Raw genomic sequence first — 72,089 nt, 5'->3', positions numbered from 1 at the left:
GTGCTATCATATCTCCCCTCAGTCTTCTGTTCTCCAGGCTAGACTTGCCCAGTTCTTTCAGTCTCTCCTCATAGGGCTTGGTTTCCAGTCCCCTGATCATCCTTGTTGCCCTCCTCTGAACCTGTTCCAGTTTGTCTGCATCCTTCTTGAAGTGCGGAGACCAGAACTGGACACAGTATTCAAGATGAGGCCTAACCAGTGCCGAATAGAGGGGAATTAATACTTCACACGATTTGGAAACTATACTTCTGTTAATGCAGCCTAATATAGCATTTGCTTTTTTTGCAGCCACATTGCACTGTTGGCTCATATTTAGCTTATGATCAATGACAATTCCAAGAGCCTTCTCACATGTCGTATTGCTGAGCCAAGTATCCCCCATCTTATAACTGTGCATTTGGTTTCTTTTTCCTAAGTGTAGAACTTTGCACTTATCCCTGTTGAATTTCATTCTCTTGTTTTCAGCCCAATGCTCCAGCCTATCAAGGTCCCTTTGAATTTTGTTTCTGTCTTCCACAGTATTAGCTATGCCCCCCAATTTTGTATCATCTGCAAATTTGATAAGCATGCCCTGTACCTCCTCATCCAAGTCATTAATAAAAATGTTGAAGAGCACTGGGCCCAGGACTGAGCCCTGTGGTACCCCACTCGTTACTTCCATCCAGTTTGAGAAGGAACCATTGATAAGCACGCTTTGAGTACAATTCTGGAGCCAACTGTGAATCCACCTGATAGTTGTTCCATCCAGCCCACATTTAGCTAGCTTGATAATCAGAATATCATGGGGCACTTTGTCAAAAGCTTTGCTGAAGTCGAGATATATTATGTCCACAGCATTCCCACAGTCTACAAGGGAGGTTACCCGATCAAAAAATGAGATAAGATTAGTTTGGCAGGATTTGTTCTTCATAAATCCATGTTGGCTCCTAGTAATCACTGTATTGTTTTCAAGGTGCTTGCAGATTGACTGCTTTATAATCTGCTCCAGAGTTTTTCCAGGGATTGATGTTAGGCTGACTGGTCTGTAGTTCCCCGGTTCCTCCTTTTTGCCCTTTTTGAAGACAGGGACAACATTAGCTCTCCTCCAGTCATCTGGCACTTCACCAGTCCTCCATGATTTTGCAAAGATAATAGACGCAGTTCTGAGAGTTCTTCAGCCAGTTCCTTCAGTACTCTAAAGGTAAAGGTAAAGGTGTCCCAGCACTTGTAGTGTGAGTCATTTCTGACTCCTAGGGTGACATCTTGCGACGTTTACTAGGCAGACCGTATATATGGGGTGGGATTGCCATTTCCTTCCCCGGCCTTTCTTTACTCCCCAGCATATGCCGGGTACTCATTTTACCAACCATGGATGGATGGAAGGCTGAGTGGACCTCGACCCCTTTTACTGGAGATTCGACTTCCTCCTTCCGTTACCGCCGCTTACCACTCTGCGCCACGGAGGATGCAGTTTATTATTAGATTTTAAGATATTGTTTTGGAGAAATACAGAGAAAGATAAAAAGTATAATTAGATGTACTCTACTGTGCCCTGTTAGGAATATCCACCCTTTTCTTCCAAATCTTTCTAGCTCCTTTTCAATGCTGGTGTGTGTGTGTGTGTGTGCACGCGCTAGTCTAAGTGTTACATGCTGGTTCTCCTTAAAATCAGTGGATCCCACCCTTCCCCTTGGAATAGATCTGGCCTGAGGAATCTGATGTTGTCTGTTCCAAGTGAGTTTTTTTATTATCAGTCAAGCCATAATTTGATTTATTAAGTTATTAAAGGCTTTGGACAAGGTGGGCTGTTTTTCAAATTGCCAAAATGGGGATTTGAGCCAAATCTTGTTATCAGTGCACATCCCTGTCCAAAACAGCCTGGGTCTGCCCCGTAAGAGCTCTCTAAATGTGGTTCATGGTTTCCCAGATCCTCTTGACCATTGGATGAACAGCTGGGTTCTTGATTGCATGGAGGGCTCTAACTATGATAAGCCAAACACATTTACAATTCCCTGTCAGATCTTTCTACTTGACACAAGAAAGTTGTACTGGAGGTGAGAGGGGTGGCATGTATTTATGCATACAATTGTATTTATGAATGCAATTAATAGGGCTGCTCAGGAAGTATTATTTGTGAACCTTAGGAAAAACAGAAATGTATTCAAATTACAACAACTGTGTCAAATTTTAAATATTAGAAACATATCCATCAAAACCAATAGGCTGTGGGACATTTATATATATCTACAATGTTATCTAATTTTATCCTATAAACCTCTAGAATATGAGGAAAATTAATCACATCTTGTGGGTTTTGGATGAATCAGCAATGGTGAAATATATACCATATTAAAGTACCATATTTGATATAATGGTTTATTTGCATTTATGTAACATGATTCCTCTATACCTGTACACTTGACAATTGGCAGTTCAATGTAGGGAGTACATTCTATTGAAGGTCATTGCCTTTCAAATGATGTGCTGTGATATGACTGTTCTGTCTCTGGCATTTGATCTGGGATGGGCCATTCACTCATACATGCCACCACCTTGATACTGCAGTTATCAGCTGGTGAACGTGCATATGTGAACCAACAGGAGTAGTACTTTGAGCACACTAGTCTCTCCATAACCTCTATATGAATGTTCAATTTTTATAGTTAAAGATAATAATGCAAGGGAGAGTGTGGGTGCACTGCTAAACCCCATCCCCTCTGATGAATCATATTCTCATTTTTTCAGTCCTTCATGATTTTGAGGGTAAAGGTCTGAAGCAGCGAGCTTCTTCTACCTGTAGAGGAGCTGATTATGCAGGATTCTAAACTGCACAGGGAATGTCCATGAATACAGCAGGTTCCCCCTTCAGAACTTCAATTTGCAACTCATGGAGGGCTCTGGAAGAGCGGGACTTGACAGTGTGCCCCCACACTTTCTCTTGTGATTATCATCAGGGATACAAACCGGAAAGTCCAGATAGGGATATGGTATTAATGAAGATCTTCCAGAACCAGAAGTAGGGAAACAGATGCCAACTGGGAAACAGTGGCTCTTGTGTATTCAACACCGTGTGCAGTTTAAACCACAAATTTAGCCATATTCAGGGATTATAAGTCAAACATGTAATAGGTGGTGGTGGTGGTGGTGGTGTGCTTCTGTGTGTGTCAGTGAATTGATAGCAGTAGCAAGGAAATGTCATTGTGTTCATGCTCAACCTACCTTGGATCCCTTCAGGCCAAGGCTGTATACACACTCCAGTTTCCTCTGTACCCTGTGTGTTCCCACCACTGGTGTTTACTTCTTTTCCTTCCAGCCAGCTCCCATCAGTCCCACTACCACCACTACCACCACCACCAGTAGAGCTTAGGAGCTGACAATTCTAGATTCGCCCTCCCTCACTTTCACTCGGTTGTGAGAGGGAAAACTGGCAGACATTACTCAATGGCAAAGAACATTTATTCTGCCTATTCTCAGAACACATTGTTTAATTACTTCAAGCATTCTGTGGAAGATCCAAGTGCAAATTCAGTGATAAGGTGCTATTACTCTGGCTATCTGAAAAAAGGTGTGTATGTAGGGGTATATTACCCAGGCACTTTGTTTCTTATCTGGAGATATTATGAAGAAAATGTTAGAACAATAATACCAAATCAGACTAAAGATAACCCTGTGCCAAATATTCTAAATGGGTACCATGCTTATGTGATCAGAAGGTTGGCTTCATTCCTTCTGACATCATATCTCCACCACATGTTCTGAATTCCCATCTGCACTGAGGTTTATGTGTCTGTACCTGAATATGTGCATGCTTTAACTTTTCAATTTGTACCCTGAAAAAGTGGAATACATAGATCACACATACAAAGCCTATGTGCCTTGGGACAACCAGCTGGGATCTGTGATGTTTTTGGGTGGGGCCAGGTGGGTGCAACTCCAAACCCCACCAACACCATATGCATGGTGTACCTATTTAAGATGTTGGCACAAGACTAATATTCAATCAAAGGAAAAATAATCCTGTTTAGAATTCTCCATTAATATGAGGATTTGTGAAAACCTGTAATGGGACTGAAAGGATATCAAATTTGAGAAGAGATTATCTGAATGATTTGGAAGGGAGGGCATTTTCCTCATATAGCAGGTAAAGATCTCTAGCTGAATTATATTTGATTTTGGGAAATGGCTGTGAAAACAGCAATGAACCTTCTCCTACTCCAGTCACAATAGGCTTCTAATTGAGCCAACAGCTTAGCCTGGCTTCTGCTAATTCAAGTGGGAGAGGAGAGAGAGAGAAAAGGGGAGAAAAAGATCAAATTATACAGTGTAGAATTTACTCTTTTCCTCTCATTATACAAGAAATGGGCAAACACAAGGTAAACCCCCTTTGTTTACAGAAATCGTTCGGTAGCATTTGCAGTTTGTGTAACGGAAGATGAATTCATTTATTGCATACCTTTCCTCCCTAAAATTATTGCATTGCATATGTTCATCCTGTTACTCTTGAATAGCTCTGCTATTAAAACACACACACATTGCAATCCAGCAGCTTGTTTAACTAACTTCAATTTGAGGTCGACTGGAAAGCTCATTTGTAAATGGCCCTGTAATGAAAGATTTGCATGCCAGCTTTTGGGATACTTTGCTGAGGGTTTAATATTGAAATGGGTGATTGAGGATGAGGATTTGTAAAGTCCCTAATTACCAGTAATATGCTGACTAAAGATTTTTCTTTCATCCTCTTGCTGTCTGTGCAGCTGCCATTGAAATGAATGATTTTATTAATTTTAGTATGAGTTTTAGAATATTAAGACTGGGCACATGTATGATACTCATTTCCCCATCTGCCTATGTTAACAGTATGAAACAGTTTTTAGTCCCAGAGGAAAAGAGGCTAGGTGAAATGAAAAACAGGCAATTCACTTTTGTTCTCCCTCATTTTATTCATTGTTCCCCTCACAATTTGTTGTCACAACAACTCTGTGACACAGGATATGATGGGTTCAAGGTTGCCTAGTGAATTTCATAGTTGAGTAGAGATGCAAACCCTAATCTCCCTGGTCTACCATATACCACGCTGAATCAATCTACATATTCCTCACCTACCTCTTATCCTCAGGATTAAAGTCAGTTACTTTTATTATTATTATTATTATTATTATTATTATTATTATTATTATTATTATTCACTAATAGGCAAAAAACCTTGTGGTTTAAGAACATACCTATAGCCAACAGATATTTCTATCAGACTTTAAAAAGCAGGGAAATTGGACAGCTATGATGAATGCACCAGGGAAGCAGGAGACCTGACCTCCTCTCTGAGATATTGGACTGCCCTACAAATTGGTCAAAATGCAAACACAATTTGGGTTGGTCTTTCACAGTTCAATCCACTTCCTGTGTAGCTTGGAAGAATTTGGTAACATGTGCCTCTGAGCATGGGCATTGTTGTTCACCTGCCTTCCTAACACCAAGCACTACTACTAGTTATGGATGCAGGAGAAATTTGATTTAGTTCACATTTAAAGTATTATGTTAGGAGAAATTGTTGCCAAAATGTGTACATTAATCAAAACTGCATACAAAAATGTATTTATTAGAAGTTTGCACTAAAATGCTGAAGAATTTTCATGATTTTTTTTAAAATCGCAAATTGCTTAAGAAATGAGGAGAACCAAATTTAAGATTAGAAAATGAGAAACAGGGGGAAACAAAATTGACAGATCATTCCATCCCTACTACCAGGAGAAGAAGGGGCAAGGTGGAGGGGCGCTCAGTGGGCATGGCAGCAGAGTCAATCTGATGCTCCCGCTGCTGCTCCTGGACTGCTCCAAGGATCCCCTGCCTCTTCCTCTCTTCCTAGCAACAACACTTGCCATTGAAAAGCCAGGTAGGCAATGCTGCCTTGCCCACACAATCCTGCTGATCACTGCTGGGTATGCCTCAGTATCAGTCAGCTTCATAATTAGTCACAGGTAAGCTCTATTCGTTCAAGCCTAGGTTCACTCTATTCAAAACAGGATGCACTTCTCCCACTCAGATACGATTACTTTGCAATCTACTTAAATTGCTGGAATTCATTGGAGGATTTACCCTCACCAAAGGTCCACCGAGAAAGTGCCCGCATCTTCACTGCTGTAAAGCCAACATTTTGATAATTTAATTCAGTATTTATTAGTCTTCTTTGTTTCTGGTAAAATCTGGCTTTGTTCTTTCATCCTTTCATTGCACTGCTGTTTGCCTTGATTGCATGAAAATAAAAGTTTTGGAATCTCATGATTTCATACAGGGTTCCCCCCTCCCCCTACATAATTGCATGCCTTTGAGAACCATCTCCAGCAACAAGAATATTGATGCCAGAGCATCAGTATTTGTATGCACTCATTGATTGCCACCTATTGGCTTCTCAATTTAGAATGTTGGTGCCAGCATCATGATATGCTTTGCTTCAGCTGCTGGGCTCCAAGTTTCCTACGATATGGAGCAGAATCTTACCATAGAGCTGAACAGCTGTGGGGGCAACCAGTCATGATAGTGCTGACATTGATCAGTTAGCCTACTGGGAAGTGCTGCTGAGCTGTCAAGAAGACATGCAACTTAGATGGTTTGGAAAAAAGAGCAAGAAAGAGTTAGGCATCACAATGTAACCTTATGGACCAATGAAAAGTAGTCATGATTTCAGACATATCAAATATCAGCCAGTTTTTCATTGAAACAATCCAGTAGACATGGAGGGGGGGGATGTATCTGACTGGTTGTTGACTACAATCTGAATAATTCTTTAGCAGAATATAAACAAACATCATTTAAAAAGTAAGTAAACAATAATGTTAAGAAATCTGTGAAGTGATGTTAATACTGAGGTCTTCTGCTACCAGGAAACCCTTCCACTTCCACAAGGCAGTGCACATGATTTCTGCCAAGCTGTCCTACCCCATTCCATTTGAAAGCAACCTATGCAGAGAGGGTACACTTGTAGATGCCCAGGTGGAAGGCCCCTGCCTCATCATGGGAAAACCTTGGGAATCTCTGCTTTTGGCCTGTGTAAGGAGGAGCTGATAGCTCATCAGGGGAGAACATATTCTGCATTCAGAATGCTACAAGATGAGTCTCCCCCTGTTAAAAGGGTTCCAGTAGCATGGTTGGGAGACAGACCTTGTAACTGGAGCCAAAACTTCAGACCTCTTTGTCCTTTTAAATGACTATGGGGGCTTCCAGACAATTGCTGCTTTCCGATGAGATTCAACCACATACCATCAAATTCAGGTTGTGCAATTAAAGTTGATTTAGAGCTGTTGTGCAAGAAAGCCATCTCCCCTAGAAATCAGATTTTTTGTGATAAGAGAAAGGACAGGGAAATGTAAACAAATAAAAATGAATGCTCAATAAATAGCTCAACCTACAACCTGTCATCTAAGCAGGTTGTCTGGAATGACCCCCTTCCTTCCATAAAAGCAAACCAGCTAAGGCACATAGACCTGAGCTTTCCATACTTACACAAGGTAGTGGCCCCACTGGGTTACTCCTGCCTGACAGGAAGGAAAGGAGCACATTTCCTTAAGTTTACACCTCTTAGAGTTGCTTCCATGGCTGAAACAAGGTGTTGACATTGTCATTCTTGCATTCATAAGGAACCAGTTTCTCTGTTATTGGATGCTTTCCCCCTCCCCCAGCTGACAGTCATAACCCTTCTGAAACACTATAAAATGGGGTGGATTAGTTTTTGTCCCCACTTTTGTTTGCCTTTTGTTTTCCATGTAACAGGTGCACATAAAGGACTATCATGCACAGCCCTGACCTGGTGCCAGACACAGGCAGAGGACCTTGAGTAGCAGGCAGGGTCTTCTAGAACCAGTGTTGAGGTTCTCCTTGAGGTGCCTTTTGGTGGGAAACCTGCTGAAGAACCCTGGGAGTTGTCAGTGGAGGAGGTGGAGGCATCCCTCAACCCTTGAGAATGCAAGCACCAAAAGGTCCAGCCCAGGCTGAAGAGCAATGACATAGCATGCATCTACAGACCTGAAGTTGTTGCATGGCTTGTAAGCAAGTGGTCTAGTTGTAAGTAAGCAATCTCTGGAATACCTTTACTATAAGCAGCTGGCATTAGGGTGTGGTCAAGAAAGTCTCTCTCCTGAAGCTTCCACTTGCTGGAAACAACACAGGTCATTGGTTCCTAGTTCCTCTGTCTTGTTTTGTTGTACCTCCATGAACTCCATGTGATACTGATATTGGACTGTTTCCTGACCTTGCTTCTGAATAACATTTGGACCTAGATATTCCCTGCTGTTTGACCTTGCTTTGTTTGGACTGCATCAGAAACCCTGCCTTGTTGGTGAGAAGTGTATACTATACTTTCCAGGATTGGGGCCCTAGCCCCTGAGGACATTCAGTGGACTGTGACAAGGATGCTGTTCTGTCTGTCTTTTGTAAGTGTTGAGCTTGCTTAAAAATAGTAACCATTTGAAGTAAGTTGCAAAACTACTGTTCATGTTCTTTTTGTGTAATCTGACATTTCTTATTCCTTTACCTTTGCTAGGCAGTCTCATGTAAGTACTGGCCCTGATTCTGCTTAGTTTCCCAATCAGAGGTTATAGGTCTTTGAGTGGCATGGCTACTAGCCATGCCCATCAGCTGTGACCCAACCAACAGGGGCTTCCTCATTCTGTTCAATGGTCAGAGGAAGGCTATGTGTCCACAGTAAGGAAGCCCATGCCACATGGGTCTTTGATCATGCCCTTTGGATACAATCTACCTCCCATCAAATAAAATAATGAATCTACTGGTGATTTTAACAGACATAGAGCATATCCATTGACACTAGGGTGAAAGAGAGAAAAGTTGTATTTCTCTTGCATTAAAATGTGCTTGAGCTTTGACAGTGATCAATTATTATGAAAAGACAGTGGAGACTGGTGGTTCCATGTCAGTGGGGCAGTAGAATCCACTCTGGCGGTTTTCAGGAGCTGTCCAGGGTGCTGAAGCAGATTTTTGGGAATAGGTTTTAGCACCTTGGAGAGTTCCTGAAAGAATGGGGAGTGGATTCCACTGCCCCGCTAACATGGAGCCACAAGCCTCCACTACGACAAAGGTTAGGTTAGCTTCAAATCTTGAGGTTTTGTGCCAATGTGTGTGTCATCAATCCATGTGTATGAGAGTTCTACTATAATCAAGTTATAGCAAAATAATATCAACAACAGAAAAGACATTAAATACAGAACTGAATTTATGAGAATTCTAGGCTTTAGAGTAAATTCTTCACTGGATAGAGAGGAGATAAAACAAATGACTCCAAGGGAAGAAATCATTGTTGCTTCTTGGCAACATTTTGTCATCAGTCTTTAGGATCTCTTAAAACTCTTGCTATATTTCATAAGATGGGAAAAGTCACTGGTTCTTCTATTTTATGTTTTTTTACTGGGTTTGGTAGTAAAGATCTATATAAAAGCACTGGTTGGCTCCTGTGGCCAATAGTGGCCTGAACTTTGCTGCTGCCATGCAGGAGTGTCACAGGCTTCCAAAGGCTCACTGTGCTGGCCATGCAACCCTGCCCACCCTGGAGAGGTGACAAACATATATTTATCAAAAAGAGAAGGTGGGTAGCTTACAAGTTTCTAAAGGTACTTAAGCTTTAGATTTACACAACCTCCTATGAACATTTGTCTCAATTGAGGCAGGGAGGGCTTCTTGCTTCCTTGTGAGCATATTTGTTCACTTTTAAGAATCTATACTCTCCCAGAAGACAAGTAGTATAAACTGACTTGGGACTCTAAGGATGATATGTAGGAACTGATCTATTATGCAAGTGCCTGGTTGTGAATGAACAGTTTTAGTCATTAACTTGTTCATGCTCAAAGGACTTCACTTAATACAATCAGAGCTGAAAGGGATCTCAAGAGGTCATCTTGCCTAAACCTCAAACTCCCATACTGAGGCAGGATTAATTCTAAGTAAACTATCCTTGACAGGTGTTTATCTGATCTATTTTTAAATACGTCTAGCATTGGGGGTCCCTGTGGCAATTTGTTCCACTACCCAATCACACTTGAAACTAGAGCTCTGCGTAATGTGTACCTTTAATCAATCATTCTGCAACTTAACACCACTGTTTTTAAAAAAACAAAAACCCTATTGTGGTGAATATCAAATTCTAACATAGAATTAACACATTCTTTTTTTATGTAATAATACTGATCAGCCTGTAATCTTCCAATAATTAAAATGATGCAATTTAATATATATAAAAGCTTGGTAAAAAGCTAGTTCTGTGAATAGTGTAGTCAGTAGGTTAGTGGCAAATTCAGAAGTACCAGGGTCCTTCCATGATAGTCACAGGCACACACCCCTTTTTTGTGCTGGGTTGAGAATGAAATCCCTGTTAATGCCCTTTCCCACAATAACAGATGTCACTAGGAGCCAATAAGCATGAAAGGGGAGAGTGTTAGCTACTTAAAAGAGTCTTCTCTGTGGCTGACACATCTCCTTTCGCTCTGATTGCTGCCAATCAGCAGGAAAGGTCAAGAAAACATGTTAGAAGATTTCTCAGTAGCTAACACACTCCCCTTTCATGCCAATTGGCTAATAGGATGCTGGAGACATAGGGAACCTGCTAGGACCCTGCTCCAAAAAAAGTAAGGAGTCTAAGATCCCCCAGAACCCCAGATAACTCCACCCCTGAGTGTAGCTAGCTGGTTCAAGGAAAATTCTTAGTCAGAGGAATGAACCTTGAAGAGTTGCAGAGGACAGAAATAAAGGACAGATCTACCTTTACATGAGGAAAGGCAAATAACCAGACCACCTTTAGATATGCATCTCTATCTAGCAATTACATATCCACATGCTTCCACATGTGGATGCTCTTTCTAGATTGGGAATGAGATGTGTAGATTGTGTGCAAGACTTCTCATCCAATCTTCCTGCCCCTTGCATGCTTTGGAGGTATGTGACTGTTACCATTTGTTGTGCAAGATGTATGGGGATATGCATTCCCAACTGTTGCATCAGTCACTAATTGTATGCTATAGCTTCTTGTATATACCTATACATGGATTAGGGCTATAGTCTGCTGCATTTATTGGATTCATAGCACAATCCTGTGCAAGCTTACTTGGAGGTAAGTTCCATTGTGCCCAATGGGGCCTACACTTCATTCAGTATGTATAAGATTGCAGCCTTCATGTTGATGGTTCTGGTCTGAACATGGGGGCCTTATGCGATATTCTTCAAAAAAATAGTAACGGTCTGCTCTTTGATTCCCCCCCCCAATTGGTTATTTTAAAATATATTCAGTAAGTATGGAGAGGAGATAATTTACACCATAGAGTAGGATTTCATTTCTTTGTTGTACTCGTACGGACCATCTTTTTGACAAGGTACAGAATGAAACTCATCCATTAGATATTAGCTTATTGGAAATGACTTAGGTTTCTTGTATCTTTATTTTCACAACATATGTCTGCTCTGTCTCCTTCCTGGCTAGCCTATATTAATAGCAAGAACATTTTTATTTTCTTCCTTCCTTGCTCTTTCCTGGTGAGCACACATTTCAGATTTGTCCTTTTTTATTACTGCATCTTCAATATTGGAATGGATGTCTGACCCTCTTCCATGGCAGTAACAAATGTCAGACCGTTTAGCTGTTTGTTGTATCCAATTTGCTGTTCAGCATTTGATGTGGTACATATTTTATGGACATTGCTCTGTGTCTTGGCCCTGAATAGAATGCTACTGCATCTTACGTGGCTATTGCCCTAGGTGGGGAGACGTAATCCTTGATTTCTGTAGAGGCAGCATTTCTGGTCCCGTACTGAGGGCAGAAGCTCCTTTTGAAAGCACTAGCTGATTTCAGGTGTACCTGTTCCAAGTTAAGTAAGCACATAAGGGGAGGCTGCAGGGACAAGCATGTTGGCTCCACACTTTGTCACCATTTTGACAGGATTCCCCCAAAGTTGGAGGGCACATTTTTGAAGCAGGGTGCCTCTTATGCTCATGGGAGGCTCCCCAACATTTTAGAATCCCATGTTATTTATTTATTTATTTGACGCCTGATACCCAACTGTCTCTAGGCGACTTACAGTTTTAAAACCATACAAGATCAAACAGATTTAAAAACATACAATATAAAAACTTACAATTCAACTAAAAGGAATGAGTAAGACAGCACACATCAAGTCTCAAAGGCCTGAGTGAAAAAGAAGGTCTTTGCCTGGCACCTAAAGATGAATAAAGAAGGTGCCAGGTGTACCTCTCCGGGGAGAGCATTCCACAACCGGAGAGGGTGGCATAACTGAAAAGGCCCATTCCTGTGTTGCCACTCTCCAAGCCTCCTGTGGAGGAGGCACATGAAGAAGGGCCTCTGATGATGAATGCAGGGCCCAGGTTGTTCATATGGGGAGAGGTGGTCCTTGAGACATTGAGATCTTGAGCTGCATAAGGCTTTATAGGTCAAAAGCAGCACTTTGAATCAAGCTCAGAAACTAATCAGTGGCCAGTGCAGCTGTGCCAGAATTGGTGTTACATGTTGCGATTGACTTACCCCAGTCAACAATCTAGTCACCAAGTTCTGCACTAGCTGAACTTTCCGGACCATCTTCAATGGCAGCCCCACATATAACACATTGCAGTAGTCTATCCTAGAGGTTACAAGAGTGCAGACAACATGCGGGCTATCCTTGTCTAGACAGGGGTGCAACTGGGCCACTAGGCGAAGCTGACGGAAGGCACTTGGTGCCACCAAGGCCATTTGAGCTTCAAGTGACACTAATGGATCCAGGAGTACCCCCAGCCTGCTCCTTCAGAGGGAGTATAACCCCATCCAGAGCAGGCCATAACCCATCTATCTGGTCTAGATGATATTACGAGTGCTCGGGTTAACCCCCACTTTGGTTCATTTAGAGTCGAAAGGGTGGCAAGGCCCTGGAGTATTCTGGACTACATTTTCCACCCACACCCCCTGTTTTCTGACTCGTTGTGTGAAATTAGGACAAGAAGCAAGGACCATCTTTTGGCACTTTTGGAGGAACATGAAGACCCCGGACTAAATGTTATCTCATTTTTTGGCAGATTTCCCTTATGCCCAGCAGAACAATCCCATTGTTCAAAGACAGCATTAGAAAGCAGCCTTAGTTTTCTTGAGTGTCAGCAAGAAATACACATACATGAGATCACCTCATACCCAGACCCCTCCTTTTCACATTGATTTGTAAGAGGGAATGTGTATTTAAGAGCAATTTTGGAGACCTAAGGGGGTGATCTGAGCTCCAACATGTGCAACTATGCTCTCAAGGAATGCAGCACAGGACTGCAGGCCACAGATAGGGAAGGGAGTTTGTGTCTCAGTGCAAACCTTGAGGTAAAGAGATTCCTCCTTCCTGCTTTTTGGTCAGCTCCTTCACATCACTTCAGCTATATTCCACCACCTACTCCTGGGCCTAGGATAGGTAATATCTGCTACCTGTCATTCCTTATAGCAATAGGGATCTTTTATTTCTTTACTTTAGAGTTATGAATGGGTTAGTGTATTAATGATTAATGCTGCCACACACCTAGTAATTTTGTAATGCTATTCTTCTATTTTTCTCTCAATAAGAGAAGACTTTACTTTAGTCTAGTTTGGACCTACATTTTTTGGGTTATACACATACTGTTTAGGCACATTTCAGGGCAAAGCACTTGTTTTATCCCTAGCAAAAGATCCTCCTCCTCTCAAGGAGGTGTGTTTAATGTGATAGGTTCACACACTCAGGCCAGAAAGAGACCGAGGGAAGGTGGAGCAGGGCTTAAATAGCCACCCTGCTCCACCCCCTATGTGACAGGTATGTGTGGCCATGCCATGCCCAAAAGGGGAGGGGCTTTGAAGCCATGCCTGTTCTTCCCCAGCATGACTTCAATGGCCCACCATCGCCACAGCCCTTGGGTGATGATGGCAGGAATTGCAGTGGATAGCCGGGAAAAGAAGAGGCAAGACAAGATGAAGTGTGGGTAAATCAAGGGCCACGTTTATTGAAATAAAGCAAATTAAATGCTTGATTGCATAATAAATGACCTGCAAAGACAATTGTAAGACCTAACTCTTACCTAATCAGGTGAGGACACCCTGCCAGGGGAAAGGGGGTGGTCCAAGCCCAAGCCCCTTCTCCAGGCCCCATCCCTGCAGGGTAGTTAGGGAGGCCTTCCTGCTCCAACCCTCCTCAGGGGCGCACAACACTGAATGGGTGTTACAGGTTAGCCCCAAAGGTGAGCCTTATCCTGCCAACCGGCCGCACAATCTGGAAGGCAGCCTTCAAAACCCACCAAGCACCTTAAAGGGTGCCTAAGGGTGAAGCTCCTCCCATGTCAAAGGATTTCTCACCCTTAAATAGATATGGGGGAGAAATTCAATTCAACTGCAAGCTTGCGGTTAAAGCTGAATCTATCAAATCTGCCCTTTCTGAATAGAACTTTTCTTCAATAGAACTGAAGCACAGCTATCCTTCAAAATTTGCATGTATCTGAATTTTGTGATGCAGTTCTCCAACCAATGTTTATAAAAATGCATATGTTATGGGAAAGTATGCATAAAAATGAATATATTGGTAAAAATAACATACACAAATGCACTGTATTACTCAAAACTGCATGCAAAAATATATACGTTACTCAAAACTGCATACAAAAATGTGTTTATTAAGACATTTGCACTAAAATGCTGAAGAATTTTCATGAGGATTTTTTAAAACCATACACACACATATTGCAGCAGAAATGTGGAGAACTGAATGTAAGACTTGAAAAATGAGAAACAGAGAACCAAAACTGATGGATCCTCCCCTCTCTACCCTCAGGAAATGCTGCACAAACTAATTGTTAGATACATTCCAAATTTGTGGCATTGAAATATTCTCCCTTGTCTCACTTAAGTTGTGCAGACAGTAAATATTCTTTGTTATATTACATTGTGTTTGGAGTGGTAGTGCTTTGTTAAATTGCATGCTAATTAAACTCCATTTTATTCAACAACCTTGTTGCTGATTCATTAAAGCTATCACCTGGATTGTCCATCACAGACAGTCTCTCAGTAATTTTGCAGTCTCTGTCCTAGTTTCTCCAAATGATCCTTAGTTTAAGGTCAAGGGGAAGGTGATAGTTCTTCAGTTTTGATATTATCTACTTGACATTGATTTATATGAAAAGCTTCAGTCTAAAATTAGACCATGTCATGCTGTTGGGACTTCACATTAACAAATAACAGTGGCATTTTACTTGCTGCCAGTATCAGGATGATGGAATTAGCACTTATCATCCTGTGTTTGGAGAAGAGTTTATAATAAATACTGGAAGTTTCCTGTGTGCATGACATAATAGTTCTTTGTTGAATGTTTTCTCATAATTTTGGCCAGCAGTACATGCATAACAATCATTCAGGATCCTCAACCCAATGTTCTAAGGAATGGGTGGGCCTTAGAATGTTCTAAGGCGCAGGTATAGGCTTGTGGTATCTACTGTGTTTTATACCAGAACTCTGAGGTCCAATAACCTCTGGTAAGGATTCTTTGAGTAATTTGTTTGTGAATTCCAAAGCAAATTGACCTTTTCCACACCTCCTAAACTAACATGGGGATTGAAACATTTCTCTGAATTTTACAATGCAGTTATTGTCTTTAAAAATGTGCCAAAATGTGAATAAAATGCATATTTTAGGATATGTATAGAAATGTGTGAGATAAAATATATTTAGAAATGCAGAGCTTGTGAGAATACATTGCAATATGCATGTAATACATTTTTGTGTCTATTTTTTTAAAAAAAATACCCATTAATTAGGAAACACGAAAAAATGATCTTATGAATGAACTACATGTAAAACACGTAGACCAGAAACAGACTGGCCCATCCATCCCTATCAGTTCAGGGATAGGGAGATAAATGCACAATGGTGGTCAGGAGGCAGATCCAGTTACCAACTGTACTCCATGACTGGGATAACCTGCATATACAAACATAACTTTACATATGAATTGATAGAGATCAGATAATCTAACAGCCTAATTCAGGAGGACCCCCCTTTTTGTATTTACTATAGGTGAACAATTGGGAGAACAGAAGCTTTTGCTGATCATTCGAACACCTATCAGTATACCCCAATCTACCTTTTGCTCACCCTATGATTTTTCAGGGCAGTGTGTACTGAGGAGAGGAAATAAAGATTTGTTTATTTTATTTCAGATATTCATATACTGCTTAACATTCAGAATTTCTAAGCTGGGTACATAAAATGGTTTTTTTTAAAAAAAAAAAACACCCCACAGAGAATAAGAACTATTAGCTTCATAATGAAACATAAAACTTCCTTCAAATGCCTGCTGAAATATGAGAACATTTGTCATGTGCCTGAAATTCAGCAGGAAAGCTGCCTGTCTAACCTAGTTGGGAGGGAATTCCACAGGCTTGGGCCCACAACACTGAATGCATTTCTTCTAGTAGTTATGAACAATGCCACTGATCCATGGGAGACCACCACCAAGAGAGACTTCCCCAAAGATCTCAGTGCCTGTTGCCCCAGCTACAAACCTCCATGTGTCCACTGAAATGCCTGGAAGGAGCATATATGTGCACAACTGCACATTCAGTGTTGTCTTTTGCAGGGTCCCCAATTGTGCAGAGAGAGTCTACACATATACATATGGGTAGGCTCCGTTCAGAAGTCAGAAGCAGAAACATTGAGTGGGATCCTGATTTCTCCCTCTCCAATCCACATACATTCATTGAGCATCTGCACAAGACTTTTAAATTTCATCTTTGTTGTTGTCGTTTTCATAAACTTTGACATCATCATTATCACCATCAGCAGCACCCCTATCTGTTGGATTATTAGTAAAAATGATTGTTTGACATTAAAAAGTTTGAAGAATATTTTCCTGCATGTGTAGGCCTTCCCACTAATCAGCCTTCTTATTAGCCATGATGTATTTTTACTGATTAGAACATTCATCTATTTGTTGTTTTTCAGGCACAAAAATACAGCTGCAACCATTTTTTTTATTATTTAAGAACTTTCAAAGTTTATACTCCTTTTAGCAAAGCACCCTAAATATCATTTTTAGAAGGTCAGTTTTTAGGTTATATGTCTGAAGACTGTAAATATAAAAATATAAAATATAAAAAAGTAATCTATCAAGTGAGTAACATTGGATGAATTAGTTGAATTCTAAATATATTAATTTAAAAGTAATAAGGAATGTATTGCATATAATGATATTTTAAATGATCTCACTCCCTGATGACTGACAGACTGTCTTGTCACTAAGAAACTGGCAGTAACATCAGCAAAGGGGCCTCATCAAATGTTATTTTTAGCCACTTGATGGGGAGTCTACAGCTTCTACAAGCGACATAGCATGTCAGACAGGAATTCATGGATGTCAATCATAGCATCATCTATGATTACTAACACACCCAAAGGTACCTTCCAAAATCACATCAATTAACAATGTTAGGGTGAATTAAAAGAGTAGGACATTGATGCAAAAGTAGAACAATAGGACATTGATGGCCATTGATGCTGTTGATGCTCACAATACAATCAGAGACATACACATGTTTTTGCTCTATTGCATACGTATCTCCTCAGGAACATGACTGGACCCTCCCCCCCCATCATTGCATGGTCCGTTTTAGAAGGACATCTTGGACTCATTCATCCTGTGCCAAAGAACAAAGCATGGACAATATAGCACCACTTTTAGTTGGGCTGATCAAATTGGAAAGTGCGTGCTTTGTTTTCTTGTTACCTGGAAAATAATTGTTTTAAAGAGTATTGTTATTTTAAAAAACAATACCCACATGGTGAGCCACTAGCAAATATTGCAGCACCTCCATGGATCCCTTTCACACAGAAACTTTTCCTGCAGCCTCCGTGTAGGCAGAACAACATATGAATCAACCTCGTGATCTATGAATTTCTGGCCAATGCATTACTGTGCTCACCTTGGGGATAATTCCCACAGCTAAAGAAAGCAGTTAAATGAGAATACTTGAAATTGTTGTTGTTGTTGTTTGATTTATATCCTGCCCTTCTCCCAGCAGGAGCCCAGGGTGGCATTCTTCTTCTTCTAAATTATTCTTCTCCTAGCAGTATGACCCTGCCACTGAGTGCTCACTGGAGAGCTGATACTAAATATGATTCTAGAACACTGGCAACATCTGGCCAATGTGATGCTTTTCATCTTATTTATTTTTTACAATAATTTTTATTCAAATTTTCATAAAACATACAAAACAAAATCATAAAACATTCAAAGACAAAAAACAAAACAAAACAAAAATGATTAAACAAAAAAAAATGTTGACTTCCCATTTGTCGCAGATCAAATCAGTTATAGGTCTACAATATATAACAATCCTGTCTCTTAAATTATATTATAAAATCACTTTCCTCCAGTAGTTATCTTAATTAATCATCAAATCTCATAAACATTACTTTATTCTTTCCACAAAAAGTCAAAGAGAGGTTTCAATTCTTTAAGAAATATATCTATCAATTTTTCTCCTAATAAACATGTCGATTAATCCATCTCGTTAATAATAATAATAATGTTATTGTCATAACCATAGTCCAAATAAACATATCGATTAATCCATCTCATCAAAATCTGTTAGGTCCAATAATTTCAATAGCCATTATTCCATTATCCATATTAATTCCATCTTCCATCTTCAATAGTCCTGTTAAGTCCAGTAATTTCAGTGTCCAATCTTCCATTATCAGTATTCCATAATAATCTTGCTGTCATAACCATAGTCATATAATAAGAGTCTGATGGGAATTTCCTCTATCCCAAATATTTTCTTGCCATCAATTCTGAATAAGTTGCTGAAATATTGTTGTAAAGTCATATCTGTGTTCTTCTTTTTTACAAAATGCACTGGCTCATCTCTTGAGAGTTTTTCCATTGTCACATGGCTGCAGTTAATTCCATATATTTTCTCTATATCAAGCTCCATCACGTCATTCCAGTCCAGAAGATTATCCAAGCCATTGATAACTTTATCTCTAATATCTTCATTAATTTCTTCAGAGATAACGTTAAATTCCAAACAGTAGATTTTATTTCTAATATCCATAAACTCCAGATCTTTTTCCAATTCCACATTTGTTCCAATCTCCAGGGCTTGTATCTTCCCTTTATTTTTTCTTTTCTCATCTCTGATCTCATTCTCCTCTCTCACAGGATCCCCTATTTCTTTAAGCTCCTGCGTCATTTTGCTCAGTTCCATTTTCAGCTCCTTACTGCCCTGTCGCAGGGTTTGTTTCGTTATCTCAATCTCATCCATTATTTTCTGAAACATAATTACTTCCAGATTCTCAGCCACTTTCTTGATTGCCATTTTTAAAACCACGAAAACAAAACAAAACAAAAATAAAGAAGAACCACTTCTTATTTCAGCAACAATTGGGTTAATATTCCAGGCTTGATGACATCACAGTATAAACAGAGCAGCCTGCCTTATCTCTCTATGTTCAAAAATACAAAACAAATTTAGTTCCCAGCATCAAAACAGTTAGTGGCGTCGTGAAGAAGCAGATTCGTCAAAATAAAATAGACCAAAAAGAGAATAGTCCCAGACAATATAATGTTCCTCGGAATAGAAATCCCTCTTCTGTTTATATCTTTAGAATGCACTTCCAGGACAGCTTTTTGCAATAGAAACAGAGATAAGCTGTTAATTTCGTGAATAACAGAGAAGAGTTATAGCTCACCCAGAAGTTCTTTAAAGCTGATTCATTTGACAAATCTCTTTTTGCTGCAACAATTTAAACCAAGTAAAAAAAATAATAGAAAGAAGGGTGCTTGCCTGTTAGTCTGTTTTCTCTTTGAAGAAAAGATAAACGTATCGCATTAAACAGATAGAGCTTGTTCGGAAGTCCATCCGGCATTGCTGGCTGGACCTTTTCTCATAAATTAATGAAATCCAGTCCTCCCAACAAAAACAGGCTTTTGAGGTTGATCTCTACGTTTCTTCCTGCCCGGGAGAAATTTCATCAGTCAAAAAAAAATGTTCTGACTGATTTATATCTGAATAAGCTTCTTTTGAGGCGGGAGCCCATCTCAAAAGCAGGCACAAGCGAAGTCACCCTTCCCGGAAGTCCGATGCTTTTCATCTTATTAAGGGTCCAAACTTGTGGCCTGTCTCTTAACCCAGTCTTGACCTCTAAAGTCTTTTCTTCCATCATGGCTCATTTACTAGGTACTGTTAGATGCAGCACCAGTTTCCCGGCGCCTGATTGGTTTCTGTTTTGTGTACATATTTGATCAGCAGGGTTTTGAGTCCTGGTTTTCTAACTAAGCAATTTGCCCTAACTATAGTTCTAGTTGGTCTTTTGATAGTTGGTCTTTTGATAGAAAGCTGACTTCTGTTTTCCTGTTTGCCTATTACTGTGTCTTTTGCTTTCCTCCTCTTCATCGAAAAATCTCTTCTTCACTGAATGCCAGTTCTGAGGATCACTATTGCGCTCAGGCTCTGCTATTGGATTTCTCATAGGCATCTGGTTGGGCACTGTGAGAACAGAATGATGGGGCATTGGCCTGATCCAGCAGGCTCTTCTTATGTTCTTACAGAAAGTGACAACAAGACTTCTATCATTATAGGACCTCTGTCTATAGGACAACATGTTTTTAGTTTTTCAGAAGATGAGGCGTGTATAATATAACTGCTCTCATTATATTTCTTCCACTTATCAAATGTGATGAAAAGAATGAACAAATAACCCTGTAAAGGATAAAGACAAATGAGCCCTCTTGCTGACAAATTACAGCCACAGATTGTCATACTAAAACTATGTTCTTGCTTCAGACTGCTGATGTGTGATCACATAGTTGAATACTCCTTGTGCATAGAAAACTAGATATTAGGGAGAATGAAATGAATGGGACAGTTTTTACAAGCTGGGGAGCTGTGTATTTGCATGTTAGGCAGATACTGTGCCTATAAGAAATCCTTGAATCAAACAATATATTTGGATCATATAGAAGATATGTTTAATTGTTCAGGATTTCACAGTACTGATCTTTCTCATATTTTGACCCAGTTCGGGGGGGGGATCAATTGACCTTTTCAAGTCTGTTGTAAGATATCAAATATATCTGATTAATAACTCAGAAATATGAGTTTTTGTCTTGAAGCAAAATAAAAGCCTATACTAATCATTAAGGCAATCTAAATCTATAATCTATTCTGCAGTATAAACTGGCTTTATTTTGCAAACATACAGGTACTTGTGGTTTCTTAACAGAGCCTACAGTGTGCCAAATTACCATCAAAATGGCATGGGGCAGGACATTGGCCAATTGCCATTTCTTCTTTCTTTTCTTCTCCCTTCCTAATAGAAGAGAGTTTTGTGTTTGCTTGATTATCAAGTGCAGGGGGATTCATAGTGTTCACTTCCTGTAAAGTCTGTCCCAATGGTGGCACATTTGTGCTTGATTGGTGGAGGAGCGTCAGGAGGCAGTGTAGGACACAGGATAGGCTAACTAGACTATAGGGCAATTGCTACATGGACAACAGTTGCCTGTTTAAATTTTGCCCACTCCTTTGCTCTTTGTGTTCTGCCTGTTTGAGCTAGAAACAGGCAAATGGAGGATCAGGTTGGTACTGAAGAGAGCTCTCAGCAAACATGAGTGAAGCAGAAAAAATGCCCTTTTTCTTTTGGATGCAGAGTAGAAATTAAGGTTATGAGATAATTAATTAGGTGGGTAGAACTGAGGAAGAGTATGATCAGAGTGGCTAAGCAGGATGGGTGGGACTTATAGCACCTCCACCTTTGGAAGGTACCAGCCACTCCTGTATACATGTCCTCTCATCCTAAGGACATGCAAATCCTCTGTGAGAACTGTTGTTTGCCCCCACAATAGAGACTCAAGAGGCAAGTGTTGGTGAAACAGTTATATTTATTAATATAACAACATCGAAGATCTGTTGACAAAACTGACCAAAATAGGAAAGTATGGGCAGATGAGGATTTAGTCTCCTGTGAGTAGAGGAACAACCCTCCAGATCTCTGGGCACATTAAAGTCTTTGCTCCCCAGCCAAGGATTCGGAGAAACTTCCTCCCTCCTTGCTAAGTGAGCCTTGAGTATGTGAACCCAACCACACACCCGGGCCCCACTATCTAGTGTTCACCTGAATGTACATGTCAGACCAGAAGGGCACCCCCAAGGACCTCCCTCCATTCAGAAGGAAATGGCAGGTGCCTAAAGGATGCCCTAAACCCAATTATGCTTCAGTGTATCTAACATTCAAATTCTGAACTTCTTCATCTGCCTGTGCTGAATGTCAAACAAACAGTCTATACAACTCCTGAAAAGGCCCATTAGAATTTTTTCCAGTAGTGTGGAGTAGCTGAAAAAAGAGGGATCCTAAAGCCAATCAAGGAACCCCCTAAAAAAATTCTTACTCATCTCCTGAAACAGGTGACTAGCTAAAACCCACACTGCACAAGGGAGGGAGGATACAACAGAAAGGCAATGAAGGTGGCATTGGGGGCGAAGTCGGCTTATATAGCTAGACTTCAGCCTCTTCCTGATGACTCCCTATGCCAGTCTGCTCCCTTCTGGTAGAACCTGATAGAAGGGAGGAGTAGAGGCAAATGTGACCTTACTCTAAGGGCAGGAATGGCATAGCTTTTCAAAAACTCTTGTGTCTCCCCTTGAAATGCCTTAAAGACTTTACCTGGAGAGAAACATCCTACTTTGAGTGGAATGTGGCTTTCCATGAAGTTTCAGAAGTACTCTTCCTCATCCTGCTTTGATGTGTTAGAGCACCATTCCTTAAGACTCAGGCCCTTTCAGCATAACACCATCGTTTGACATTGCACTGCTACATTAGTCAATAGACTCCAACCTAAACATGAATATGGAAATATTGCAGGAAGACTTGAGAATGGGCTCCAAGAGTTGTGGATCAAATATAATATCAGATCCAAGAAGAGGAGAGGGAGATCTAGGTAAGGCAGTTTTGCACAGAAGTCCTAAGAATATAATCAAACATTAAAACATACCAGTTGAAACAAAGAAATAAAGTTTCTGTGGAACTACTTTTGTAATATTAGTCAAACTGTTTTCATTACAGGGACCTTTTGCTTTGTTTTTTTATAGCTGAACTACAAAGTCTTAGCATACTGTGATCATTCACATTGAGAAATATTATTTTTCACAGTATTCCCTCCCCCACCCCAATTGTGCATGGAAAATGACAAGCACAGAGAGTATGGTGGTGGGGGGGTTGTTTTTATTTTTGAGCATTATTGTTTTCTCCTGTTTATGTACTAAAAACAAACAAATGAAACCCTCACTGATTGATGGCTGAATGTAACTCAAGCTCTTGCCTGCATTAAATAATTGAACCCAGCACAGATAAATGCATTTGATTTTTCTAATCTAATCTCAAATCCACCTACCTTCAGTATAGATGCAAGATATATTACTGGGCAAGGCAAAAACGACATGAAGGTCCTGGCCTATTTTAACAAGTGGAACATTCCTTCCTAACCCTCAGTTTAGCATTCAGGAATTGGTTGGACTCTGTGTGTGAGCAAAAACCATCCAAAAAACATTCCCATAGGAAATTTGATGGCAATGATTTAAGAAAAGAAAAGGGTATTGACTTAATTACCATGCTATCTGATGAGATGTAGAGGGAAAATAACGATTCTGGAATTTGCAGACACTTCCAGATTTCTTTACTATTGGGTTGTATGCAACTAAATCCTACTCAGAGTAGGCCCATTGAAATTAAAGAACCTAAGTTAGTGATGTCTATTAACATCCATGGGTTTACTCTTAGAACTAACATTGACCTTTGGCATGTACACCTAGTTCAGACGCCCATTTTCAGCACAATCTTATGTATGTCTATTCAGCTGTAGTCCCATTGCATTCAGTGGTAAATGGCCTTAGAACTGCAACCTTTCCCCCTCCCTCTCCTCACCCTATAATGATAGTCATGCAAGGTATCTACATGAAATACAAACTCCTATTCATTTTATACTAGTTGAAAAACCATGGACTTTTACAAAGGATCCTGGGAATTGCTGTTGGTGAAGAGAAGATTTCCTAGCTCCCTTTCCCCCTATACAGAATTCTGCATGCCAGGGTTTCCAGAAGAGAAGAAATGATAATTCAGCTTCCTGGTGTAGGTATGTGGGTAGAACTAGTGAGCTGGATGGTCAATATCAAAGTCATCACAAGCAGTCTGAAGTCTCTGTACCAAGGATGGGGAATCTTTGGCCCACCAGATATTGTTGGACTACAACTCCCATCTGCCCCAGTCAGCATGGACCTATCATGAGGGATGATGAGAGTTAGAGTCCAACAACTTCTGAAGGAGCATAGGTTCACCACCCTTCTTAAACTGTTCCCTCTAGCTCTGTTGAAGAGTTTGCTATCTTCCTTAACAGAGTGACTAGCTTTGGCTCCTGTCCTCGTTGTCCTCTGTAAGTTCAAGGGTGAGTGTATGCAGCATTTGTGGAGGTTTACATGCAATGTAGAACCTGGAAAATCAAGGTCCTACAACATGCAGGGAGCTTCCACAAGAAGCTTACTCACAGAAGCTTACTCACTTGCGCTTGTGAAGGGGGATCAGGCAGGGACTAGCATGCTTGTGCTCACTTTCACCCATCCCGTTTGTTTAATCAATATGGTGAATGAGTAGGGCACATATTCCACATTGCCTCTTCTGAAAATGGGGTGGCCAGAGAGAATGAACTGGTGCCTCTTATGGCACTGCTGAAATCAGCACTGAAAATTCTTCTCACAGGAATATAGGGAATTGTCATATCCAGAGTCAGACAACTGGTCCATCAAGTTCAGTACTGTTCTACTCTGTCTGGCTGTGGCTATCCAGGGTTTCAGTAGGGATTGGGAGAAATTCGATTCAGTTTGCATTGAAAGGCAAACCCACATAATTCATGCTTTCCAAAACAATTTGCAAACCAAAACACAGCCATCCTTCAAAATCCATGTGTCTCCAAATTTTGCAGTATAGATCTACAATCAAGTAATGTGGATGAAATGCATATACCAGGGTAAAGTATGCATAGAAATGCATATGTTAATGAATATAATACAAAAAGGCATTATATTAGGTGGAAATACAAAAACATGTATAGTAGGCAAAACTTCATACAAACATTTGTATATTAGGGAAAAAATTGCACTAAAATACTGATGAAGTTCCAGGAGCACTTTTTTTGTTTTGTTTTTTGTTTCATGCACAATGATGTGGAGAACCAAGCTTAACATTGGGAAAATGAGAAACGACGAGAAGCAGAAAGTGACACATTTGCCTATGCCTGGGTTTCAGACAGAGGCCTTTCCCAGCCCTACCTGAAGATGCTAGGGATTGAAGTGTGTGCTGTACCAGCCTTTTCCTCAGTACAGTGTTATCTTTCCAGCCAGACCTTGTTTAGTGTCAGACTTATTTATTTATTTTATTTATTTATTTATTAAATTTTTATACCGCCCGACTAACAACAGCTCTCTGGGCGGTGTACAACAGAAAATACAAAAAACATCTCATAAAAAGTGCATAATAAATATTACAAAAACGTATAAAGTGCAAAAAATCAGATTACATAATATTTTAAAATTGAAATTAAAACGCCATAGAAAAGAGGCAGGTCTTAAGCTGGCGCCGAAAAGACAGCAACATCGGCGCTGTACGCACCTCAATGGGGAGACTATTCCAGAGTTCAGGGGCCACCACTGAGAAGGCCCTAGTTCTCGTCACCACCCTCCGAGCCTCTCTATGAGTCGGGACTTGGAGGAGGGCCTTCGATGCAGAGCGCAGTGTCCGGGCAGGTTCATATCGGGAGAGGTGTTCCGACAAGTATTGTGGTCCCGCGCCGTATAGGGCTTTATAGGTTAAAACCAACACTTTGAATCTGGCCTGGAAGCATATTGGCAGCCAATGTAAGCAAGCCAGAACAGGTGTTATGTGTTCCAACTGCTTGGTCCTCGTTATTACTCTGGCTGCCGCATTTTGGACAAGCTGTAGCTTCCAAACTGTCTTCAAAGGCAGCCCAATGTACAGCGCATTGCAGTAGTCTAACCGCGAGGTTACCAGAGCATGTACAACTGATGTAAGGTCCTCTCTGCTCAGGTAGGGACGTAGCTGGGCTACCAACCGAAGTTGTTAGAACGCGTTCCGAGCCACCGAGGCCACTTGAGCCTCAAGTGCCAGGGAAGGATCTAAAAAACTCCCAGACTATGAACCCGCTCCTTCAGGGGGAGTGTAACCCCATCCAGGACAGGGTAGGTATCCACCACCTGGTCAGAGAAACCATCCACAAGCAGCATCTCAGTCTTGTCTGGATTGAGCCTCAGCTTGTTAGCTCCCATCCAGTCCATTATTGCAGACAGGCGACGGTTCAGCACATTGACAGCCTCACCTGAAGAAGATGAAATGGAGAAGTAGAGCTGCGTGTCATCAGCGTACTGATGGCAATGCACTCCAAACCTCCTGATGACCGCACCCAACGGCTTCATATAGATGTTAAAAACCATGGGGGACAGAACTGACCCCTGCAGGACTCCACATTGGAGAGCCCACGGTGTCGAGCAGTGTTCCCCAAGCACTACCTTCTGAAGATGACCCACCAAGTAGGAGCGGAACCACTGCCAAGCAGTACCTCCAACTCCCAACTCCACGAGCCTCTCCAGAAGGATACCATGGTCGATGGTATCAAAAGCCGCTGAGAGATCAAGGAGAATCAACAGAGTTACACTCCCTCCGTCCCTCTCCCGACATAGGTCATCATACAGGGCAACCAAGGCTGTCTCGGTGCTAAAACTGGGCCTAAAACCCGATTGAAATGGATCCAGATAATCAGTTTCATCCAATAGCGCCTGGAGTTGGCTAGCAACCACTCGTTCCAAGATCTTGCCAGGAATGGAACATTTGCTACTGGTCTGTAGCTGTTGAAATTTTCTGGGTCCAAGGAAGGTTTTTTCAGGAGTGGTCTTACTGCCGCCTCCTTCAGACAACCAGGGACCACTCCCTCTCGTAAAGAGGCATTTATCATTTCCCTGGCCCAGCCAACTGTTCCATCCCTGCTAGCTTTTATAAGCCAAGAGGGGCAAGGATCTAGTACCGAAGTGGTTGCACGTACCTGTCCAAGTACCTTGTCCATGTCCTCGAGCTGAACCAACTGAAACTCATCCAATAAAACATGACAAGACTGCTCTCTGGACACCTCAATAGGATCAACTGCTATAAACTGGGAGTCTAACTCCTGGCGGATGCATAAGATCTTATTCTGGAAGTGTCCAGCAAACTCACTACAGCGGGCTACCAATGACTCTACCATGTCCTGAGAGCCAGAATGAAGTAGCCCTCAGACAACTCTAAAAAGCTCCGCTGGGTGGGAAAGAGATGACTTGATGGTGGCAGCAAAGTATTGTTTTTTCGCCACCCTCACCGCTTCTAGGTACAGCTTAGTGGAACCACTTACCAGCACATAATTGCATCCGTCAGGAGTTTGCCTCCACTTCCGCTCAAGCCGTCTCCTATTTTGTTTCATCGCTCTCAGCTCCGGGGTGTACCATGGAGCTGCATGAGCTCTACACAGGAGAGGGCGCGCAGGAGCAATCGTGTCAACAGCCCGAGTCATCTCTGCATTCCACAGTTTGACCAGGGCTTCGACAAGAGTGCCAGTCTTCTCAGCCGGAAAATCCCCCAGAGCCCTCTGAAAACCATCAGGATTCATTAGTCTCTGGGGGCGGACCAATTTAATAGGTCCCCCACCCTTGCAGAGGGGAAAGGCCGCTGTAAGTCTAAACTTCTGCAAGCGGTGATCTGTCCATGACAAAGGGAGAGATGTAAAACTCCCTACATCCAGATCACCATCTCCATGTCCAGTCGCAAAAATAAGATCTAGAGTATGCCCCGACACATGCGTTGGGCCACTAACATATTGGGACAGCCCCATGGTTGTCATGGAGGCCATGAAATCCTGAGCCGCCCCGGATAGAGTAGCCTCGGCGTGAATGTTAACATCCCCCAGTACCAATAATCTGGGGGACCTCAGCAGCACCTCCGAGACCACCTCCGTCAGCTCAGTTAGGGAAGCCGTTGGGCAGCAAGGTGGGCGGTACACCAACAAGATTCCCAGTCTGTCCCTCTGGCCCAACACAAGGTGCAAAAACTCCAGACCAGTAACTACATGGACATGGTGCTTGATGAGTGAGATGGAACTCTTATAGACCACGGCGACCCCACCTCCCCGACCCTCGGATCTACCATGATGCTGAACCAAGTACCCGGGTGGGCAAAGCTGAGAAAGACTGACTCCTCCCTGCCCACCCACCCAGGTCTCGGTTATACATGCCAGATCGGCTGCCTCATCCACAATCAGGTCATGGGCGAGGGAGGTTTTGTTATGTACCGATCTGGCATTTAAGAGCAGCAACTGGAGATCCGAGAGTTGGCTGAGAGGACAACCAACAACCCTGCGGGTGTGAGAAGGACCGGAACATGACACAGCCACTACATGTCTGGGCCACGTTCCCCTTACCTGGCATGTCCTACGCACGGCACCATACCTCCCTCTGCCCATCACTACACTAATTGGGGCCCCCTCAGGTCCCCCCGATTGGTGAAAGAGCCTCTTTCCTAGGCACATAATAAAACAATATACAGACACACACACACACTCACATCAAAAACACTTACATATATACATCCACATCCTTTCAAAACCAAACATACCAGCACACTCCCACACACTATGCCAACAAATAGCAGCACCGGAGCAACTCTCTGCCTAGCAAAACCTCATCGTCAGATGATATTAAGATGGTAAAAAACGCAACAGATATTCTCGGCAGGGCAAGCAGGTGGGCAAGAACGCCGACTGCAACCGCAGCGGCGGCAACGAGGCCACAGAGCAAGCCCAAGCCACAGCGAAAAACACAAGCCACAGCGGCAATGCCCTCCAGCACGCCCAGCAGCTCCGTCTCTCAGTCACAACCGGCAGTCATCCTCTTCTCTCCCTCTCTGTCCCGTTCCTTCGTCATGATGGGGCGCGTCGTCGCGATGCAGGGCGTCGTCAATGTCAGAGCCTTTCCTCCTCTCCACCACAGACAGAGACCCCGAAAGACAAAACAGCAGGCTGCGATCCCAAGCCGCCGCGTCTCCTCCAATGCCTACCACTCCCCCGTCCAGGCAGGACGGATGCCCCAAGATCGCCGGAGGAATGTAACCAGCAGCAGGAGCACAAGCCGCGGCGAAGGAGACAAGCCGAAAAAACAGGACCCCAACCATCCTGGGTCAGTCACTATTCTACATCCTAACTGATCCCAGAGGGTTCTTGCGAGGATAAAATTAGGAGGAGGCTCATATGTGCCACCTTCAACTCCTTGAAAGAAGTGGGATGAACATTTAAAAAATTAGATCACATGGAATGATCTTCTCCTAACCTTACAATTTTTAAGATTCTTGCTTATTTTATTTCTACCTCTGTCATGCACAGATGGAATTAATCAAGATAAAAAGTTAAACAGGGAAATAAGTCCCTGCTGGTGCTAGAACTTTCCACTGTCTTGTTTGTTATTATTCTTTTTATTTATTTTTTACTCTTGTGTTTTCCATATACAAAGGGACATTTTTTTCAAGAGGATCTGTGCTCAAACTCCCTTAAGCTCTCTTCAACTTCTCAATTCTTTCTTATGACAGAAAACTGTCAACACCACCACTTAGTGAAAATATTTTATTCATTTGGCTTTACAGAAATCCTTCCACTAGCTGTAGAAGCTGCATCTCTAAAAATATATCCAATGCAGAAACTCATCTGGCAGCAAACAACCCAGTTGCAAGATATTCCCCTGCCTGCCCAATGCCTTGAAAAGTCATCCCCCGCCTAAACACACTTTTTTTTTGGCTTGTGCATATCAGGGAAGAGAACTTCTATTATGACAAAGTAACATGCTCATTAGCTTTCACTATAGGAGAAGGCATTCAAAAGCTGGGGGACATAGGCACTTTTTATACTCAGAATGAAATTTGAATGTTTTTGCTTATCTCAGCTATAGCATTATGGTATAAATATGGTATAGCAAATTGTCTTCGATATACGTCTGCATGGTGAATGCTAAAAAAAACCTCATGGAAGGTTACTAATGGAGCAAAAGGGTCCCTTGTCTTTAGACTGCTCCAGAGGTATTCAACATGGCAATGAGACCAGGTATTCAATTACTCAAGCAACTGGGGGCAATAGTCTTTTAGTGAACCATGGAGCACAATAGAAAGCTGGTGGTCTCATGGTACAGCTAGTCTGTTGTTGTTGTCATAGCTAGTATGTAGACTTTAGACAGCTGTAAGCACATTAAATACTTTTCCAAACTCTTTTTAAATATACAGATAGAGAGGGAGAGACAGGATATGCAATGCTAGTCCTACTCAGAGTAGACCTATTCAAGTTAATAGACATTAGAGCAGGAGAAGGACAACTGAAGGAAGAAAAAGATTATACCTTCTTCTGGAAAGGACTGCCTGAACAACAGCGAATACATGGAGTAGGCTTTGCTATTAAAAATGATCTTGCAAAGCTCTTGTCAGAAGCTCCTACTAGCATTAATGAACGACTCTCAACTCTCCGATTAAAACTCACCCAAAACCAGCAGGCAACTTTTCTAAGTGCTTATGCACCAACATTAGATGCTGATGAAGACATCAAGGAAAAATTTTATACCCAGCTGGACACCATCTTATCAGAGATACCTAAGGAGGATACAATTATCCTCCTGGGCGATTTCAATGCAAGAGTTGGGCGTGATTTTGATTTATGGCCAGAAACCATTGGGAAAGAAGGAGTTGGCAATAGCAACCTGAATGGAATTCTACTTCTGACTAAATGTGCAGAGCATAATCTTGTTATTACAAACACACTCTTTGGCCAGAAAGATAAATTTAAAACATCATGGAAGCACCCTCGGTTGAAGCACTGGCATCTCCTGGATTATGTAATTGTCCATGCCAGAGATCGTCATGATATACTCCTCACCAGGGACATGACGAGCGCTGATGACTGCTGGACAGATCACTGATTAATTCGATCCACTATGGCCATTAATATTGTTTCTCAACGTAGACTCCAAGGAAGAAAACCAAGGCGTAAAATGAACATCCATGCCCTTCAAGATCCTATTAAGCGAGCTTGCTTTCAAACAACTCTCAAGAAACATCTACCTATGGAACTCCATGAAAACGTTGAAAAATACTGGATTAAACTGAAGACTTCCATTATTGCAGCATGTGAACAAACTATTGGATACCAAACTAAGAAACATCAGGACTGGTTTGATGAGAATGATAGTGAGATTGAACATATCATTGACAAGAAAAGGAAAGCCTTCCAGATATGGCAAAAAGACATAAACTGTGATACTAAGAAAAAAAATCTATGCCAGTGCAAAGGCTGAGGTCCAAAGAAGAACTAGAGAACTTAAGAACGCCTGGTGGATAAAGAAAGCTCAAGAAATCCAGCATTTTGCAGATGCTCATGATGCATGGGGCTTTTTTAATGCCACAAAGGCCATCTACGGACCAACAAATTGTGGTATAAATTCCTTACATTCAATAGATGGTACCAAACTTCTAAAGGACAAAGAGTGTATTGCACTGCGTTGGAAAGAGCATTACCACGACCTCCTTAATCGTAACTCTATTGTGGCTGGTGATTAGAGACGAGCTTGCAGTATCCTCTAATTTGGATGAAGTCAGTAAAGCCATTAATCAAATGAAGAATAACAAAGCTAGTGGACCTGATGGGATTCCTGCTGAAGTCTTTAAAGAAGGTGAGTCTAAACTTACACAACAACTTCATAAGCTCATCGGAAAAATCTGGATGAGGGAGGAGATCCCAGAAGACTTTAGGGATGCCATAATTATCACTCTTTTCAAGTAGGGTGATAGAACAGATTGTGGGAACTACTGACGTATTTCTTTTCTAGCTACCGCAGGTAAAATCTTTGCAAGGATCCTCACAAATCGCCTCCTACCTATCTCAGAAGACATCCTCCCTGAATCCCAAAATGGTTTCTGCCCTTCCAGGGGGACAGTGGACATGATCTTCACTGCACGACAGCTTCAAGAAAAATGCAGGGAGCAAAACTGACCACTGTATATGCATTTATTGATCTGACTAAGGTCTTTGATACTGTAAATCAAACTGCTCTCTGGACCATCCTTCTGAAAATTGGATGCCCTGATAAATTTGTGAATATTTTGTAACTCCTCCATGACAACATGAGGGCGACAATTTTGGATGACAATGGCTCTCAAAGTGGGATCAGGCATCAAACAGGGATGCATCATTGCTCCAACCTTATTTGCTATTTTCATCGCCATGATTCTACACCTTGTTGAGGGGAAACTTCCCACTGGCATGGAAATCACATATAGAACAGATGAAAAGCTTTTTAATCTCAGTAGGCTGAAAGCAAAAAGTAAGGTAATTACAACCTCTGTCATAGAACTTCAATATGCCAATGATAATGTAGTCTCTGCACATTCAGAGGAAGATCTTCAAACTATCCTAAATGTCTTTGCAGAAGCATATGAAAAGCTTGGCCTCTTGCTTAACATCAAAAAAACCAAAGTGCTTCATCAGCAAGTGCGAACCAATCCCTCTGTAGCACCATCAATCCAGCTTAAAGGTGCGACGCTGGAGAATGTCGATCACTTTTCTTATCTTGGCAGCCATCTCTCTGTAAAAGCTGACATCGACGCTGAAATTCAGCATCGTCTGAGCTCTGCGAGTACCGCATTCTCCTGAATGAAGCGTAGAGTGTTCGAGGATCGGGATATTTGCAGGGAGACCAAAATGCTTATTTACAAAGCCATTGTACTACCGACCTTACTGTACGCCTGTGAAACATGGACCAACTATAAACGCCACTCCCAACTTCTTGAAAGATTCCACCAATGCTGCCTCCGGAAAATTCTGCAAATTACTTGGGAAGACAGATGGACTAATGTTAGCGTTCTGGAAGAAGCAAAGACTGCCAGTGTTGAAACAATGATCCTTCAACATCAATTTCACTGGACCGGCCATGTTGTTCGAATGCCTGATCACCGTCTTCCAAAGCACATACTTTACTCCCAACTTAAGGATGGAAAACGGAACATCGGTGGACAGCAAAAGAAGTTTAAAGATGTTCTCAAAGCTAATCTAAAAAAATGTAACATGAGCATTGAGAACTGGGAAGCCTTGGCCCATGAGCGTCCCAATTGGAGGTCGGCCATTATCAAAGGTGCTATGGACTTTGAAGAAGCACGAGTACAGGGCGAAAGGGACAAACGAGCTAAGAGGAAGGCACGTCAAGCAAATCCTCATCACAACCATCTTCCATCTGGAAACCTATGTCCTCACTGTGGGAGGCTGTGTGGATCCAGAATTGGCCTCCACAGTCCCTTACAGACCCACTGTTAAAGACCTTACCTTGGAAGACAATCTTACTCAGCCACGAGTGATTGCCAATGAATGAATGAAAGAATGACAATAATAAAATATAAGCTCTGAAAGGGAAACCCCATCCTCATAATAATGCCTACACCAACTTAAAGCAGCTTTGTGATATAAAACATGAGTTTTCCGTTCATCATGTGTTGGCGCAGTTAGAATCATCCACCCATTGTCTTGGACAAATGGTTTTCTTCTTTTCTCGTCTCATTTACCTTGTGTATTTATTTAATTTAGGAATCACTTCCTATGAAAACAGCCCAAAGTGATTAACAATAAAAACTACAATAAAAATCACCAATAAAAACAATGTCAAAACCAATACAGATATCAGGTGGGATAAGATCTCTACCTAAAAGGAAGGTCTTGAATTTTCATTGGAATGTAACGTTCTCAAAACATTTTTAGTAAAATTCTCAAATGGTGTTGGTGATGATGTGTGTGTGAAGTTTTGGGTGAAACAACACAGAACAAATCTGCTTCTGTTGAGTCTCACAAATCTGCCTGACACTCATCTACCATGTGTCAAGCATCTTTTGACTTTTCAGATGTTATAAAACATTTCACACCATTTTCTTCCCATTTCCCTACCTTTAAGGGCAGAAAGGTGTACGACATTCTAGAACTGAAGGGCAAAAACAGAGGAAGGCTTTGAAAGGAAAAATAACAGAATGACTACCTGGAATACCTGGTATGAAAGGGGGGGCACTAAGGGTGGGAGATGGTGGAGGTGTGAAACATTTGTGTCCTCATGACATCAGGCATCTGATGTGAAACTCCAAGAGTTCTGGGTTGACCTTATTGTCATTGGAAAGCCAAAAACCAGGTAAAGAAATAATCAGTGAAAGAGTTGTTGTGGAATTTCTGAACACCCAACAAGCTTTCTATATAAGGTTAAATCTTGGGGTCAAGTTTTGTTCTGGGGTACAGATTTCTTGTGTTCTCTGATGGTTGGCCACATGTGGAAGTGTGCTTACCTCTGCCCATTGTACAACAAAAACTAACTAGAGTGGACATGGCATTAAGACTAGCTTTAGAACACCTGTTATCCCTGGAGGGTGCCCTCTGATAAGAACAGAGACCCTTTGCCCACTAGGTTGCCCATGAGCATAGTCCACTACTGCCACCAAAGAAGTCCTCATCATTCTTACTCTTGAATAATCCAGTATCAATGTGCATGGGTTGAGAAATTCCATCTGAGACACTCTCTTTCCATGAGCCTTCTAGAGTTGTGGATTCTCTAAATGATCAAAACATATCACCACCTGCCTTAAGGGATTAACCCTGGAAGACATCCCCAAATATAACTGGTAGTAATTGAATCATAGAATCAGAGCTTGGAAAAGTTACTTTTTTGAACTACAACTCCCATCAGCCCCAGCCAGCACCATGCTGGCTGGGGCTGATGGGAGTTGTAGTTCAAAAAAGTAACTTTTCCAAGCTCTGCATAGAATAGTAGAGTTGGAAGGGGCCTACAAGGCCATCGAGTCCAACACCCTGCTCAATGCAGGAATCCAAATCAAAGCATTCCCGACAGATGGCTGATTGGTAGCAATTCTTATTAATTTTATGAGGCTAGCACCCTGCTGAAGCTAAGCAGGTCAGGTCAGGTCAGTGCCTGGATGGGAGACCACCTGGGAACCATATGTAAGCCTCCTTGGGTTTCTATCATGAAAAGAAGGTGGGGTATTGTCCTGCCCAGAGTGAGACTCATGAGACGGAGATGAAGATGGAATCAATTCTTGTTTTATTAAAGTAACATTGAAGGCAATACGTTTCATAGGCACACTATGCTAGCTCACTGCAATCCCTAACTAGGCTACCTAAGTAAACTCTGTAGTGTGTGAAGGAAGTTGAGTCAGCACTTTGGTCAGGGGGAAGCAGGCTTAAGAAGGGAAGGTATTAGCCTGTAATCTCTGACTCCTTCGAAGAACCTCCCTCTGACCGAAGCGCTTCTCTTGGTATCTGGCATGGGGCAAAAGGGGGCGTGCCTCCGCTGGCTCATCTGGCAATACAGCCTCGATAGGTGCTGCATTGGCTTCAGGAGGTAGGGAAGTGCTTGACGTGCTGAGGGGGGAGCTCGGGGGTGGAGCTGGCATGCGCACCAAGACATCCCCCAACAGCTCTATGGGGGTGTCTGGAAGCTGAGTGTGGTCTTCTTCAGCAGGAGAACTGTCCGTGGGACCTGGCACAGTGTCAAACACCCCCCCTTCCGCCTCATCCTCGAAAGTCTCAACACCCTCTGATCCTTCCCCTTGCTCTAGCAGCCAGCACTGATGCTCATCCAGCCCCCCTCCTTGATCCCGAGAGAGCTGGGGCTCGACAGGTATAAATGTTAATAAATAAAAACATAAAAAATAAAACAGATTTCTTAACCACCGTTTACTGTGAATTACCAGGACAGGTTGCAACAATTAAAAAAAAAAAGAACATAAGAATATCCTGCTGGATCAGGCCAGTGGCCCATCTTGCATCCTGTTCTCAAAGTGGCCAAGCAGATGCCAACGGAAAGTCCATGAGCAGGACCTGAGTGCAAAAGCACTCTCCCCTCCTGTGGCTACTGGCAACTGGCTTTCAGAAGCATACTGCATCTGACTATGGTGGCCAAGCACAGCCATCATGGCTAGTAGCCATCGATAGCCATCCTCCATGAATTTGTCTAATCTTCTTTTAAAGCCATCCATGTAGGTGGCCATCACTGCATCTTGGGGGAGTGAATTCCATAGTTTTAACTATGTGCTGTGTGAACAAGTACTTTCTTTTGTCTGTCCTGAATCTTCCAACATTCAGCTTCATTGGATGTCCACGAGTTCTAGTGTCGTGAGAGGAAGAAAAACTTTTCTCTATCCACTTTTCCCACGTCATGCATAATTTTATACACATTATATTGTCGCCTCTGACTCACCTTTACTCTAAACTAAAAAGGCCCAAATGCTGCAACCTTTCCTCATAAGTGAGTCGCTCCATCCCCTTGATCATTCTGGTTTCCCTTTTCTGAACCTTTTCCAACTCTACAATATCCTATTTAGGTTGAGGTGGCCAGAACTGTACACAGTATTCCAAATGCAGTTGCACCATACAATGGCATTATGATATCACCAGTTTTCTTTTCAATACCTTTCCTAATGATCCCTAGCATGGAATTTGCTTTTTTCACAGCAGCCACACATTAAAATCAGTGAAAACACATTACAATCAAAAGAATAGGATGGGGTCTGTAATATTTGCAAGTGTTGAAACAAACTCCAAACACTGTGTAGAAGGAACAAACTTTATTGAGCAGTCTGTTGCAGCAAAACCAAGAGCTCTGCTTTCGTTTTCCTACTGGTGCCTCTCCCAATTGATTCCCCCATACAACTATATCTAATTCACTTGAGTTCCTACTCACATTACAGGGTCCATATCTATATCAGATGTCAAAGGCCAGGAAAAGAGCTCCATCTTCAGCATAATAATATATAATAAAGATGCCAGACACACCTCTGTGGGGAAAGAATTACACAGGTGAAGGGCTGGCACAGAGAATGCCTTCTTCTGGGCTGCAACTCCCCAAGAAAAACTCTGAGGGTTGGTGAACCTACCAAGTGTGTGCCCTCTACTCATCTAAACACCTGAGAGGGTCTGTAGGGTTTGCTTTCATTATGGGGCCCTTAATGGCAGCAGCATCACATATAGCACAAAAAAATCACGACAGAACCTCAAATAAACTATAAATAGTAGATATTTAGCTTACAGAAGGAAGAAAAATGACTTTCCACCTAGAAAGTGGTTAAGAGTTATACATTTCAGGTTTCTTGGAGGTTTAGTCAACTTCTAAGGGTTTAACAGTTTAGGAAAATGTATTTTCAATGGGTCTTATATCTTACCTTTCTGAAAATGTTCAGTGTAGAGAAGACACTGAAATCTTCCACCAATGTGACAATTATCTTGCTATAACCCTCAGCTCTCTTCTGTCACTGTTACAATTAACCTAATAACCTCTAATTTATGGTTTTGATCATGCTGTATCTTTTCATTTCTTCCAGAAAAGCAACTCATATTTCTAGCTGGATGTGTGTAGGAGAGCTGTCAGAGGAAGAACAAAGAGAGTGCCTAATTTTGCATAGTGGTGTTTTTTTATAAAAAAAAAAAGTTGTCAAAGGGCCAAACTAGGTGAGATGAAAGAGACATAGAGACAGCCTCCCACTAGTTCTATTTTTAGTGATAAGCAATCATAGGGAGGGCTGATCATTTGATCGGGAATGTACCGTCTGGCCAGAAGCCCCCTAACACTCTGGAATCTCATGCCCCAAGAAACTTGGTTGACCCCTCCATGCCTGTAGGCATCAGCTAAAAACCAGATTGTTCAGTTATTGCATCAGGATGCCTCTTGAGAATGTATAGCTGCCAGGCTTTATCTACCTACTATGTTAATGCATTGTTTTAATGACAGTTTTACTGACATGTATGCAATGAGCATTGTTAAAAAGGTAAAGGTGTCCCCGCACTTATAGTGCGAGTCATTTCTGACTCTTAGGGTAACGTCTTGCAACGTTTACAAGGCAGACCGTATATATGGGGTGGTTTTGCCAGTTCCTTCCCCGGCCTTTCTTTACCCCCCAGCGTATGCCGGGTACTCATTTTACCGACCACGGATGGATGGAAGGCTGAGTGGACCTCAACCCCTTTTACCAGAGATCCGACTTCCTCCTTCCGTTGGAATCTTACTCCAGCCATGAGCAGAGCTTCGGCTGCGTTACCGCCGCTTACCACTCTGTGCCATGGAGCATTGTTAGATGCCTATTAAGTCCTGTTATCAGTAGCTGATGGGGCACTTACCTGACCTCCCAGCAGCTGAGTCGTTGCTGCTTACTTGAAGTGTGAGAGGGAGACATGAGACTGCAGGGAGGGCAATGCAGTGCAAACACACCAGCGAATACAATCCAGCCATCCTCCTGCCCTTCCCTCTGGCCCATCCCTTCTCCTCCCAGGAAGCAGCAGCAACTCATCTGCCAGGAAGTCAGGTAAGTGCCTATGCCCCAGGATGCCATCTGCTACGGTCTGTTATAGGTTAGAAAGACAGGGTACTGTATAAGCATTCAAACAAACCAGCCAACAAACATTATTTGCCCTTTGGGCTCTTTTCCCTATCAAAATTCCCCCTGGCACTTTCACACTCATGGAGGGAAAATACATTGAGGAGGGTCTATAGCTCTGTATGCAGCACAGGCTTTGCATGCAAAAGGTCCCAGGTTCAATCCCTGGAATTTCCAGACAGGGCTGGGAGAGACCCCTATCTGACACTCTGGAGAGCTGCTGCCAGCCTGCGTAGATAATCTTGAGCTAGATGGGAAAAGGTCTGACTCAATATAAGGCCATCTTCAAAAATATGATGGGCTGTACATAGATGCTTGTGTCTTTTTTCCGTTGCTTTGGGATATAAGATTTAAACTTATGGATTAAAATGGCAGAATAAGGGTTTAGACTTGAGTATTGCAATGCAGTACAAGCTGTTTGACCATGGAACAGACTGCTTTAGAAGGCGGTGCATTCTCTGTCATTAGAGATTTTTCAACAGAGTCTGAATATCTACCAGTCAGGGTTTCTGTATTAGAGGATTTCCTGCATCGGCATGGGGCTGGACCTGATGACCTTTGATGTCCCTTCCAATTCACTGATTCTACAACGTGGAGACCTTATCCAAAGCAATTAATATGAAACACACTATTTCAGCCATGCCTTACTGAATCAGTTGTACATTGCTCAGTGAACACACCGAATAATCATGGATTTAGAACTGTTTGGCCACAATCCAATAAAGTTAAATGCAATGGGCTGAGGCACATTTAACAAGGTTGCATTGTGTGGCTCTTTGTATTTTGCAAACTTATGTTTGAAATGAATGAGAATTTTGCATTACTGATTTTAGTAGGACTTTCCTTAGCATCCATCAGGAGTGCTTAGAAAGCTGCATTTCCCAGCACTACCAGTGCCTGATCTGGTGCTGTAGCAGCCCCAAGCATCAGTTGCTAGGGGTAGGGCTACTTGTACCATCAGAGAATCAGTAAATAAAGCAGGTAACAGGTGGGAAGGATGCTGCTTGGACATTCCTGGGAGAAAGGAAGGACCAAATCAAAGCTGGAGAAAAAAACTAGGGGGTGTAATGGACACCTCCTTTGAAGTGAGTGTTAAAGAGTCAGTAGAGTTCGTATTCTGATCCATTTCCCCCCAGAAACATTTCTTATTAATATAATTGAATACAACCTGATTTCCTCTCAGATGTGAAGTTCTTACATAGTCACTGAGCACAGAAATTCATTTGCCTCTACTGTGAATGGCTCATAATATCGATGTTCAAAACAAGCATTGTTTCTTTTCTTGTCTTTAAAAAAAAACAGCCTTCTTAATGCAGCAGAGAAAAATGGCACTTGGAAGTGAACTTTCTCTCTCTGAGATGGTACCAAAATTAATAAATGACCACTTTTAGCAGTCTTCAGACAGCAAGAAGAAACTGGTGTTTCTGGACTGGAAAAAACAATTATGTAGGCATGATGAATTAAAATTATTTGGCAGTGACAAAATAGAACTGCTCAGAAAAAGAAAAAAAACAGAAAAGAAACTTTAAGCATTTCATACTGGGCTGTTTCAATTTTAAGCAATTGGCTAAAACGGGGGAGAGGGTAATGTGCTGTTGATTTCAATAATATTTCATTCATTGACTTTAATAGGATTTCTGAGATCACAGTGTGATCTGTACAAGTCACAGGGATGGCATTTACAGAACCACTCATAAAGTAAAATGAGCACTAGGACAGGGATAAAGAGGTATTTGTAGGCCCCTTTTTCAGTAGACCCCTGTTCTGTAATGTGTTTGATTCATTTAAAAACCAAATTCATTACTGGTTATTTTATCATTTCTGTTGTATCTGAAACAGAATTAAATCAGGGATCTGTTGGATCTCAAACATCTTTTTGGTGACCAAAAACAAAACAACAACAACTCACTTCTGCGGAGAAAAAGTTCCTATTCTGAATTTAAAGAATATCAAGTTGCTCCTCCATTCCACTTTATATAGGCATGTGACTTTCCTCCATGAAGACAAAGTGGCTGGGCAAGGAGAGGCCTCCATAGTGCTCATCAGGCCTCTTTCTCTGCACTCCCCCTCCCCATTTTGTATGCACTTGCTAGGGAGGGAGGATCTGAGAGCTTCAGTTCTCTTTCAGTTTCTAATTTTTCCATTCTTAAAATCAGTTCTCCGCATTTCTGCAATTTGCAATTTTTTTTTAAAAAAAAATCCTCATGAAAAATTGTCAGCATTTAGTGCACATTTATCTTAATTTATGCATTTTTGCAAGCAATTTCTCCTAATATAATGGATTTTTGTGTGTTTACTAATACACACACACACACACACATATAAGATATATATATTCTCTCTCTCTCTCTCTCTCTCTCACACACACACACACACGCACACACACAGGTTACCAGGTCTCCAGTTTTTTTGCCTGGAGACTCTGGTTTTTTGGGGGTCCTCTCCGAGTCTCCAGGTGGAATACCTTAATCTCTGGACTCTTAGCTTTCATGTTTTTTTAAAAAATAAGTCTCTAGGTGGCCTGGCTCAAGAGATATCCACCAAGAAGTCAGCTGCCCCCCCACAACTTCTGTTAGAAGGCAGCTGCTCTAATCCCCGCCCTTTCAGGTTTTTAGCCAGTAAGTGAAGCCAGGGTTGTGATTGACAAGAGATTTGCTGACCTCCAGGCAAGAGCTAGAACCCACTGCAAATCTTGAAAACAGTTTCCTTTTCCTGTTTGTTTGCACATCAGAAGTTGAGTGAGTGTATAATATGGTACACTTTTCTAATTATAAGGAATCAAACAAGTTTAAATTTTACTGGGTGTTGAAGAGGACAATTTATTTGTCTAATTCATAGCCTGTTTTGAAAACCTTCCCAATGTGAAGTTTTAATCCATTATGCACTTTTCTGGGAGTAAAGCTGCAATGCTAATTCCACACACCTGGGTGTAAACCCCATTGAATTCAGTAGGGCTTACTTTTGAGTAGACATGGTTAGGATTGTGCTGTAAATCAATGGGACTTCTGAGTGAACATAGCAAAGGATTGTGTTGTAAATCTTTCTTTCCCCCTCCAATCCTTTTTTAAAAAAATAATTAGGCAGGGCTTACTTAGAATTATTATTAGAATTAGAATTTATTACCCACCCTTCACCCAAAGGTCAATGCTTTTATTTTATAGGAAACGAATACTGATTTAAAAAAAGAGAGAGAAAGGTGTGCAATGACCAACTGGTTTTGACAACAAACTATTATATAGGATGTATGTATTTTTACATTTCCAGTGTGTGTGTATATATGGAATCTTTCCAACAGCCCTGTGAGGTAGAGTTGGAAACCAAATAATAAAATTATTGTCCAAAACAGTTAAAAACAGGTATTTAAAAACATTCAAAATAATAAAACCAACAATGAGTTAAAACAGATAAAATGCTTAATAGCTTTTACATGCCTGGGTAGACTTACCTAAACAAAAAATGTTTTTAGCAGGTGTCAAAAGAGTACAATGAAGGTGCCTGCCTAATGTCAATAGGCAGAGAGTTCCAAAATGTAGGTGCTGCCATACTAAATGATCAATTACTTAGAAGAGCAGAACAAGTACTATATGGAACCTGTAACATGGAAAGCACACCTTGAACTTGGCCTGGTAGCAAATCAGCAACAAGTACAGATTTCAGAGCAGAGGTATTATGTGCTGATAGGATCTCACTCATGTCAGCAATCGTGCCACAGCATTCTGCACTAACTGCAGCCTTCGGGTCAGGTTGTACTGCATGGGAGTTTATGTGACCTTGGCTGCCTGGCTGCCAGGTTTTTGGTTTTGGTTTTTGGTTAGGAACCCTGACTGCAGGATGTTGAGTTTTCTGTGTTACTCATAGGAAACTTTTGTGGTTGGTATGGTACTGCATTTAAGAAATCATCACTGTATTTTGTTTTTATTTTATATGTCCATTTCATTTATCTCTGACCTTACTCCCTTACATTCATAAAAGCAAAAACAGTGATTCCATGTGGTCATCTCAATCCCCTTAAACCCACTGATGATGCACCTTGTTATTTGCATGCTTTGTTTCTTGCCCAATAGTGGTAAAAGAGAATTCACATATTGGGAAATGTGGCTTCAGTTGCTATTGTTCCCAAGCTACTGCCTGTGAAGGTAGACCAAACCATGTGTATTTTCTCTCTGTCAAGTATTATTCACTGGAATTGGGTTGGCTGTCAGTGAGTTTATAGCAGCCCACAGGATGGGCAGGAAAGGGTACTAAATCTTCTTTCTCTTACTCATTTCCTGAACCTCTCTCTGCAGTGAAGGGTCAAGTCTGTAAAGAAGTTTAGAACAGCCATGTTTAAAGGCAGGCAGGACATTACAGGCAGGGGGTTGCCAATCCTGCTTTGATATCGATCTTTGCAGAGGATCCCTACTCAAGCCTTACCAACAGCACAATCCTAACCATATCTACTGAGAAGTAAGTCCTGTTGAGTTCTGTGAGGTTTAGTCCCTTCGTAAGTATATTTCGACTTGCAGCCTTCAGCGGCATCCATCTTTACTCTTCAGTGCTTCCTTCTAACTGCCCCTGTGACTTCACTAGGGCCCACCCCTGAAATCTCAGGGTTTGGGATGCTTCCGACCTGGCAACCCGAACACACACACACATTTGCAAACTTACTTTGCTGGAGAACTGCATCGCAAAATTTAGATATGTGCAAATTTTGAAGGATAGCTGTGTTTTAGTTCTCCTATTGCTTCAGTAAGTGTGAATCTGATAGATTCAGCTTTAAATGTGAAGAGAATCAGATTTGTCCCCCTTTACTACCACATCCTATCGAAATGCCAAGAATTAAAATAAGGAAAGGAGGAAATGCATGCAATACCTTGCATATCCTCACTCATCCCTCTCCTGAACTAACTTGATCTACTGGAGGGGGAGAGCTGAAGGTACACCCAAGCCACATTTACATTAAGCGGCCAAATTCCACCAGGCCTCCATCCTTTTGACACTAGGGTTCCAGTCTAGGACCCAGCATGTACATTAATTGGCAAGCAAATTACATACTGTGTGTACACACACACCTAACATTTCCCATTCTGATGACCTTCTTTCTTCTTAGCTAATTCATTCTGAATTCAACCAAACCCACATTCCTTACTGAGGCCCTTGTGTGTATCAAGGATGAACTTTACAAAGAAAATCATTTTTTAATTATTCAAGAGCTTGAAAGGCTTTGCTCTTGGTGCTACAGACACATGACTCAGTGGAACATTAACAACTTTCCCACAAAATAATTACTGATGAGTTAAGTACAAGCTTGAGAAATGTCACCAAAAGGGTAATTTTCAGGAAAGTTGTAAGTGCTGGGAAAACTGTGGAGCAGCACAAAATTGTCTTCTCTGTCATCATTCCACCATCACCATAGCAATGTTATAATTATGCTTTGATTGAATCTGAAATCACAATGAAATGGAACCCTTTTTTACTCCTACATGATTATCATGGATTCGTGTTGATGCACTTACTAATTCCAGTTGTATACTTGTTGAGAATGGCACAGTCATTTGGAAAGTGCTACATTCCCTAATAGGAGGCATAAATTAACAAGTGGCAGGCTGCTGCATCTTTCAAAGCAAACCTGACTGGTGATGTTCAAAGCATGTTTAACATAAACACTCCTTGCATTTAAGAAAATTATTGACTCCTTGCATTTAAGAAAAACTTGAGTTGTTAGAAATGAAGTAATTTGTCGCTCAATGATAAAGGACATTGATTTTCAGCTAAATGTCTTAAATATGAAGAAAACATGATGTTGTTCGGTATTAGTGTAAGATTTAGAGTTTTCCCATTGAAATCAATGCAAATTATGGACATGTTTAAATCCTGAAATCTGTCAGATTTCAGTGATGCTCAGGCCATTTTGACATGCAATGCTTAAATTTATTTTGGTATTTAATGTGTCTGCAATTAGAATAAAAGCTGTACTTTGGCTTGAATGGTTTTTTTGTTTTTAAAAAAAACAGTTTCTGCTTTCTAAACCATATTATCAGTGTTCACAAGTGATGCATTCTGAGTGGTGTCCAACTAATGTGTTCTGTCAGTACAAGGGTACCCACTTGCACAACAGGACATTCTCCCCTCTTCACCCCTCACACATCTGCTCTGGGGGTTCTCCCACCTATCCAGAGCTGATTTGAGGAGGGTGTGGGATGCATGGGAAGAATAGTTTGGGGGAAAGCTCCGTTGTGCAAGTGGATATCCTTGCACTGATGGAATGCATTACTTAGTGCTACATTGGACACAACCGTCTGTTTTTACTCAGACATATACCCCATTGAATTCAGTGATGCTTATTCTAAGGGTATGTAGGTTGGTGTTATTAATGTAAATTGTGAAAACATGCTTACAGAGCAATCCTAAGCTCCTTGGGAGGACAGCTGAAGGACTGTTGGCCATTGGATGGAAAGGGAGGTCTGTGGGTGGAGGGGGTCCACCACCACAGGCTTTCTCAAAGTATAGAAGCAGAAAGCTCCAACGCCATCACTCTCCCACTGTCAGTCCCCTGCCTTTGGTAGGACAAAAAGAAGAAGAAGAAGAAGTTGGTGTGTGACAGAGGGATGAATTATGGGAGGCCTTGGATTTTGAGGATGCCAAGCCCTCCTGTTTCCCCAATATACCCCTGACAGGGAAGAAAAATCACACAGCTCTGGAGATGGTATTGTTATTTTATCTCACATTGAAAACAATGGGAGAGGGGGGAAATTATACATAAAAATGGAGGGGGTGAAAAAATGAGCCCCTCCACCATTCATCTTGGCTGCTGCAAGCCTGGTAGGGCTTAAGAAATGGTAATTCATCTGACACAGATTCGCAAACTCCTGCCCTTAAGATTGCTCTGCAAGCGAAAGCACACAGTGGATTCATATATGCATTTACAGCAATTAATGTCTTATCACTTGACTTATTCAGCACTTCAGATGTGCAAAAATCTTCAAGGTGGGGGTGGGATGGATGCAGCAATATGGAGGAGGTCTGAAGTGTGTGGCCATAGGCGGCTTCCATGTACAGTGATCCTAAGTATGAATGTACAATATCCACATCTGCAGCCAGGATGGGTTTAGGTTGTTTTTTGTTTCTAGCAGTCCTCAAACCACAGGCACCATTTTGAAACTCAATTGGATTATTAAATGTTTGGGAGGATGATGTAATGTAAGGCAGCCACTAAGCAGAACTGTACACATTATCAGTTGCATGCACATGGTTCATTATTCTGGACTGTGGCCATAATGTCTAATTAGTCACATAGCATTTACACATATTTTTCCTAAGAATGTGATAACTTGTCCCTAGACCACACAAATGCAATTATCATAGAATAGTAGAGTTGTAAGGATCCTATAAGGCCATCAAGTCCAACCCCTTGCTCAATGCAGGAATCCAAATCAAAGCATTCCTGAATGTGATAACTTGTCCCTAGACCACACAAATGCAATTATCATAGAATCATAAAATAGTAGAGTTGGAAGGGGCCTATAAGGCCATCACGTCCAACCCCCTGCTCAATGCAGGAATCCAAAACAAAGCATTTTTTCATAATCCCCTTACCCATGATGTACAGCATTTTGCCACGAAGATCTGGACACATTCACCATATTGCCACTACCTCTGGGGCAGAAATGCTACCCTACATGGTAAAAACTGCCTCAACCACTTAGTGAAAGGCTGAAGCTTAGTGGCAGGGCACATTATTTGCATGCCAAAATTCTCAGGTTCAGTCCTTGATATTTCCACACAGGGGTATGAAGGACTCCTGTGAAACCCTTGAGAGCCACTGGGAGCCAGTGTAGACAGGACTGAGCTATCTCAGCCAGTGGTGAGACTCTGTGAAAGAGGGGTTGAGAACTGGAATTGGCCAGGGTGCAAATCCTTATCTCTCCCACCCCATGTGTGAACTTGACAGGTGGGCAGGACACTGTCAATTATTTGACACCATAATGGTGTCAGACGACTGACAAGTATCAAAGTTCAAAGGATGTTGCTGTTGATCAGCAGTTACAGCAGCCTTCTTTGAAGACCCACTTTCAGCACCAATCAACTGATTGGCAAGGGGCAAGTGCCTTCAGAGAGTCTGCCTGTAACTGCCAATCAGCTAACAATTGGTTATAGCAGCCCCTAAAGGCTCCTGAGAGTTCGGCATTGTCCCATATGCAGAGAACATAGCGCTTCCTCCAGTGCTTTGAATACAAATTGCTTTTTTTCTGGGGGGAAATGCTCTCTTTTAAAATGCAGCATTAATTTTCTTTCCACAGAAGGCAGTTTGTATTCAAAACACTGGAGAAAGCATTTTGAAACCATGCCACTTCCTACAGCCCCCTGGGCTGCACTAGGGGTTCTGAAGGGGAACTTCCTGGTGCAGTTGATCCCAATGGATTGTTGGTGCTTCTACTGCTCAGGGCTGTCTTCAAGCACAACAATCAGCCAATCTGCAGTGCTCGCAGAGAGCCCTTCACTGTGCTTTGAAGCCCCTGCAATAACTGACAGTTGGGACTTCAAACCCCTTGTTGCCCCAGCCCCTACTTTACCTGCCGCACATCTGATATCATGCATTAGTTTATTCATTTATTTATGTAGACTGTTTCTATACTGCGAAATATCTATTAAAAAATCTCTAAACAGTTTACAGAAAACTAAAACAACAACAAACTTAAACAACAAATGTTTAAAAATATACAATGTTGCATAGACAAGTGTTACATTAATACAGATTAGTAATAAATATAAACTAATTTCTGTTCCTTCTCCTGACACACACCTCCCCTCTCAGCCCACTGGCTCTCACTCAGGGCCCAAACACAACTCACCCCCAAGAAAATCTCACAACAAAAAGGGTCCCTGGAAACCGCATACATGATCCTAGTATCTTACCCTAGGCTTATATGTATAGACAGGCACCCAGGTGGATGGAGTTTCCTCAGGCTGCCCACAGCTGGGTCTCATTTAGCAGCACTCGCCCCCCCCCCCGTTCCAGGCTACAGTAGGTTTCATTTGGTGAATTTGCAAGAAATTTGACAAATAGGACACCCCTCCACTCAGTGGAGACTGATGGTTCCGATGTCAGTGGGACAGTGAATCCACTCTGGGTTTTACTCTGAACTTTCAAGGAGCTGTCCAAGGTGCCAGATCTATTTTGGAAATAGGTTTCAGCACCTTGGACAGATCCTTGAAAGTTCAGATGAAAACCCGGAGCCGATTCACTGCCCCACTGACATTGGAGCCACTCGTCTCCACTGCCTCCACTCACAGTTCTTGTTCTGATGTCTGCAACCCATTATACATGATATCATAGATGGATGTGGCTTGACCAAAGTGGCCTAATGGGCCAAATGGAGAGGCCTGATGGCTCCTCATCCTGCTACGTAAGGTAGCTTCCTATTAGGAGCGGCCAGTATGATTGAGTGGAGCTGCAAAACCACCTCCTTCACAATGGCATCACTGCCACTTATTGGGATGGGGTGGGGCAGGGTGGCAGTAAGGCTGGTGCTCCACAAGGACACTCCTTGTTCCTATACTAAGACATTGCATATTTATCGCCTTATGACTACCATGTAAAGCCACCTTCACACAGATGCCTTTGAGGTGGTTACCACATTATTGTTTGTATGAATTTGGCATTTTTAGGCGGTCTATATAATTTAGCTAATGAATTACTAATAGAAAAATACTTTGGGCTAACAAAACATCAGGCTTTATATCAAAGATGCTTCTGTTAGAGTGGATACAAAAGAAAATCAAGCTCTGAAATCAAGATGTCGCTTTCCCAATAATGTCTGTCTGATGATATCACTTCAGTATTCTTCTCTTGTAGTTCTCCTAAGCCCAGTTAGAATCTGCCTATGTAATGTAACACCGTTCAAGATGCTGAAACATTATCACAGGGACTTGTGAATCAAATTTTCGTCCAGTCTCCAATTTACCATTCTTGGGCAAGGTGATCGAGCGTGTGGTGGCTAAACAGTTACAGACACACTTGGATGAAGCAGATTATCTAGATCCATTCCAATCGGGCTTCAGGACTGGTCATGGAACTGAAACAGCCTTGGTCGCCCTGGTGGATGATATGAGGAGGGTGTTGGGAACATACCTTCCTCATCCTCCTGGATCTCTGAGCGGCTTTTGATACCATTGACCACGGTATCCTCTTAGATCGCCTGGAGGGATTAGGAATAGGGGGCACTGTTTTACGGTGGTTCCATTCCTATCTCTCAGACAGGCACCAACGGGTGGCATTGGGGGATGAGGTTTCAGACCTTTGGACTCTCAATTATGGAGTACCACAGGATTCTATCCTCTCCCCCATGCTATTCAACATCTACGTAAAGCCGCTGGGGGCTATCATCAGGAGGTTTGGGCTGCAGTGTCACCAATATGCGGATGATACTCAGGTCTACCTGTCGTTTAAATCTTCACCAGAGTTGGCTGTAGATATCGTGTCCAAGTACCTGGAGGCCGTAAGTGTATGGATGGGACAGAATAGGCTGAAGCTGAACCCTGATAAGACTGAGGTGTTACTCGTGGGAGATAAGAGAAGGCTGGGAGATATAAACCTGGTGTTTAATGGGGTAAGATTGCCCCTGAAGGACCAGGTCCGCAGCCTCGGGGTCATTCTTGACTCACAGCTGTCTATGGAGGCTCTAGTATCAGCAGTGAGCCGGGCAGCTTGGTATCAACTCCATCTGATACGGAGGCTGCAACCCTACCTTCCTGTCCATCTTCTCCCACGAGTGATACATGCCCTGGTCTCCTCTCGCTTAGACTACTGTAATGCGCTCTACGTGGGGCTGCCCTTGAAAATGGTCCGGAAACTACAGCTGGTACAGAATGCGGTGGCACGTTTGATAAAGAACAGCCGTCGCCGTGATCATATCACTCCAGTATTAATAGATCTTCACTGGTTACCAGTTGTTTACCGGGCCCAATTCAAAGTGCTAGTATTAACCTTTAAAGCCCTATATGATTTCGGCCCAGTTTATCTGAAGGAGCGCATCCAGCATCACCAATTATGCCGCCTGACAAGATCAGCCACACAAGACCTTCTCTCGGTCCCACCAGTTAAAATAGCTAGGCTAGTGCGGACCAGAGAGAGGTCATTTTTGATTGTGGCCCCCACCCTCTGGAACTCCCTTCCTTTAGACCTCTGCCATGCCCCCTCCTTGATGGCTTTCTGCCGATCCTTGAAGACCTGGCTGTTCAGGCAGGCCTATGGGGTTTCTGGGGTGGGTTAGTTTTTAAGCTGCTGATTACATATAAGAGTGGGTAGCTTAATTATTGAACGTTGTTGTTATGGTTTTATATTGTATTTATCCTGTTATTGTACGTCGCCTAGAGTGGCCATTAATTCGGCCAGATAGGCGACTCAAAAATAATTTTTTTATTATTATTATTATAAATGACGAATTGGCAATCCTATTGTGAAGACAGTCACAAATGTAGAATAATAAAAACTAATGCAGATGATGTACTTAAAACATACTTAGTTGTTATCATTAGAAGATGACATGTCTGTTGGTTTTCATATAGAGATGTGAAAATCAACACCTCTGTCTCTATCTAGCTCATGAGTTCTACACGTGAGCAGCTCCCGTAATGTGTAATTAAATGGCCCAACATTTACTAAGAATGCATGCTATCGACAGATTCATTCAGTACAAAAACAGGGTGCCTGTTGTGCACTGAAATGCCTTGGAAGGTATAAAAAATTAGCACATTGATGTTTTGCAATGTAACCTTGAATGTCTATCTGAATGAACCCTTGGATCTTATTAAATTTCACCACGTCATAAAATTATAAAAGGAAAATCCTTCACCTCTTTGGCCAACCACTAAGGCACCAAATTAAAACACTTCATGAAATGATCATCATCCATTGTGAAGCTTATTATTATTTTTGTTGTTGTTGTTGTTGTTATTTGTTTATTTATTTTGCCGTCGGACATGTCACAAGGATACAGTCCATAAATGTGTGTGCTGAAGGTTGGAAACCTTCATTTGATCTAAGATTTCCTTTTTATTATGATAATTTATTGTGGTGGGATGTTCATTAATAGAGCCAACACACTCCCATTATAAATAAAACTTAATGGTTGAACTGAACAGTTTTGCATATGGTTGAACATACACTTAATCAATGAAATTGCAACATTAATTATAATGAAGTATGCTCCCCCCACTGTTTCATGTACACACTGTAAAGTGAATATCCCTAAGTAGTTCTCATGAACCTTATCGTGGATGAGAGGAATAGAGGTGAAACAACTGAGTTAATGAAACAGAGTACCTCACCCTTCTGTCTGATGGACTCCATCCAGTACACCATCAGTCATAGTATATCACACTAATTCCTGAGGATTTTCACGAATTGTTTTGTGTAGTACATGATTTATAAGGTACATTTAACTGTTATTAGAGTGTTTCAACTACTCTAAGTTAAAACAGACTGAAATGAAAAAAATGGGTTTGGAGAATAGAGATGCTGAATAAAATTACATTGATATCAGTTGACTGCAAAATAAGGAGTCAATCAATGCATATCACTGATGTGAGGACAATGATAACCCTCACATTTTCAAAGAAATATTTCATATTAACCTGGTAGAGAGTACGTCACACAAAAATAAAGATAATGGGCTTCAGTTGGTTTGGTACAGCTGTGCTGTGGGGTGCATGTGCACTTCCATTAGTGATGGGAAGGACTCAATCCAGTATGCTTTGAAAGGTGACCCCATTAAATTCATACTTTCTGAAATCAATACGTAAACTGAAGCACATCATCTTTTGAAATTTGCAGTTTTCTGCAATGCAGTTCTCCAGCCAAGTATGTGTGTTTGTGTGTGGGGGGGAAGTAAGCATATACTAGGGAAAAGTGTGCATGAAAGTGTGCATATATGAGTGAAAATAACATACAGAAATTTAATATTTCTGGAGAAATTGTTTTGAAATTGTATATATTGGGCAAAATTGCATACAAAAAGTGTATTTTATGAGAAATTTGCACTAAAATGCTGATGAATTTTCATGAGGACTCTTTTTAAAAAAAACTGATGTGGAAATGTGAGGAATTGAATTTAAGAACAGAAAAATGAGAAGCCAAGAGAATCTGAAATGAACAAATTTGCCCATCCCTAACTTCCATATGCTCTTGCTGTTTGATCTTGATTTTATCTGGGCCTAGTTTAATAATGCCTCTTTACTCAGCAACATACAACACTATTTTTCCCTTGACAATACCTGCTTTCTGAAAGATGATAAGAATAGTTTGGATTATGAACAAAAATTTCTTCATAGAAATCATGGTATAACTTTCTGATCTGTTGAATTTGAATGATTGTCCATGAGTTATGAGTTTGCCACCACATCAAAGAAGACTCGTGACACATATATGGTGAAATGTTATATTTATTAAAATATAACACTTAATCCATCAAATTCAAATCAGCCAATTAATGAATATCAAATACTTCGGGCAGGTGAGGCTCAACCTATCTATGAGGGTATAGACCCTCCAAACCAGGAGGCAAGTCAGTCACATCATACTGCAACTCCCCAGTCAAGGATGTGGGAAAACTTCTCCCTCCTTGCAATTGGAGTCAGGTAGGTGGTTCCAACCTCTGCATCCTGGCGCCGCCGTACAGGCGTTCACCATGATGTGCAAGCCAGTCCCACGTGGACACTCCCCAGATGCACACCAGACATTACACCTTGATGTTTCACCAGGGGGTGCCCTTTATCAAAATGCCTCATCCACCTCAATTTTAACCCCAATTACCTCAACTGCCCGAATTCTACGCCACAAGAGGGGATCAGCTGAAGCTTGGTCCCCTCAACCCAAAGAAAACAAAGCCCCCAAACGCAACCTATAGTTCTCCAATAGTAAATCACACCCACTCTCCGAGAGATGGACACCATCATCCCAAAACAAATGCGGAGAATGAAAACAGATCCTGTCATGCGGGATGTAAGCCCCACCTAATGACAAAACCAAATTCCTAACCTTCTTATTCCCCTACTTTCTGGATCTATCGATTCTGTCAGGGTGCTGTGCACCCCTCCAAACACACCTCACCAGCATATCAGACCACACTATAACCAGGTCCGGGTATGACTGGATGAGTGCATTGAAATCCCACGTGATCTTGAGCAGCAGATCCATACCTGGCCGCTGCACCAAGTCATTTTCACCCAAATGAACCACCAGCACATGGGGCCGGTTAGTTGATGACATAATACGACACACCAAAGGCATGAGCGCATCCCAAAGCATGCCCCTCTGAGCCTCCCAGCCAACCGTTGCTCTAGCAGAAAGCTGCAGCTGTGTCCCGGCAAGAGTAGAGAAGGCCCTCCGATGGGCCCAAAATAAAATCGAGTGGCCACACATGACGACCCTCACAGGCACTGGAAGGCTCAGCACATCTAAGAAAAGAAAGAACAACACATTAGAATCAATACCTGATATAAGACTTAAAAGCGGAAGAACGCCACCTTCCTATCGCCTGAATATCCTCAACACTCATGCCCACGAGGGCAGCGGCTGTAGCCACCCCAATCCGAAAGGAATGCAGCCCATAGACTCCCGCATCGCGACCACTGGCCAACAAGGCCCGCCGAACAACGGCCCAAAATTGAAATTGAGTCAGGGCAGAACCATCCGCATGTATAAAGAGGTAACACTGGCCCGCTGGCCTGATAGACAAAAATAGACACACTGCAGCAACTGGGCACAATTCAGGAACCTGGCAAACATTCAATGAAATAATACTGCCACGGCCCTTTTGATCAGTCTTAGAGACTCGAAGGGAAAGCCTAACTATATCAGCACCTAATGTGCAATCGCCAAAGCAGAAGGCTCGGTAGGACACATCACGCTTCGAGGAAGCCAATACTTCACTAGGGTGAAAGGCACCATAGAACATCGTCAGAGTTACTGCGGCGAACAGGTGCGACTCATACTGCGATGAGCACATAGACCTAAATAATGGCAGGATCTGAAGGAGAACATCGGGCATGATTGGCCTCCTTCGGTCAGCGGGCCTGTGGGTGGAACGCGACCAACCCTGAAGGACCTTTCTGACCCTAAAATCTACAGAATGATGCTGCAATCCTCTTGCCTTAGAAATGAAGGCCAGCGCAGAGAGGTGTCCGGTGATGGTAGAAACAGAATTATTTTGCCCTTTTAAATATAACATAAACTGCAGCAAATGTGATACAGGAATAGACCATACAGAAGGCAAAGCACTACTGGCACGAAAAGCCTGGAATGTTCCAAGAGCACGCTGATATGCTATCTGAGTGTTGGGAGCAAGGACAGAGGCTATGGCGGCCCCAACTTCTAATTCCCAAGGCTCCACAGGAAGGAAGGGACCGGGACCGAATCCTGAGCTGCTCCTGGTGCCAGTTCCTGGAAACGTGCCATCTGTAAGCGGGAGAGAGCATCAGCAACACAATTCTGTAATCCTGGAAAGTGGCGAGCGAGAAATAATATATTAAAACGCAAGCATTGCAATACAAAGGCCCGCACCAGGCGCATCACCTGAGGAGATTTTGAAGTCTGGGTATTGACCACACACACTGTGGACAAATTATCACACCAGAAACGCACTGTGCGATTTTGGAATGCCAAAGGCCAAATATAGACTGCCACCACAATGGGGAAGAATTCCAAAAAGGTCATGTTTGAAGTAAGCCCAGAAGCTACCCACTCCGAAGGCCATCTCTCAGCGCACCACTGAGATCTAAAAATTACCCCAAAACCAATGCCACCTGCAGCATCGGAATGTACTTGCAGCTCAGCTTCCAGTAATAAGTCCTCACGCCAGAAGGAGAGGCCATTGTAATTATCCAAGAAAGTAAGCCACATTTTGAAATCCTCTCTCATTCCCAACGTGACCCTAATAAGATGAAAACAAGAATGAACTCCCTTCATAGCGTCACAGAGACGACGAAGGAATGCCCTACCTGGCAAAATGACTTTAGAAGCAAAAACTAAATGACCCAGAAGCTCTTGCAACTTAGCAAGTGTGACCTTTTTCAAAGTCAAAACTGAGCGCAATCTCTGCCTCAATGTGAGCAACTTATCCTGAGGCAGACTGGAAGACTAGGACTGTGTATCCAAAAGAATCCCCAAATATGAAAGGGAAGTAGAAGGGCCCTCAGACTTTTCAGGAGCTAAAGGGACACCCAATTCCATAGTTAACTCCTCAAAAGTTCACATCAAATGCAGACAATGAGAAGTGCCTGCAGGGCCAATGAACAAAAAATCGTCCAAATAATGAGCAGACAAGGAAGAACCAGCCCTTGTCCTTTAGGCCCACTCGAGGAATGTGCTAAAAGTCTCAAATGCAGCACAGGACACGGAGCATCCCATAGGCATTGCCCTATCTACATAATATTGGCCTTGAAAACGAAAACCTAATAAATCAACATCGCCAGGGTGCACTGGGAGCAATCGAAATGCAGACTTTATGTCACACTTCACCATCAAAGCGCCCTTTCCAGCCTTCCTGACTACCTTAACAGCCTCATCAAAGGAAGTATATCGAACTGACGCATATAATGATGAAATACCATCATTAACAGAGGCACCTTTTGGGAAAGACAAATTATGAATAAGGCGATATTCACCTGGCTGTTTCTTGGGAACTATACCGATAGGAGAAATCCTCAAATTCGACAAGGGAGGGTAAATAAAAGGGCCAGAAATCCTTTCAGCAGCTATTTCTGTATTTATTTTCTTGAGAACTACAGGAGCCAGAGCCAAAACAGAAGGCTGGTTGGCAGGGGAAGTGGGAACCCTCGGGCCTTTGAAAGGAATACGAAAACCCTCTGAAAAACCATACCAAAGGCATCTAGCCGCAGATCTATTGGGATAGCTATTCAATAATCTCGCTAGGGGAAGCAACCTAATAGGGCTACTGGCCTTGCGATGTACTGCCGCTGTTGCCAGATCCACGTTTAGGTTGTTGTTGTTCCCCTGATCCCTGGCGAGCCCGATGGGCTCTCTGGCAAGTGGAACTGGGGTGAGTGCCACCGCAGAGTCCACATGCATGCCTAAACCAACACGGGAGCCTGTAACAGCGTCCAGTACTGTTGAAGGTCCAACAGACCTGAGGGGGTTGAACCTGCTGCCAGCCCTGGCTGGAACTGGAGGCTGAAGTCTGCGCAAGAACCAAAAGATGCCCACTATCGGCTCTGTCTCCCAATGAGGGTCTGGCTGAAGTCACAGAATGCAGCCAAAGACCAGGATGTTCAACATCCCAGCGAAGCGTGGGGTCCAAGGCCGCCCTTTGCCTAAAATTCTCATCGTACCGCAACCAAGCGGTCCCAGAGAATTCCCTAAAGGCCCTATGAATGATGTCCTGATATTTAATCAGGGACATGGCCCTGGATGGATAAACCTGAGTACCATATACACAGTAAACGCATTAAGCCAATTAGGCCATATGCGATCAACTTTCTTTCTTATTGCTACCTCACGCTCATTTGGATCCGAACCCTCTTTGGGCTTTATTTCAGATTCCCGAAAAAGGAGTGTGAATATATCAATATATTCACCATGCCAAATCTTTTCCTTAGTGGACGATAGTAAGTGATCACCCAATGGTAGGGAAGTATCCCCCTGTGGATATACACCAGAAGGAAGAGGCAGCAGAAGGGCAGATGTACTAGCCAAAGCCATGGATGGCTGCCAGGGCGTTACTGCCGCAGTGGGCCAAGGAAGTGCAGGCTGCTGTGGAACTAAAACACCTCCCATATAAACTAATGATTGCTGTGCTCCACCTAGCGTCTGAGGAGCTGCAGAAAACTGTTGTGTCTGCTGGACCTGTGTAGCAGAAGAATGTGATGGTACACACCACTCACCCGCATAGGCAGCTGGAGACGCAACCACTGCTGTTGTGGCTACCCCGGAAGGAACCGTAGAAGGAGCTTGAATGCCAGGTTGTAGCGGATGCAATTGTTCTTGGGGAAGACCAGCGCCAGCGGAGACTGGAAATTGGGAAGAAACGGATGCCAAAGGTGCCACCGATGTGCAGACTGGTACAGCCGGAACAGTGGAATCATCTCCGGGCGCTGCCGCTTCAAGAACACTGATTCTGGCAACCAAATCAGAAAGAATGCCTGATTTAGTTGCCTTAGCTGCCAAGCGGGCCGACTTCTTACCTGGAGGTGCAGTGCTAGGCCCCGCCCCTGGCTCTGAAGGACACCTGTGCTCTCCCTCAAGGGCCTCCACCCTTGCAACCAAAGCACGAATCATCCCCATATCCTCTTCTTCATCTGAGGACAGGCACTCCTGCCGCAATGGGGGGCGCTTAGTCGCCTGCTTCACCACTCGAACCCCTCTCTTTTCTTCAGCCTTCTTCGGTGACATGATGAATTCCAGCGAAACTTAACAATATTAACAACAACAAGAAGAACAACAACAATTATCAGCGATATGCAATGCAGACAAAACGCCTTTACAAAATTACCCAGAACTGAGTCAACAACAACCTTATGAGGCAAAGAAAGAAATCACAGACACCACCCAAGTGGCCAAATCAATTAATGCACAAGGAACTTAAAATGGGGGGGGGTAATTTAAAGGTTGAATCAATTCAAATATTTGTAGTAGTTATATATCTCTCTCTAAATTAAATTTATTTATATACAGAAACAATATCACTAAATTGTAATTATTTATATAGCTTAACTAATGAAATTAAACAAAAGAGAAGAGAACTATGGATTATTTTAACAAATTAATTTCCTTTGTTCGTTTGTTTTTTGTTTGTTAATTATAATTATATATGTGTGTGTGTGTGTGTGTGTGTAATTAATGAAAATTACCAATCAATTATAAGTCAATTTTCTTTCTTTCTTTTTATTTTTATTTATTTTTATATATTTTTATTATTATTATTTTATTTTTATTTTTTATTATATATATATATCAAATGGGTAGATGGTTAACTTAATAATTAAGTAAAACAACAGGAGCAATTCAATCCCAGACTCACCCAAACTCGCCTGCTCCTGGCTGAGTGAGGAACGCAGGACAATGCTACTGAGAGGCGGGAAATTCAAACAATAATATTGAGGCAGACAGACGCTGTGCCCTTATGGGCAGTGGACTGACTCAAAAAGTCTCCCGCGCCCGCCTCACAGCTGATCCGTGGGAAAGGAGGGAAAATAAAATTGCCCTGGTGGCGATATGGGCACTGAGCAGTGCCTCAGAAGTGCCAAAAACAACGCACACCGGGGCCGCAAATCAACGCAGCGCCAGGAGGTCCGGCGGCGCGATGCGACTATCGCGGCAGCAGACGGAGAGGAAAAGCTGCCCCGCATGCGCTACCCGGCAGAGACACAAACGTAGCACAGGCTGCCGCAATCAATCACGGCACTGGCCTGCAAGTAGATTACATGAGCCGAAGAGATGGCCCCACCCCTCGCTTCACAGCTCCCGCGGTAAGAATACCACACTGTATATATTATACGTTGGAGGGCAGGGAGAATGCCACCTGCCCCTGATCCCAGCTAATGCGTGGGGACTGCCGATAAAGGAGGGGGGGAGGGGGTGAAAGGGGGGGTTGGCGTTAAAGGAAACCCTACCCCACCCAATACGGCCCACCAAACAGTTAGAGAGGACTAAGGACAAAAAAAAAAGAAACCAGAAAACCAGAAAGTTGATGTGATCACCAGCGACAACTCAGGAGCAAGGGTAACACAATGAGCTGAAAGATCGCAGTCACAAGCTTTTTCACAGCGTGCCGCAAGGCAAAAAAGGCGAGTGCTTAGGGAGGAGCAGGCTATATATAGCTGCTCAAACCCTTTCCCAATTGGTCAAGGTGCACCACCTGACCAATTAAAAATTTTTCTCGAACCTTCCTGAGTCTTCCCAGAAGTAGGGTGGCGGCAAACTCGCCCCTTGCAAAAATGCAGGAACGTTAATACCTGATACCCTTTGAAGGACTGATAATGCACTGGCATGATCAAACTGAAGCTGATTGCTTAATACCTTTCAGGTAACCATACAATTTACTGGAAATGTTGTTTGTTGCATTGACCTCTGCTTTTGCACATGGCTAAGTAAATGCAGGTTGTTGTTTTTAATCTAAATGTCAGGTTATCCTAACACTGAAAGAAAATGATCTCATTTATACAACAGGAAAATAAATAAAATGGGTTGTCATAGAATAGAAGAGCTGGAAGGGGCCTATAAATCCACTGAGTCCAATCCCCTACTCAATGCAGGAATCCAACTGAAAGCAGACCCTACAGACTCAGTTTGAGAAGGAACCATTGATAAGCACTCTTTGAGTACATTTCTGTAGCCAGCTGTGGATCCACCTGATAGTTGCTCCATCCAGTCCACATTTAGCTAGCTTGATAATCAAAATATCATGGGGCACTTTGTCAAAAGCTTTGCTGAAGTTGAGATGTATTATATCCATAGCATTCCCACAGACTATGAAGGAGGATACCCAATGAAAAAATGATAGGATTAGCCTGGCAGGATTTGTTCTTGATAAATCCATGTTGGCTTTGAGCAATCACTGTGTTGTTTTCAGGGTGCTGACAGATTGACCGCTTTATAATCTGCTCCAGAATTTTCCCAGGATTGATATCAGCCTGACTGGTTTGTAGTTCCAGGTTCCTCCTTTTTGCCCTTTTTGATGATAGCGACAGCATTACCCTCCTTTAGCCATCCAGCACTTCACCCATCCTCCATGATTTTGCAAAGATAATAGACAGTGGTTCCAAGAGTTCTTCAGCTGGTTCCTAAACACTCTAGGATGCAGTTCATCAGGCCCTGGAGATTTGAAATCATTCAAAGTGATTAGGTATTATTTGACCTTTTGTCTGTCAATCACAAGGTGCAATCCTGCCTCTTCAACTTATATTTCACATTTGCCAGGAGGGTCATAAACCCTCGTTTGAGAGAAGATTGAGCCAAAGTAGGAATTGAGCACTTCTGCCTTTTTTTGGTCATCTATTATAATGTTGCCATCCTCACTGAGTAGCTGTACCACTATTTCTTTTCTCTGTCTTTTACTATGGCTGTACTGAAGAAAGCTTTTCTTGTTGCTTTTAGCATCCCTCGCTAACCTCAGTTCATTCTCATTTAGCCTTCCTGATGCCATCCCTGCAATTCTGTTATCTGTTTGTACTCTTTCTTTGTGGCCTGGTCTTCCTTCCATTTCCTGTATGTGTCCTTTTTTCTTTTCAGGTCATCTCTAAGCTTTTTGTGAAGTCTCATTGGCTTCTTCTTCTGTCTTCCACCTTTTTTCCTTGATGGAATTGTTTGCAATTGTGCCTTTAGAATTTCCCTTTTTAGAAACTTCCACCCATCTTGGACTCCTTTTCGCATTAGGGTCCCTTTCCATGGAACCTTACTTACAATTGTTCAGAGTTCATTAAAATCATCTTCCCTGAAGTCCAGGGTATGGCTACCCATAGCTTTTGCTTCCCTTAAAATAAAAAAACTCAAGTATAACATGTTCACTTTCCCCCAGAGTTCCTGTAACTGCCACTTCATCCACTAAGTCATCTCTATTGGTTAGAATCAACGCAAGGATAGCTGATCCTCTAGTTCCTTTTTCTACTTTCTGTAGGAGAAAGGTATCAGTAGCACAAGTCAGGAATTTCTTGGAGGGGCTATGCTTGGCAGAATTTATCTCCCAACAGATATTGGGGTAATTGAAATCCCCCATTTCTACTGCGTCATGCCTCCTTGAAACATTGGCAATTTGCTTTTCAGAAGTTTCATCCTCATCTTCTCCTTGATTTGGTTGTCAGTAGTAGACTTCAACCACCATATTTCTTTTATTCGTCCCATTTATTTTAATCCAGATACCCTCAGTGAGGCAACCAAGCTCATCCTCCTGTATTTCTGTGCAGGGATATCTATTTGTAACATACAGCATTACTCTGCCTCCTTTTTGATTCCTTCTACTCTTTTTTACAAGTTATATCGTTCAGTTGCTCTATTCCAGTCATGGGAATCATCCCACCAAGTTCCAGCTATACCTATCACATTGTATTTACCCTCCTGTATTAAGAGTTCAAGTTTGTCCTGTTTTTTACCCATACTCTGGGCATTAGTATACAGACATCAAAGACTGTGTGATTTATGGTCTTCCTTCCTTCCTACATTTTTAGGAAGTGTGTAGCAGAGTTATTTATTATGCACAGTCCCCATTGCTCCAATATAGAAATATTTGTGCTCAAAGGCAAATATGGAACTCATTTTGTTCATGGGATCACCATTAATTTCAATAAAGAACCAAATCCACACATGCAGAAGAATTAATGTACAGAACTGATGAATGGGAAAGAGATTGCTGGACTGAGGTGATAGTGTAATACTTAAGCATCAATTATATATAAGTATAATTTTGATAATCCCCCCATCTTTGTGTTTGCAATGATAAATTCTAATTAACAGGTTAAACCCCTTTCTTTCAAAATTGTCATGTTGCCAACTTTAGTAGTCTTTCTGTTAAACCATTATTTTGAAAAGCGGGCACAACATCATTAAATGCTGTTCAAAATACTTAACATAGATTAATTAGTAACTGAGTAATTTTTAAACTATAAAAGGCAGTATTTAGTAAAGTGAAGTGGGCAATTAATGCATAGAAGCCAGATCTTCTTAACAATGGTAAATCTTAATTATCTGGTAGTATGTCATTCAACTTGTAACATCCAATCTTGTCATCACTGTACAGATGTCATGGGTGAATTTGTTTGCATTCTTAAAGTGTAGTTAAGCAACTCACAAAAGAGGAAATAAAATGTTTTATAAGTCATTCTCAAGGCTCTGTAGATTAAATAAGAATGCAAGCTTTCAGCTTTATTGAAGGGCTTCAACTCTTTTATTTATTTATTTATTGCCTTTGTATACCACCCCATAGCTCTCTGGGCGGTTTACAACAATTAAAAACATTAAAAACAAATATACAAATTTAAAAACACATTTTTAAAAAGCAATTTAAAAACACATACTAAAATGCCTGGGAGAAGAGGAAAGTCTTTGACCCTCATGGGTAACTGCTGAATACAACATTTAAAATTTGGCACAATACATGCATATTTCAACACAACTGACTTGGTCCCCCCCCCGAATACAAATCAGAATATTGGGAAGTATCCAACTGGTGTCTCTCTGTTGGTCAAAGGCATCCATCAGTGGGACAGAGAGGAAGGCAGTTTTCAGTAATTCCTCCTCCCATAGGCAGGCCCTTCCACCCTCTAAGGCAATGTCTTCGTGACTTTTCACCACAACAGTTGCTAAGTCTAGATCTTGGTAAAGAGGCAATGCCTTTTTAATATTGAGTAACAGAACAATCAGTCTGCTAGGAGAAAATTACATCCCTGCTATGACTGTTTTCCATGTAATCCTCCTGATACAATGACGTCTTATCTCCAGGACTAACCATTCTAAAATATAGGATAGCTTCTTGAGTGCTCGATTTAATGTGCTGCCTACAGGGTCATTCTAAGATAACTCTATTCCAGAATTATGGATGTCCATGTGGAGATGTCAGTACTGAAGTACTGGCTCAAACATTATTACTTTGCTCTATTTACAGAAATCTGCATGTAGAGCTAATTTACTCCATTATTATCATCTCATTCAGGGCATTCTGTTGTTTTTTATTTGACTTTCCTCCTTGGAGTCATAATGCTGCATAATTTATATGCAGCTGCCATAAAAATAAGGAAAATAAGAGGTGTTCTCTGATTTTTAATTTCAATCCTTTTTAATTTGGCAATTTGATCTGCTCAGTTGTGCTTTTATATTTGATGGTATTTTGTATATACTGTAAATTCAATGATGTGTGGCTGATGCAAATGTCTATGTATCCATCCATCCATCCATGGAGATGTTCCCCAGGACTTACAAGACCTTGTCTCACATGCTCATGCCACCATAGGCCTCTTCATTCCTCCTGGATCCCACCTGAATATTGTTGCTGACAGGATCCTGTTTGTTTAAGTGTCTTCCCAAACAATCCAGAAAATGAGCTTTCACCCATCCCTAGAGAGACATCACCAGAAATAAAGCAGCTATTCTGTCAATGCAAAGCAATACTAGAGGGAACTGTCCATTCATCCAAATTCAAAGGGGTGTGTGTGTGTGTGTGTGTGTGAGAGAGAGAGAGAGAGAGAGAGAGAGAGAGAGAGAATGTCTTCATTATTTATTTACTTATTTATTTATTTACTTATTTATTTATTTCTATATGTATTTATTTTTATATACTGCTTTCAGGCCCCTGAAGTGCTAAACAATCTTTAAAACAAATATACAGTAAAGTACAATACACCACCACAAACAACATGAAAATTGCACTGTTAGCCTAGATAGTTTGGTCATACAGAAACAAGAGCAGTCAATCTAGGTGTGCACAAGTCATCCCTTTAATACAAAATTACCACTAACCACTTTGACAGCCATGATCCCATCAAAGGGGATGGTGCGATCAACATAAAGAATAATGGGGTCACATACCATCTGTTCCTTGGATTGAAGCACATACATATGTGATGGAGACTGCATTTCTCATAGTTTTATCCTGTGGAATGCAGTGACCTGATATAATGGATAGTCTTGAGCTGTAAAGGGCCTTATACTGTATATTAGTACAATCCCTGAAACTTGACCTGTTAGTGGATTGGCATGGTTTAAAATGCATGGTTTGAGAGAAATTTAATAATCTGCATTTCAAGAGAAAAACCTGTTTTAGAATGTGTCTTGAAATATATATTTAAATGTGAATTTTTGTGTGGATAAAAGCAGTTTAATGAGAAAATAACATGGGCACTTGCAAAAGTACCCAGAACTGGAAATAGACTGGTTTGTCCATCCATGCTATTGAACAATTTTGTTCAGAGAAACACAGTGAGCACTTCCATGATGATTCAGAACTAGTGCACTTCCAGACTGTCAGTATTTTGCAGGAGAAATTGAGGCAGCAGAAAATCTAGGTTTGTATAATTAAAGCACTCTAGCGTAACAAATCAGTGTGTTGTGGGGGAGCGTTGCTGTTGTTTTTAAACAGATTTTTATCAGTTAGGAATGTAATGGGCAAGTTCATTGAAAAGTGTGGAATGTACAAATGATTACTAGGAAGACATATAAACACCCCACAAGAAAATCAGGTTGAATGCTCATTGACGTATATTTGCTCTCCCCATTACTCTCCTCTGTCTCTGATTGTGGAGCTCAAGAGGATCCAAGTGGTTCTGAATTGTGAATGGAGGCAGACGGACTTATTTTATGCTGTTAGTGGAGCCCCCCTCTTCATGTTCTCCAGCACCTCATTCTTTGGAGAAAATTCATTCCTAAAATATTAGAAATACCAAATCTAATATCAAAATATTGTTACGAATGGACCTTGAACTTCATCATGAGCCTAGCTCACTAGAAATGCAAGTTCCCCTATTGAGAGTGTGTCAGGATCTTTTGCTGGAGTTACCCACATGTCACCCCCAGAGCATGTACAAATTTACCCTTAACCCAATGACACATACACAGAAAGTAAAATAAAGAGTGGTTTTATTAAGAGAAGAAACAAGGAAAAATATTGCAGTTTACAATTACAGTTAACAATGAGCAGCTTTTTAACTATTATTCATTCATTCAGCAACACTGGATAGACTAAAGCAAAGAGACTAACCTTATGAACACTTTCACATTAAGCTCACCCGCAAAGAAAGAAAGAAAGAAAGAAAGAAAGAAAGAAAGAAAGAAAGAAAGAAAGAAAGAAAGAAAGAAAGAAAGAAAGAAAGAAACCCAGAAGTTGTGTATACCTTTCCTGGAGAGTTGCTGGGAGTCTAAGGCTGAGAGAGAGACTTTTGTATCTAGCCCAATGAGCCAAAGCTCCACCCTTTGTAACCAGCGCTAGATTTGAAAGATGTCACCCAAATCCTTAGCTCTGAAGGTCTGCAATTGTCCTGAAGATGCTAGGGAGTGTTGATAAGAAAAGCAGCTGTTGGAGCCCTCCAGAAGAGGAACTGCAGACCCCTTCCAACCCCTCATGTTTTATACCTTTTCCTAACTAAACTGACCCCAATGTAAACCAGATGTAAATGTCCCCAGGAAGATGTGGATGTGACAAATAAAAACAATGAAAAAGTTTAGGATCATCAGTCAAGGAATTTGGTTCTTTTCAGAAACCATTCCTTGATGAATTCCCAGATAATGACTGCAATCTTCTACCTGTGAATTCCTGACGTTCTGTCTCCTCCTAAAGGTTAAGATTATCATAACCATTATGTGACCATTTCCCAGTTTGACAGGAGCTATCCTGTTTCCTCCTAAAGGCTTAGATTATCATAAACATTTCGTTGTTTGAAAGGAGCACCTGCTATTCCTGGGTGACCTTCCCCAAATTTCCATAGCAGTCAGGAAGTCTATACCTTCAGGCTTTCAAGATATGTACTCAGAGGTCACAGACAGGCTGTTTCCCAGGAATCTGCTGTTGCAGGTCTTCCAAACTATGGTTCACTGAGGTGAATCAAAGAATAAAAATCCCCAATATTTGATTCCTCATTACAATATCAGAAGCCTTTTCTATAGTATACTTGGAGCTTTCAGTGTAGTCGCCCCTGTTCTGTGGGACAGAATTCCTGTTGAGATGCAATAAGTGCTCACTATGTGTATTTTCTGGAAATAAATGAAGGCATACACACATTCTCTGAGTTTTCTTAGTGACAAAGGCCTCACACTGTCTTCTGGGGACAGTTAGCTCTCCCTCACAGGCAATGATGATATAATTCTGTTAGAATAGTTATCACTGATTAAATAATGTTTTCAAGAGGCATTCTAGAATATTTTTCTGTGTTTTACAATATTTTTAACTGTGTTTTAGAATTTTTTTTAACTGCAATTGTGTTTTGGAATGTTTTAAACTGTTTTCAGTATGTCTTTCTTCTTTGTGTTAAAGTGTTTTGTTTGCCATCCTGGGCTCCTTTGGGAAGAAGGGCAGGATATGAATTCAAACAACAACAACAACAATAATATATTGTGCCTGCAAAAAAAAAAGTGAGAATGAATGCTTAGTAAAAACTGGATATATTCTAACTTCCACATAAGCTTTGTGCAAGCAAATCAGAATAAATGCTCAATAAATAGGTCGTCTGGAGGAGCCCCTATACAACCCATTGCATTAAATGGCTCCTGTCACTGCCTCCTTTTTAAATGCAATTTTTTATTATTTTTAAACAAGCTGCACAAACTATGAACTTGTATGAGAGATCGTTACAACAAATCTTTTTTTAAGAAAAATATGTTTTAAGTCAGTATATTTCCTTGCCACCTGCAGGAGTTGGCAGTAACACAAAATGCTCCACAAAGATCCCAAGTTTCTAAGCTGTCAAGGCAATTCTTGATAAATCTCTCTTTTTCCAACTGTTTATTGCTCACAAGTGTCTCAAAGCATTATGAAGCATAATATAGATAGCTTTCTTTATTTTGTCATGCTGCAGATAATGTTCATACAAGACCTTGGAAGCCCTAGAAGCAGATGCTGTTCTCACACTTGGAAATACCAACCACCAGGACTCCCCTTAACTATTGGTTTTCAAGCTCCATAAAACTGTGGCTGAGCTAACAATATACTAGTGATGTTGTTCTTTTTAATTAGGCTGTACAGAGATGTGCAAGCTGTTGCTCTAAGGAAAGTCTTCAGATGACTTTGTAATGAAACTGCTTAAAATGCTATGTTCTTTGTCATCTTAAAAATCTTATAATTATAAGAAGATGAAACTGCCTGCCACCTGTGTGTGAACCTCTGGTTGAGTTACTGGGATGCCATAAAATTAGAGATGGGTGAGCAGCCTTGTGCTCACCCCAAAAAGAAATCAGGGGTAACTGAAGGATTCCATTCCAACACTTGAAACGGGGAGGGGAGGAGGGATTCTAGTGTTTGAAAGAACACTTCTACCCTAGTTCCCTCTTCTGACATCTGACTTGTCCACATCTCTAAGAAAAGAGAACCTCACCTTTTGGGGCAGAATAGGTAATAGGTAGCAGCAGCTCCTTTAGAAGATATTGAGGCCTGTCATCTCTCTCCTCATTCCATATTACGTGACATGCTAGGAGGAAGGGCAGAATATAAATCAAACAACAACAACAACATGAGAATGGGAAGCTAGGCATCCAGCTGAGAGAGGGATAGGCAAACCCTCACAGTCCATCTGAAAACTGAAAAGGTTATATGCTTCAGGTAGGAATGTAAGGAAGCAGCAATTTTCATTCAGGCCTGTGTTTGTCACAATCAGCACCGCTTCTGTTCCACTACACTTTGGCTTCCCCTAAAAGCTACGGTGTTCATTATGTAACTAATTATGTAATCAATTTCAATGGATGGGAAATGTCAAAAACAATGCAGAATATACTGTAGATATTTGCTTAATGTTTGTGGATAACCCCCCCCCCCGATAGTAAATACCTCAAGGACCACCTCTCCCCATATGAACCAACCTGGACCCTGCGTTCAGCATCTGAGGTCCTTCTTTGTGCACCTCCCCCAAGGAAGGTGTGGAGGATGGTGACATGAGAAAAGGGCTTCTCAGTGGGGGCCCCCAGCTTATAAAATGCTCTCCACACAGAGTCACCAGGCAAAAACATCCCTCTTTGCTCTGGCATTTGGCTTTTAATTTTCGGAAGGCGTTTGGAAAGTTTTTGACGTTGTAGCCTCTTTTAGGGGGTGGGTTGTTCCATCATCTTATTCATGTATTGTGTTTTTCTAACTTTTTATGTTTGTTTTATATTGGTTTTAATCCTTTTATTGTATGTTGCTTTGGGTTCATTTTTATGAAGAAAAGCAACTAACATTTTTTTAAAAAAAAAATACTGCTTGTATTCCTGATCTCTGATGATCCCTAGCTTCAGGGAAATTTCCAAGACAAATAAGAAAACCACATCCAGGACGGGGGGGGGGGAGAGGGGAAAGCAGCACTGAGGGTTGAGAACAATAGCAGCTGGTGCTCACTAGACCTAGTAGGGGTGCTAGGGTGTCACAAGGGCATGGCCAATGAGGTCATGGGGTATGGTAAATTTCTGGTTTTCTCCCCATCCTCCTCCCTTCCCAACATACTGTGGACACTTAAGCATTGCAATTTTACAAAGAGAGCCAGTGTGGTGTAGTGGTTAAGGTGTTGGACTACGACCTGGGAGACTAGGGTTTGAATCCCCACATAGCCCGGAAGCTCACTGGGTGACCTTGGGCCAGTCACTGCCTCTCAGCCTCATGAACACCCTATGCATAGGGTTGCCACAAGTCGGAATTGACTTGAAGGCAGTACATTTACATTTTTAAACTGAAAAGTGTCTTACTATGGTTCTGCAGGAGTCCCTGCTGTCACAGTTGCTTTTACATGGAAAAAAGGCTGTGTGGCCTCTGCCTGTTCTATTTCTTTCCCTATTCTCCTTCTCTGCAAAGAAACTGTATACACATAAACATTGCAGTTTTAGTAAAACTTAGCACCTAACAGAGTGTTAGTCCTATACCTGCTTTCATGAGTGTGCTTATAGTTAAATCAAAGTTCTGCAGTAATGGACAGAAACCTATATGTCTGCTCATTCAGTAATACTCTCCCAATCCTGTTTTTTGTTTTTTTTTTTAAAAAAACAGTGAGTGAGTTACTGGAAACTCACATTTTGTAGGTACTACGAAAGGCTTTAGTCCTATGCTCACTCTCATGAGTAAGCCCCACAGAACATAGTGAATAAGATGACTAGGACTGTATTAGTAACCGGCAACGCTTGCAAAGTTCATTTTAAAAAGTTAAAAAATAGTTCAGTTCATGTTCATCCAAATGCACTTTTAGTTCATAACCATTTCTGCCTGCCGCACAGCTATTAAAGGCACAAGAGTGCTACTCTCCCACAATGTCACCCCTAAACCATGCAGAAAGCTCATGCAAAGAGTAAAAAGAAAACACACATTTGGGCAACTTGATAATATATTTTTAAATTAAAAAATATTTAAAATGGAACACCTGTAATTGTATAAATATAATGGTTAGATTGTTGGACTAGGACCTGGAAGACCAGGCTTCAATTCTATGTCCATGTAAATGCACACAGTGGGGCTTACTTCTAGGTAAAATGAATAGGATTATGTTAGTAACCACAGCTAAATCATACCTCCTCCAGCTAACAATTACATATGTGAGACTATATCACTCCTGTGGAGAGAACAGTAGATATTACATTCAGCAATATTTTGTTTTATTAAAGCTATGCCTGGCTTATTCCCTGGTATACAGAAAGAACCTTCCTGACCTGGAGTAGTGTGTTTAAATATCATGGATAATAGTTATTGACTAAAAATCTTGAGGTCCTTTAAAAAAAAAAATCTATCCTGTAAACTGTCAGGTCCTATTGCTCAGATAAAAAGTTCCTCTACAACTCCACTGGTGTGGGCCCTTAGACAGTCCCACAAAGTGTCTTTAAGTTTCTTGCATTTAATAACAGCAGGGATTTGCTTAACTTAGAATTCCTCCTCCTTTTGATTAACCACATCTCCACAGATCAAGACACTGTTCTACCTCCCCACTCAAAGTGAAATTGGGGCTGGAAGTGTGCAACAAGCCTGCACATGCCCTGCTAATTGGCTTGCCCATGTCAGGACATCTGTGTCATCAGCTGCTCTCCTGCTGTCTTCCCTTCCACCCCTCTGGGCTTAGAAAGAAAATGAACGACTGGTCCTCTTCGAGGAACTGCTATTTTTTTTTGTTTTAAATAAAACAATTATATGCACACAGGCCTTGTTCTTATCTCTAATAGGAGTTAATAATCTTGCATACACCCATAACAAATGTTCATATACTTTAAATAAATTAAAATAACTTTAAAAGGCCCAGTCTAGCCCAGTCCATTCTTGGGACAGTTTGGCACCAAGACTCTCCCCTCCTCCCACCCTGGCAATAAAAAGGTCCAGTCCAACCCATGAAGAAACCTGATTTCCCCACCCCACCCCCTTATGATGCCAGCCAAACATTTTAGGGCCAGTTTGCCACCAATAATGTCCTCTCTCTCCCCTCCTCTGACAATAAATAGGGCCCAGTACAGCCCATTAACAAACAATATTCCTGGTAGAGAAGGCTCTTCATAGTCCTGCCCTACTGCTGTGGAACTTTCAATGCATTTCAAAGGGAAATAAAATAAAAATGGAGGTTCAGAAGGGTGCCCTGCTCCTTTAAGCCACTCTTACTGGAATTTTTTATTTAATTTTTCTTTTTTCCCCCTGAAGACAGGGATAGGACCATAGGGATGATTGCGATTGACTGTGTTGTCCAGAGAACTCCTTCACATGAGGGAGGGACCTGACTAGGCCAGAGTTCCTCTTTCCATTGAGGCGTTTCAATTGTATATGCACACAGAGCCCTTTGACATGCCTGCCAAATGCATAGTCAGTAGGGAAGCATGGCCACTAAAAATGTTGGGAGCTTTGTGAGGGGCAATCCCACATGGCATGGCAACTGCCATTATGCATAGGGTTGCCATATTGCCCGGATAACCGGGTTTTACCCGGATTCTATGCATGCCACCCGGCGCCCGGCTAGCCCCTTACGTGGCCCGGATTCTCAGCTTTAACTTTTTTAAAAATTAAGTTTCTAGGTGGTCCGGTTCTCGAGATATACATAAAAACATCAGCCACCCCCCTCGACTGTTAAATCTTTCTTTAAACAGTACTGTACTATAGCACTTTGTAGCTTTAACCCCGCCCATTCAGCATTGCAGCCAATCAGGGATTGTGTTTCAGTTTCATTGACCTGAGGCAGTGTCTAGAAAACAAAATGGTGGTTTCACCCCACCCCACCCCGTTTATCTGAAAATCTCATAAATTGGGTAAGTATATACATTTCAGTTTTTTTTCCTCTTGTGTACAGTCAGAGCTTGGGCAGTGTTTTGAAAACCTTCCCAATACTTGCTTTTTGTAAAAGCAATGCTAATCCCATATGCCCAAAGTAAATCCCATTTAATTCAATAGGACTTACTTTGAGTAGACATGGTTATGAATGTGCTGAAAATCAATGGGACTTTGGAGTGAATGTAAAAAAGAATTATGTTTGTGTTCTAACTCTTTCTGTCTCCAGTCCAATTTTAAAGCAAGTAGGCAGGGCTTACTTAGGTATTACAGTTTTTATTCTGTAGGAAACTAATACTGATTTTTTTAGAACTAATACTGATTTTTCTGCAATGACCAACTGGTTTGACAATAAACTATTATATGGGCTGTATGTATTTATACATCTGCTGTGTGTGCGTGTGCGTGTATGGAGTCTTTCCAACACCCCTGTGAGGTAGGGTTGGAAACCAATGCAGCTCACAACAAGAAATAAAGCCATTTAAAATCCAATGACCATAAAACAAGTATAAACAGTTGCAAAACAGCGTAAAGTGGCATGATTCGGAATTTTGGGTTGTGTGAATGAAGTTGCTTATCACTTGAGGTTGCAGTTCTGTCCCTGTTTGAGTAAGCCCCACTGAATACACTGGGACTTGCTTCTGAATAAATAAACTTAGGATTGCACTATAAATATCTTTACAGTTTGTGTAAATAATAAATATATTTGATAGTCATGTTTATATACATATTTCTTCATTTATCATATTTTTGGTTTTTGGTTAGGAATCCTGACTGGTTGTGGGATGCTTAGTTTTTTGCCTTACTCATAGGAATCTTGTTGTGGTTGGTATGGTATTACATTTAGGAAAGTGTTACTGCCTTCTGTGTTTTTTTTTCCTATTTGCATTTCACTTATCTTTAACCTCACTTCGTTACAGCCATAGAAGCAACAGCAGCATATGCAAGATAATTAACTCCCATTAGTGAACAAGAATTTATAATTATTATTTCAATTAAAACAAGAGGCTTATCAATACTTTGAAGAGGACCAGATATTTATTTTCTTTCTGAGCCCAGGACTGGGTCTTTCATGATGCCCTGTGTGTGTGGGGGGGGGGGAGCAGGAGAGTAGTCGATAAGACAGACATCCTGGCATTGATAATCGAATTAGCAAGGTATGTGTGGGGTTGTTGTACACTTCCAGGCTCAGTTTCATTTTTAGTATGGAGGTGGAACCTGTGTAGATGTGGTTGAGAAATTTTGAGTTAAGCAAAGCTCTGCTTTTATAAAACCTAAGAAACATACAGATACTTTGAATGTCTGAGTGCCTGCACCAGTGGAATACCGGAGGAACTTGTAAAACTTGCTGCAACAGTATTTAGAACTGAGCGTGTGGTGTGAAAGACTCCTTTTCCTAACATTTTGGCTTGTTTTTCTCCACCCACCACATCTCTGAAATATATTGTATATGTTATGGTTAACCGTGCTGCTGCCCTGACTTACTTTATGTTTGTTGCTATTTTGTGTTTTTATTATGTTTTTATATTGATTGTGTATTTCTATTGTTTTTATTATATTTGTAAGCTATGCTGAGCTCTGTTTTTAACAGCAAAAGGGCAGGATATAAATCCTCTTAATCAATCAATCAGTATTCCATAGTGTTGGAAACTAGAGTCTAGGCA

This window comes from Rhineura floridana, chromosome 4 (assembly GCF_030035675.1).
Source record: "Rhineura floridana isolate rRhiFlo1 chromosome 4, rRhiFlo1.hap2, whole genome shotgun sequence".
NCBI classification, from domain to species: domain Eukaryota; kingdom Metazoa; phylum Chordata; class Lepidosauria; order Squamata; family Rhineuridae; genus Rhineura; species Rhineura floridana.
Note: the sequence above shows the minus strand (reverse complement) of the source record.